Here is a 72089-nt window from a genome sequence, read left to right as displayed (position 1 = left end):
CCTAAGAAGGAACATAATAGTATCTGAGTAAACAGAAAATGAAAGCAAGTAATCTCTGAAAAGTTTTTGAGAATAGACAGAAATAGCTGGCAGTCTGGACAGTCAGCTAAAATTTCTCAGCACCACTGGGGAATCCAATTTGGCTATAGGCCTAGAATATCTTTCAGAAGTAGGAATTTTGAAAGACCATCTAACATCTTGGCAAGGTTCAGTAGTCAATTTTCCTTGTGTAATACTTAATTGGAAAGGTCAGCGTTCATACTGTCAGCAGTCAAGGAAAGGGCAGTTCTTTGCCCAGAGGTCATTTTGTGCTAAGAAGACAAACTTCTAAACATAGTGTCTTAGAAGCCCAACATTCATTTGGGAGTAAATCAATGTTGCCAGGAGCAACCATGTCTCATGTCAACCATATTATAAGATGATAATATATTTAAATACCACATTCTCTCAGTCTATTTGAAGATTACCTATCCATCCAACATATATTTCTGTATATCTAGAAAAATTAACTAACATGACTATAAATATGACAAGTATGGATGACTTTTAACCTGTAATTCTTAGAAACCTAAATAACTTAAAGACTAAAGCTTCACATTATAGAAAAAAACAATCTGTAAACAGATATACAGTATCAGGACAATAACTTTGAACTTGTGACAATATACAAAAATATCTTAAAGGTAGAAATGTATATTAAAGTATGCAACATGACAACAATATCCTTAATATGAATCAATATACAAAATATCCTAAATAGTATGACAATTATAATTACACATTTTTATCATTATACAAAATATTTCAAACAGGAGTTGGAACATATATACAATATGACAAATATAACTTTGTATCAATATACAAATTATCTTAGGTAGGAATATAAAAATAGTTTACATTTGTATCAATATGCAAGAATTCATATCAGTGCAATTATCCAATGCTGATAGTTTGCTAAATTAGTCTACTAGTAGATCCAATAATCTAACTTAATATCTTATTCCTATTCCCCTTTTTTCTTTTCTTAAAGAGAACACTGAGTCTAAATTTTACTGTTCCACCCAAAACCCTATGTCCAGTCACTTATCCATAACTCTGAGAAAAATGAAGCCTTTGAGAGAGGGAACATCCTTTTCTTAGAATTGCTTCTGGCTGTTGAGGAGATGATATTATCCCTGTGGTATCCTGTAAGAAAGTTCAGATAGTTAGGTCTCAATAGGACTAGCTGTAGAGTTTGCCTCCAATCTCAGAGTAATGGATAAAGTTGTCTGAGATTCTGACTAGAAGTGTATTATGATGGATCATCTCATCTTGGAACTGTCCTGAAGAGTTTTCAGTCCAAACTGATCATTGAGTAATGTTCTTAAGTACAATAACATCATTCTAGACCAGATAGAGCCATTGTTGTGGGCCCCATCTTCCTTCTGGAGACTTCAGAGATTGCTATTGGAAAGACTTAATTTTCACTGTGGAAAACGTGAACATTATTAATATCAAAGTGGAAAGCTTTGATTTAGGGTCATTTGAGGAAGGATTCCCAGAAATCAAAGATAAACATGGAAAGAAATATAGTTTTGACAACAATGGTCCCTAGATTACTGGTTTTCTTTTGTCCCACACCAGTTGGCTCTTCTGATGTGAGACATAAACTCCTAATTTTTCTTTTAGCAACATGCTTTGGCTTAGAAAAGGAGAGATCCACATTCCATCTCTAAAGTCAACTTCATTAATAATTGAAAGGGGACTACAACTATTCAGTGTTAAAGAGATATTGATGTTAGACAATGAGATATTACCCTGTAGAGTATATTGGTACCAATAGGTCCTTCCTTTCTTCTGTAGACATCTCGATGTCCAAGGTTTTATGATTTCTTGAAATTGGGGATTTCTCTTATACAGTAAAAACAAAAAGCAGAACCCTGCCCTGACCCTTCTTCATTGAGTTTTTCTTACAACTCACAGAGTTATCACTTTGGTGGATGGGCTATTATTTCTCCTCATCAAAGGGTTTCTCCTGCTTGAAGTGAATTTTTATTTATTTTCTTGGTATCTCTAGCTTTTCTTCTGCAGAAACAAAAGTAATACCACTTTCCTAACATAGGACATATCCTGGTGTCTATTCTGTGGTCAACATATCTTTGATGTAAACCTACTAGTTTAGCTCAGGAGTACTTCTGTTGTCCGATGTCTCTCCAGAGCTGCTGTCCCTTTTTTATCAGCATTGAGAAAATTGAAGGTTAATAAAACATCATGTAATCTATTTTGGGGAGTCAGTGTTACCTCTTTCTGTTTATTTAGCATATCCTTTAATGTTTGATTAAATCTTTCTGTGACTTCTTGGCCGGTGGTATTGTGTGGTATGCCTGTAATATGCTTTATATTGTAATAAGCAAAAAAAAAATCTCATTTTATTTGAGACATATGCTGGAGAATTATCAGTCTTAATTTGTATATGTATTCCCCTGATGGCCATAATTTCTAATAGGTTTGCAATCACAAAATTAGCCTTTTCAGAACTCATAGGAGTTATCCATTGAATTCCTGGACATACATTCAATAGTATTGTGTACATATTTTTAATATTCCAAATTCTGAGAACGAATCACATCTATTTTAAATATTATTTCTTTGTATACCATTAGGTTGCTTCCTGTTGGTAATGTGGCATACCAATGTGGGGCTATCACATTCCCATAAGGCCTAAAAGAGTTTAAAAGGGGCTTCTAAGAATGTAATAATGGAGCCTGAAACAACTTTCTGCTTCATGTCTCATGCAGGTCAAGATATAGATATGCCAAGGTAAAGAGATGCCGTGGTGAGTGGATCTGAGCTACAGTATGGTAGGTGTGCAGTGGTGTGTGGGACCTGCAGCATGACAAATTCTCACCATGGTACACAGAGACGTCTCCAAGCTGAACAGTACGCTACGTGGTGGATTTAGCTTTTCCTAGTACAGACAAAAAAAAAGGTTTCTGGACTACATGCTGCTAGATGGAGGCATGGACCTACTGCCTTCCAGAGTCAGCAAAGAGCATGGATCTCAGAGCTGGAGATAAATTACCACCACCATGTTGGAAAGCTGATATGGGTGGAATCAGCAGGCAAGGCTGTCTCTTCTGTACTGGTCACTGCAGTTTAAAGCAATAAATTCACAATAAGACAGATTCAGATAGAATAAGACTTTAAATGGTTGACAGTATATGTAAAAATGTATGTAGACTTGGAAGAGAAAAGAAAATGAATATAGACAATTATATATAATTTTTTTAAAAAAATAAAGACTTTTAAAGAGGTACTACAATAATAAAATAAGGCACATAAAGACAGAAATCACACACAGAGTCTGGATTATATTGTCTTTGAAATTTTTAACTGCAGAAAGATATTTGATTTTAAAGGTTCCTAAATTAAACATATATATTAAAAGCTATCTTGACTTCAAAATTTGGATCTAAGGATATGTTGCTTTGGAAAGGAGGCTCTGCTTTTGTTTCCACAGGAAGCAAGAGGCTATGTATTTGTTCCAGGTTAAGATGGATCAGATTTTTATCAAGCCAGACCTCCTGAAGCTTAACAGATGGTACCTATCAACAAAGATTTTAGCTGCTCTTCCCAAGACTTGACCATTTTCTTGAATTTTCTCAGGATCTCCATAAGACTATCTGTGACCCCTTATCATCAGAAAGTGGCCTTAGAACTGCTATGGATATCACTCTGTATAAATAAAATGCTGATTGGCAGGAAGTAAAGGTGGGACAAGCAGAGAAGAGAATTCTGGGAATAGCAAGGCTGAGTCAGGAGATGCTGCCAGCTACCACCATGAGTACCAACATGTAAAATACTGGTAAGCTACAAGCCATGTGGCAAGGTATAGATTTATAGAAATGGGTTAATTTAAGGTGTAAGAACTAGATAGCTAGAAGCCTGAGCCATTAGGCCAAACAGGTTAAATAATGTAAGCATCTGTGTGTTTATTTTATAAGTGGGCTGCTGGACTACTGGGGCTTGGTGGGAGCTGGAGAGAAACTATCCAGCTACAAATGGTGCTCAATAGGTTGGCAAGAGTTTCCACCCAAACCTGAGGGAAAAAAAGATTCTAAAATGGAGCAAAAAACCAGCTTCCTAGTTGTCTCTCTCAAGTTAGCGGCAGCCTGTGGGTTTGAGCTACTATGGCAGGTTTCTGGCCTGTGCACTTGACCTGCAGTATGGTGGGAAGGAGGCATCTCCAAGCCACACATTATACTGCTGCTGCTGTGTGGTGTAGCCTTTGCTAGTAAAAAAAAAAAAAAAAAAAAAAAAAAAACACCCCACTGTTTCTAAGAGTTGATGGCTCCCAGAGCTGGTGGTAAATGTTCCACTGACATGTTGGGAAGGTGAGGTGGGTAGAGCCAGCAGCCACAGCACTGTTTCAGTCTTAGAATGCTGCAGTTTAAAGCAATAGATTCACAATAAGACAGATTCAGATGGAACAAGACTTTAAATCGTTTACAATGTGTGTAAAATATATATAGGCTTGAAAGAGACAAAAAGGTGATATATATGGTTATATAAAGAAATACAGAGTTTTAAAAAATAAAGTCTTTCAAGAGACAGTAAAATTAATATAAAAAAATAAGCTACATAAAGATGGATATCACACAGAGAATCTGGATTATGTTGTCTTTGATATTCTTAACTGCAGAAAGACATTTGATTATAAAAGCTGTTGAGTTAAGCCAATATGTATATTTTAAAGATACTTTGACTTAAAAATTTGGATCTAAGGATATATTGCTTTGGAAAGGAGGCTCTGTTTTTGTTTCCACAGGAAGCCAGAGGCTATGGATTTGTTCTAGATTAACATACATCCGGTTTGACCAGCCAAGACCCCCTGAAAGGTCTCTGATGACACCATGGCCCAGATGATCCAACATCCAGATCGATTTCAATGCAATTGGCTCAGAAAATACACCCTCATAGGCTACTCCATGATTCTAAAATTCTCTTTGTGTCCCCATAAGATACAGTGCACCCATCCAGTAGGAAGCAGTAAGAGAAGCTATGTCCAGATTTCCAAATATATCATGGAGATAGAATTTGCTCATTCCTTCTCTAAACCCAAGCATTTTCCTAAAAAAGAAAAAAAAAAAAAGGTTGAGAAATTCTTGTGTCCCATATCAGAAGAACCCACTGGTGTGGAACAACAACAACAAAAAAAAAAAAACAAAAAACAAAAAAAAAAAAAAAAACAATATTTTTATTTAAAATAGGTTGATTATAAATAAGATCTCTTTCTAAAGAAGAAAAGGTGACAGTATAGATAGTGATAATAGGATAGATTATTGAACCTACTTTTAAAGAGCAACTTGTTTAAAAATGTTTTACATTGCTATGGATTTTAGTTTATTGATACAAATTCAAAAGTAATTTTGTTATACTGTATGTATATTTTTGCTCTTGTTTAAGGTATTATGTTTATACAACTCATTAAATTGTAATGGAACAATTAGTTTTCTATGATAGTCAAACTTATAGTCATGTTAAGTTTTCTAGGTATACATGGATATATTTCAGATGGGTAGGTAATCTTCAAATACTACAAAGACTTACAGAATATGGCATTTAAAATGTTTTAGAAATTTAGACTTTCTGGACAATGAGACATATCTGCTGTCTTCTACTAGAGCCAATTCCTTCTGAGCTTCAGCTGATAATTTCCTTGGAATAATTAAGTCCTTGTCCTCTTTTAGGGTATTGGCCAAATTTTCTAGTCTGTCTTTAGTTTTTCTAATGATAATCTGTAATTTGTAAATGTTCCCTAAGAATATTTGAAAATCATTAAGAGTCTGCAATTGATCAGTTTTGAGATGTACCTTCCGGGGTCTAATTTTTTGTAGATCTATATTATATCCTAAGTAATTAATAGAATCTTCTCTTTGTATTTTTTTGGAGTAATTTGTAATCCACAGTGAGGCAAAACTTTCTTTACTTTTTCAAACATGCTTTCTAAGGTCCCTAACTTTGGATCAGATACTAGGATATAATCAATATAATGGTAAATTATTGCTGTGGGATGGTCTGTATGTCAAATCTGTTGATCTGATTGGTCAATAAATAAAACAATGATTGGCCAATGGCTAGGCAGGAAGTATAGGTGGGACTAACAGAGAGGAGAAAAGAAAGAACAGGAAGGCAGAAAGAGTCACTTCCAGCCACCACCATGACAAGCTGCATGTGAAGATGCCAGTGAGCCACATGGCAAGGTATAGATTTATGGAAATGGATTAATTTAAGATATAAGAACAGTTAGCAAGAAGCCTGCTATGGCCATACATTTTGTAAGCAATATAAGTCTCTGTGTTTACTTGGCTGGGTCTGAGCGGGGCTGTGGGACTGGTGGGTGACAGATTTGTCCTGACCATGGGCAAGGCTAGAAAACTCTAGCTACAAAAATTTGTGGAAATTGTGCACCAATTATTTCAAATGGTTTTTGCATGAAATATTGGCACAGCGTAGGGCTGCTTAACATTTCCTATGTGTGGACCTTTCATTGATATCTCTTGACTGGCTGAGAATTATTATAAATAGGTACTATAAAGGCAAATTGGTCTCTATCCTCTCCTTGTAGTAATATGGTAAAAAACAACACCTGTCTTTTAAGTCAATAACTATAATAGGCCATTGTTTGGGTAACTGAAAGGGCAAGGGCATTCCACTCTTTAGGGAGCCCATAGGCTGAATTATTTTATTAATGGTTCTCAGATCTGCCAGCATTCTCCATTTACCAGATTTCTTTTAAATAACAAATACAGGAGAATTCCAAGGTCTAGTAGATTCTTCAATATATTGAGCATTTAATTGTTCCTGAACCAGCTGTTCTAAATCTTGTAATTTCTCTTGTGTCATAGGCCATTTTCCAACCCAGACAGGTTTAGCAGTTAGCCATTTTAAAGGTAGGGCCATTGGTACTTCTGAGAATTCAATGGTGATTGTAGTCTGTTTATATACAGCCTGGGTGGTTGGTGGTTATTCTTTATGGTGTCTTCTAATATTATTCCCAGAAACAAAAATTGGTCTATATTCCATTTCTGATGTTGGAGGAATTTTAATCTAGGTATTACTTTGCTGTAACAGATCTTAGCCCCAAAGATTCACTGCTATGTTTAACATATATAGCTTTAGCCAGCCTTTCTCTCTGTCCTTTTGGCCCAATGCATTCAACCCATTTTGTATTTTGTTTTACCTGAGATAGGGTCCCAATCTCTAGAAAATGGATATCTACCTCTCGAAGAGGCCGATTCGGATGCTATGATATTGATGTAATTATACTCACATCTACACCTGTGTCCACTAAGCCTTCCAGAACTATGTTATTGATTTGTACTCTAAGCTTTGGCCTTTGTTCATTTATGGGAGTCTTCCAAAATACTCATTTTATGGTGTTTTTAAAATTTTTGATCCATCTATCAAAGCTGTTCTATCATCCAGTGCACTATCATTCTTTACATTAGGGACTTGGTGATTTAATTGTCCTGGGTAGGAATTTCCTCCAAAGAGACTGGAAATGTTTGAACCATGTTTGATTTTTGGGCCTCTGAGAGGCCCTCTGAGGCATTTCCTGCTGGTTAAATGGTTGCTTCATATTTCTGTTGTTGATCTGCATTCATTGGTCCAATGTCAGCCTTTGTCAAATTTTCTGCATAATACAGAATGTTGTGGTCTCCTGTTTACACTATTTCTAGAAGCATTTCTTCAAGGAGCACCCTGTGTACAATTTCTTCTTATATGGCCTGGTGTACTTCAGTTAAAACATTTGGTACTTTGATGCTTCCTTCCACCTTTGGAAATTACCTCTCCAATCCAAGTCTCATTACCATAGTTAAGAGAATCAGTATTGTTTTTGTATTGAATCCATTCTTCTATGGGTGCTAATCTGATCTTTAAAGGTGCAAATATCATTTTGCATTCTATATTAGCATTATCAAAAACAAAAGATGGGGCTAATACTTGTCTTAATTCTTGGTCTGATACTATCTTGTTTATAGCTTTTGTAAAAAAAAAAAATCAGTAAATGTTTCTTTTGATCCCTGGAAGACCTTCCCATATAGCTCAGTTGGTTTCCTTAGTTCTGGATTTTTTTCCAAGCATTTGAAGTTTTTGTATGGCATAGGGATAATGTATTCTAATCAAATGTAGATTGCACATTTATATCAGTGAAATGGCCCTCACCAGGATTTTGATCCTGGGGAATTTCAAAATCTCTAAACTTACCTTGCTGTTCAGGGGCCTTAGCCTCTTTCTTTCACCCAGCTTTTCCATTGTAACTGCTGGGTATATTCTAACATAGCTGAGACTAACTGATTCCAGTCATCTGGCATGATCCTGTTTCTAGAAGAACATGTATTTAACATCTATTTCATATATGTTGAATGTATACCAAAGGTATACAGCTTCATTAATGTTTTTTAAATCTCTCATATGAATATGTTCCCAGATGTATTCAAAATAACCTTGAGAGTATTTATCATTTGCTGGCTTATCATGAACAATTATAGGATAGACCACACCATGAGGAGTTGTTACCTTTGGTAAGTCATCTCTAATTCTGAAGACACTGACAATGTTATTACTTCCCTAGCCTTGATCTTCTTATTTGTTTCCTTATCATTCTTTCTGTCAAACTCTTCCAAAGCTTGAAATCAATTAACTATGGCTTTCTGTAAAGTCTGAATCTCCTCTGTTGTAAAGGATTCTAGTGATGTCATTGAATTTTTTATGTTCATTGGAAACATATGATTCTAAAGACTTTATTCTATTAATTAACAATGATTTTCCTTCCTTAGAAGTTATCTGAATGACATTAAGATTGATGTGAAGATTTATGGTTTTAACAATTAGGTATTCACATTTATTATCAATAGAATAAAATTTAATTGACCAGTTATTAGATAGCAGACTGGAGTTCTTGAGGTAAATTAGTGAATTTAAAAAAATCATTTTAAGTCCTCATCAGTACTTTGCAAAGTTTGTATCATTCCAATTAATGCCTCATTTTTGGCATTGTTAATAAGCCAATATTTTAATGATAAGAATCACTTTGATAATTGCCATTATGGCAAATATTTTACATATCCTAAGAAGGTCATATATGTCTCATAAAATTTCATTCATTGTATAATTAAAAAAGTTCTGCCGGGCGTGGTGGCGCACGCCTTTAATCCCAGCACTCGGGAGGCAGAGCCAGGCGGATCTCTGTGAGTTCGAGGCCATCCTGGGCTACCAAGTGAGCTCCAGGAAAGGCGCAAAGCTACACAGAGAAACCCTGTCTCGAAAAAACCAAAAAAAAAAAAAAAAGTTCTAATATTCCTGACTACTTATATTGTCTGCCATTGTATCCTTAAGATTTGTAAAGAAAAAGTTTGTTTGTTTATTTATTAAGCAGTTTAATGTTTGAAATTATTGTGTAATTTTACCTCAGATAAGATCCTTGAGAGATTGTCCTGAGGGTCCAGATGTTCCAAATATAATGAGTCAGGTTTGGCTAGTTTTGGCTGTAGTAGTTATTTGGAGCCAGAAGGTTTAGTAGATCCCAGAATGAGCTCCTGTGAACTAAACACTTAATCCAGGCAATAATACTGTGAATACTGGGTAGAGCTACCAGGATCTCAACAAATAGACAATATACTGAATAATGGCGGTGACAGCTGGCAGGCAGGTAGGTGGTCCCAGAGGATGCCAAGCGGAGATATGAGTGTGACTCAGCTGTGGCAGCAGGAAGGATGCTGCCTGAGTGTTTAGGGGAGCCACAAAGATCTACTCAGTCCAGTCCACGTGTCCTGGTCTCCATTTTCTTGCAAGCTTGCTGCAGTGGCAGCACAAGGTGGTAGTGTGGGTGGGGGTTTCAAAACAACACAGCAGTGCAAGCTGGCATGGAGGGATGCACAATGGCAGCTCTTCTGGGTGACATTCCGGGTAGTACCCAGGAGTGCTGGCACTCAGAGATGCATCTCAAAATAGGAGATGCAAATTTGCCACATTGTAAGTGTAGCTAGCTCTGGCCATGGAACACAGATGTAGCTTAGGAAGGACCAAGCAGTGCTTGGCTGCATATCAGCCCTATTTGGTCTCTGAGGATGGGATCTAAGCTGCTGATAGCAGAGGGCAGATTATGCAGGCTGCCTACATGTGGCACACAGTGCAGATGTGTGATTGTAGTGGGATTTGACTAGCTCACATACAAGATTCTCTGCATGGGTAAGGGCCATGGATGGCCCATCCACATTGGACATCAGATATTCAATAAATCCATGGAGTCTGCTTAAAGGGCAAAGGAATTTATTAGGGAAGAAAAACTCACTGTACAGAAGAGAATTCTCATAGATTCTGCAATGCTGTTCCAGCCACCTGAGTGAGTCTTGCATCCAAGTCCCATGAGGGAGTGAAGAGGGACTGTGCCTATGTTTATTTCAGGTCTTAAGGGTAACTGAGAGGCCATGCCCTAGGGGCATGTGCTTCAAGGTCATAGGCAGGTACAGCAGTTACCTGCTGCATCTCTAGGGGTGGTGTTTGAAGGTCATAGACAGAACAGCTACCCACTACACCCAAAACATCAAATGATCAAGAAATATGAAATCTTTCTGTGTAGCATAGAAATAAAATTTAAAATCTTACCACTAATGGAAGATTTTTTTTTTAATTAAGCTCAATTCTTCAGCTGAGAGTATCCATTAGTTGTAGGGTTTTTTTGTTTGTTTTGTTTGTTTACTTTTGACTTTTTGCTCTTCTTTGGGCCTATCACTCAGCTACCAAATAAATACACATGGAGGCTATTATGCCCAGATTGTTACCCCCCAAAAGACCACTGAAGGCCTTGGATGTCCAGAATGCAACAGCAAGGTTTATTCTGTAGATACAAGTCTAGACAGGGAACTCATTCCTACACCAAATAGAGTGAGGCAGGGAGGAGTTGCTCTTTCTTTGTGAGGCTAGCTATTTAAAAGCAAAAACTGCAAGCTCTTCAGGGCAGTTGGAGGGGGGTTGGGGATTTTGCACAGGTGCAACTCAGATTGGTTTATTTTTATCTCTGTTCTCTTTTAATTGGGTGAGGGTATGTAACCTTTGAATTTACTGATTGGGGGTTATAATTATCATTTTGGGGGCTATCCGGGACAAGTCCCAGGCTTTGTCCTTGTGCTGCCATGGGGTCTGGCTGGCCTAGCACGTACTGACTGTAGCGGCTAGCTCAGTGGTCTAGGCTCTGTCCTTGACTAATGCACATAACTCTAAGTTGGTGAGGGGTCCCAGACAGTAACATCTGGCTGAACTTTGAGCAGTCAGAGTATGTGCAGTGAGGGAGCTACTGCAAGGACTATGTCTTTTGTTCATGGCCCTCCCAGAGACTGCTTGCTCAAGTCTCAGGAAACTGAAATGGAGGCCTGATCTCTGAAAGAAGACTGAGCAGCCTGTTATGGCATCTGCTTGCTCCTTTCAGAGACTAAGCCTTATTCTTTCTTATGAATGCCTGGCCTCAAACTGACTTTTTTCTAGAAAGCTTTTCTTAAATTATCCCATCTACCTTTTGCCTCTGGAATTCAATCCTTCTCTGTTTCTTTATACTTTTCTTAACTGCTTTCTCTTTGGTTGCTCTGTAGCTGGGTGGCTGGCCCCCGAAGTGTTTCTTTCTTCCTTGTTCTCTATCCTTGATCTCTCTTGCTTCCTAATACCTCTTTTTCTCCTCCCATTTATTCTCTCTGCCTGCCAGCCCCTCCTGTCATTTTTCCTCACTTGCTATTGGTAATTTAGCTTTTTTTTTTTTTAAATATCAATCAGGTATTGTACACAGTCAAAGTAAAACAGCTTCACAGAGTTAAATAAATCCACCATAAAAGAATGAAGCACATCTTTTCATCATTAAAACAAATGTTTCACAGCATAAACAAATGTAGCACATCTTAAAATGATATCCAACAACAACTAGTAGTAACTTCGACAATAGTTAAAAGAAGAAAATATCAGCCTGTTAGACTAGACCTGATTGAAGACCAACTCCATGTTCTAAATGTGTGGAGACCAAATTCCTTTGCATCTCCAAGGTCTGTGTTCAGTCATTCCACTATTGTTATTGTCTAATGTTCATTCTCAGAAGCCAGAGTATAAACTGTCTTAAACCTTTGCTTTATTCTCTAGAGTATACAAAGTAAATATACCAAGGAACCATGTGAGATTCCAAATCTGAGGCTTTGCTACATTCAGAGAAGAAAAAAGTAATGAAAAATATCATGGATTTAAGGCACAGATTGGTTGGATAAACTTCCATATATGTGGGTAGTTCTTGCCAGAATTTTTGAATGTGCCTGTACAAATTTCCCCCTCCCCATTCTCTCTCATACTCTCATGCAAAAAAAGTCATTCTTTTAGATTAATATTTTATTTAAAGGTTTCCTATGACAACTCTCTTATTTTCTTATTTTTTAAATTCCTGTAATAAAAATGACAGATTCCCTAGATTCGCTTGAGTGATGGCAAAGCAATTAAAAGAAGAGAGATGTGAAGATATGATTCTTATATAATGACAATGATCTATGATGGAAGATATAACTCATGCAAAACATTAAAATCAGAATTTATAATAATCTAACAATCATCCTCAAATATGAAACACTCCATGGTTAAAGGCATTTAATGCCAAGTCTGAGACCAGACATTAAAAGAAGAGGACTAGTTATGAGACATTGCCTTTGATCACCAGGTGTATTTTACCGCAAAGACCTTTGTCTATCAATAAATAAATAAATGTAAGAAGTTAAAAGCAAAAAATAAAAAAAACAAACACTGAAATGATAATATAAATGATAAAAAATACTTTGGAAATTTAATGATCAATGCATAATTGTATTTACAAGCATAACCATAAGTCAACAACAGTTAGAACTGCATAAATTTAACTTTGAGGATAGTATAGTATTTACTTCCTAGCCTGAACTGAAACAACTTCTATAAAATTATGCATGTCTATAAAATTTGTGAGTTATCTTTAACTGATCATTAAGTGGCAGACTTTTAGAATAGAAACTTGAGGCAGAGGTTGAAACTCTTTTTTTGAATTCTGGAAGACAAGCTTCATTTCTTCACTTTAGATAAGAGGAGCAACATTCAGAAGTCTAAATAAAACACAAAATCTTGTTTCATCATTTTTTAAAGAAAGATAATATGTTAGCTAATATTAAAAATATAGTTTATTCTTTATTTTGAACTGTTGGATCAAGACATGACCATAACAATAAGGAAACACATACAGCAGTGGTAAATGTTTACATGGTACAAACAAACGTTGTCTTCTTGTTTGTCATCTAACAACTAACTCACTGTTGTAAATCAGCTGAAGTTCGTACTGTCCTTGCTGTAATAATTTTCGAGGTTTGTATTAGCATTGACTACTGACTTACTGTGTAAGGGTTTCGCTTGCTCACTTTTGCTTAGTTATGTCAGTTCTACATTTATTCTGGTCAAAACATTCCTCAAATATAGGCAACTGAATGCACATCAGTTCTCTTAATGAATGCAAAAATCACATTTCTATTCTTCAAAAAGGCACTTATTAAACAGACAAGTAACCATCTGTGGTGCTCTTTGTTGCATAGGAAAGAGCTGCAGAATACATATATGGTGCTGATATAAAATAGAAGCAGTTTATCTTTGTCCTTATGTCCTAGTAAGCACATAGTACTTCACAGACAAGATGCTTTTCCGCAGAGTGAAGTAGTCATTTACTTTTAGGTATATTATAAGCATAATACCACCAAAAAGTAAGTTTCCTGTGATATATTTTTGTAATACAAGTGTCTAATTTAATATTGAACCTATTTAAATGAAATATTTTTTTAAATTAACAAGTAACATGACTCTTAAAAATGCTTAATAATAATAATAATAATAATAATAATAATAATAATAATAAGAAGAAGAAGAAGAAGAAGAAGAAGAAGAAAATTCAGAACCAGATATTGGGTAAAAGCTAAAAGATCAGAGAAACACAACAAGCCAGCCACCTTGTTACCTTTAGGAAATCCTCAGCCTCAAGAGGGAGACTTCCTGTGTACTCATGCCTTATATACTTTTCTATGACCTGCCATCTTACTTCCTTTCTACTGCTGGGATTAAAGGCATGTGCCACAATGCTGGGCTCTATTCCCAGTGTGGCCTTGAGCTCACAGAGATCTGGATCGATCTCTGGCTTCTGAATGCTAGGAATAAAGGCATGTGCTACCACTGCCTAATCACCATGTTTAACATAGTAGCTAGCTTTGTCCTCTGATCCCCAGGCAAGCTTTATTGGGGTATATAATATATCACCATATTTCTCCTTTTTTGTCTAAAACAATAAAAGAAGGTTTTAATTAATATAAGAAAAACTATATACAATAACTACAACAATAATATACAATATACATAGGCAATAAATACATCAACAATGTCTACTCCATTTGCATTTGACAAATTCATCAAAAATAATCCATTATCTATTCTAGTTTATTGAGTCCAAAATGTACCTAATTCACTTTCTATCCTAACTTGTATTAACAACCCCAAACTATCTTTTGATGTCTTTCAAACTTACACACTTTGCATCTCTTTAGTAAGATTCTATTCTGAATTTCTTAACAAGGATAACTATAACCATCTAATCTTCAACTCCCTCAGAGACCTGAAGGAAATAATACTGAGTATGGAGGAAGTGAGAACAAGCGACTTCCAAAAAATGTGAGTTATGACTGAAACAGTTGGCTGCCTGAACAGTTATCCAAGGTTCCTCTGCAATGTTGGGCCATCCATCTTTGGCCTTTTAAAAAGAAGATTCAATAATTTAACTTTTTATCTGCTCATATCTATCTTCTCTTTTTCTTTTCAGAGTAGATTCAATTATCTACCCTTATCCATCATTTCTATATCTTTTTCCCCCTCAGAGTAGATTCAATAATCTACCTCTTATCTATATCCCTTTTTATCTTCAAAGTAGATTCAATAATCTACATTTTTATCTTATAATATCTATATTTTTAGACTAGATTCCATAATCAGCCTTTTATCTTATCATATGTATATCCTCTTTTTTGCTTTTTTATTTCAAACAAGAGCCTTGAATCTAATATCCTTAGTTTAGCTTTTTTCTTGACCATTGTCAATTATCAACTTGTAACCAACCATCCTAAATAATGATAATTGTCCATATCCCATTAAATGACAAAAAACACCCACTCCACCTCTTGAGAATGGGGACATCATGTTCTTTTTATTTATTTATTTATTTTATTTTTTATTATTAAGAAATTTCTATTCATTGTACATACCAACCACAGATTCCCCCTCCTCCCTCCTCCTGCCCCCTGAGCTTTCTCCCTCAACCCAACCCTGTTCCCACCTCCTCCAAGGCAAGGTCTCCCATGGAGACTCAACAGTCTGGTACATTCAATCAAGGCAGATCCAAGCTCCTCCCCCCTGTACTCCCTTCAACAGTTGAGGACTATTCCCATTGCTCAGCATCCTCTCAAAAATAAGCTGTCATCATTGTTTTGATCATAGTCATTCTGAAAGATGTAAGATAGTATCTCAGACTTGTTTTGATTTGCATTACCCTGACGACTAAGGACGTTGAGAAATTACTTAAATGTCTTTCAGCCATCTGAGATTCTTCACTTGAGAATTATCTGTTTAACACTCTAGCCTATTTTTTAATTGAATTGTTCAGTATTTTGATGTCTTGTTTCTTGAATTCTTTATATATTTTGGAGATCATCCCTCTGTCAGATGTGAGGTTGGTGACGATATTTTCCCATTATGTAGGCTGTCGTTTTGTCTTATTTACCATGTCCTTTGTCCTACAAAAGTTTCTCAGTTTCAGGACATCCCATTTATTAGTTGTTGCTCTCAGTGTCTGTGCTACTGGTGTTAGATTTAGCAAGTGATCTCCTATGCCAGTACATTCAAGACTACTTCAAACTTCCTCTTTTATTAAGGTCAGTATAATTGGATTTATGTTAAGGTCTTTGATCCACTTGAATTTGAGTTTTGTGCATGGTGACAGATATTTGCAATCTTGTACATGTTTATATCCAGTTATGTCAGCACTATTTGTTGCAGATGCTTCCTTTTTTCCTTTGTAACATTTTGGCTTCTCTGTAAAAAATCAGTATTCATAGGTATGTGGGTTAATTTTAAATCTATTCTATTGGTCCACATGTCAGTTTTTATGCCATAATCAAGCTGGGTTTTTTTTATTTATTTTTTAATAAATATAGCTCTATGGCAATTGAGAGTTTTGCTGGGTATAGTAGTCTATGCCGGCATCCATCATCTCTTAATGTCTATCCAGGACCTTCTGGCTTTCAGAGTCTCCCTTGAGAAGTCAGTTATTATTCTGATGGATCTGAGTTTATATGTTACTTGGCCCCTTTCCTTCTTGGCTCTTTTTTTTTCATTCTGTGTATTTAGTTGCTTGTTTGTTATATAGCAAGGTGATTTTTATTTTTGGATACAGTCTATTTGGTGTTCTATAAGCTTCTTGTATCTTCATAGGCATTTACTTCTTTAGGTTGGAAAAGTTTACTTCTACAATTTGTTGAATATATTTTCTGTGCCTTTGTTTTTTATTATTATTTTATTTTATTTTACAATACTATTCAGTTCTACATATTCCCTTGTTCTCCCACTTCCTGCCCCCCTCTCCTTCCCCCCAGCCCATCCCCCATTCCCACCTCCTCCAGGGCAAGGTCTCCCCTGAGGACTGAGATCAACCTGATAGACTCAGTCCAGTCAGGTCCAGTCCCCTCCTCTCAGATTGAGCCAAGCATCCCTGCATAAGTCCCAGGTTTCAAACAGCTACCTCATGCAACAAGCCCAGGACCTGGTACCACTGCCTAGATGCCTCCCAAACAGATCAAGCCAATCAACTGTCTCACCTATTCAGAGGGCCTGATCCAGATGGGGGCCCCTCAGTCTTTGGTTCATAGTTCATGTGTTTCCATTCTTTTGGCTATTCGTCCCTGTGCTTTATCCAACTTTGGTTTCAACATTTCTCGCTCATATACACCCTCCTCTTTCTCATTAATTAGACTCCTAGCGCTCCACCCGGGGCCTAGCTGTGGATGTCTGCATCCAGATTCCTCAGTCCTTGGATGGGGTTTCTGGCACAACTATTAGGGTGTTTGGCCATCCCATCACCAGAGTAGGTCAGTCCCGGCTGTCTCTCGGCCATTGCCAGCAGTCTTTTGTGGAAGTATCTTTGTGGATTTCTGTGGGCCTCTTAAGCACTTTGTTTCTTCCTTTTCTTACGTGGTCTTCATTTACCATGGTTTTTTATTCTTTGTTCTCCCTCTCTGTGCTTGATCCAGCTGGAATCTCCCGCTCTCACGGGCTCTCTTTCCCTTGACCCTCGCCCTTCATTACTCCCACTCATGTCCAGGTTGTTTATGTAGATCTCAGCCATTTCTCCATCTTTGGGCAATCCTCGTGTCTTTCTTGGGGTCCTGTTTTCCAGGTAGCCTCACTGGTGATGTGAGTAGCAGTCCAGTCATCCTTGTTTCACATCTAGTATCCTCCTATGAGTAAATACATACAACAGTCCAATTAAGAAATGAGCTATATAACTGAACAGAGAATTCTCAATAGAGGAAACTCAAATGGTTGAGGGACATTTAAGGAATTGCTCAACATCCCTAATCATCAGGGAAATGCAAATCAAAACAACTCTGAGATACCACCTTATGCCTGTCAGAATGACTAAGATCAAAAACACTGAAGACACCTTATGCTGGAGAGGATGTGGAACTAGGGGAACTCTCCTCCCCTGCTGGTGGGAATGCAAGCTTGTACAACCACTTTGGAAATCAATATGGTGCTTTCTTAGAAAATTGGGAATCAATCTCCCCCAAGATCCAGCTATACCACTCTTAAACATATACCCAAGAAATGCTCAATCATACCACAAGAGCACTTGCTCAGCTATGTTCATATCAGCATTGTTTGTAATAGCCAAAACCTGGAAACAACCTAGATGCCCTTCAACTGAAGAATGGATAAATAAATTGTGGCACATATACACAATGGAATACTACTCAGCAGAGAAAAACAATGACATCATGAGGTTTGCAGGCAAATAGATGGATCTAGAAAAAAATCATCCTGAGTGAGGTAACCCAGACTCAGAAAGACAAATATGGTATGTTTTCTGTGCCTTTGAGTTGGTATTCTTCTCCTTCTATCCATAGTATACTTAGATTTTGTTTTCATGGTGTCCCAAATTTCCTGGATGTTTTGTGTTATGGCTTTGTTGGCTTTAGTGTTTTCTTTGATTGATGAATCTATTTTTTCTACCATATACTTGATGCCAGAGATTCTCTCTTCTATCTCTTGCATTTTGTTGATTGTGCTTGCATCTGTAGTTCCTGTTCATTTACTCTGATTTTCCATTTCTAGTATTTTCTCAGTTTGTGTCTTCTTTATTGTCTCTATTTCTGTTTTCAAATCTTGAACTGTTTCCTTAATATGTTTAATTGCTTTTTCATGGTTTTATTGGCTTTCTTTAAGTATTTATTGATTTCTCCCAATTTTTTTGTTTGTCTTTTCCTCGATTTCTTTAAGGCAATTTTTCATTTCCTCTTTAAAAGACTCTATCATCTTCTTAAAGTCATTTTTAAGGTCAATTTCTTCTGCTTATTCTGCATTCAGATGTTCAGGTATTGCTGATGTAGAACCACTAGCTTCTGATAGTGCCATACTTTTATTCATGCTGTTGACTGTATTTTTGCATTGGCATTTATACATCTCTTCCTCCACTCAGTACAAGCTTTGTCTGTGTTTGAGCCTCTCTTGGTCTGATTGATACTCTTGGTCCAATGGGAGCTCTTGGTCCAATTAGTATTGATGGACTCTGTGTCTCAGGGAACAGCTCTTAGTCCAATTGGTGCTGAGAGGCTCTGTCTCTGGGAGCAGCTGCAGTCTCGGAGGGTGGGTAGGTTGGTAGGGTGTTACAAGTTATAGTGTCTGCTGGAGGATGGTGGTATTCTGACCTGTCTGCAGGAGACCTGTCTGCTGGCTTAAAACTGGGACTGCAATTGGGTGGTTGTGTGGGGGAGCAGGGTTGTGCCTCTGGGCCCAAAGCCTGGAGGATGGGATGTTCGGCTATGAGGACAAAGACTCACCTTTTAGTTTAATTGGCACTGGCATGCTCTGTCTCAGGGAACAGCTGAAGTCTTGAGGGTGTGTGGGATTGGGAGGAATGGGTCTTGTAGGTTGCAGGGTCTGGTGTGAGATGGTGGTATTCTGACCTGCCTGCAGGATACCTGCCTGCTGGCCTGAAACTGGGACTGCAGCATCATGTTCTTAAAATTACTTCCTGCTGTCTGTGGGTGATGGCTTCTTTAGAAGTTCCTATAAAGAAAAAAAATGGTGTTAATTATTAAGTCCTGGGACAGGTAGCTATATCATTTGTTGTCCAGTCTCTGCATATTGCATAAGTGAATGCCTTGTCTCAAGTCCTTGTTTGAGTAGTCTGTGAGGCTGGATCATCTCAGCTATCTCAAAATTGTCCTGAACAGATTGTAGTCCAAAGCTGATCTTTAGGTGGTGTTTGTCAGCTTAGTGGTATTATTATCATCCTGATGGTATTGACATTGTAGGCCCTTATCATCTTTTAGGAGACTTCAAAGTTGCTGTTAGGCATGGTCATGATTCTCTGTAGAAAACTGATAGAGACTCGAACCAAAAATCATGTACAGGAATCTAGATGAAACCTTTTTTTCTATAATTAGTTAGTAATGTATATGACCATTAACATCATGACAAAAGTTTAATATACATATATAATATGTATTATAAATTTGGATATAAAATTCATAACTTAAGAAAAGTTTTAAAGAGTCAAAATAAAACCAAAAATTATGAGATTAGAGGCAACAGAATAGTCCCTTATTTTTGGCTTTTCTTCTGTCCCATATCAGGTAGCTCTTATGACATGATACAGAGATTTTGCATTTTCCTTTAACAAGCATGCTTGGGTTTAGAGCAGGAGAGAGTCATGCTCCAACTGCAAACCAGCTTTAATTTTTAATTGAACTGGGAAACATGAAGACAATTTGTGTTGTGTCTGTAGAGAAAAGCAGAAATAAGCATTTAGGAAGACTTACTCAATTTTATCCTGTTAGATATGTGATATAGCAATAGGACAATTTACTGTGTTTCTTGGCACATTTTTTCTGGATGATTTGTCCTTTTCTTCAGATGTCTCATTTGTCCAGTGTTCTTCAGATTTGTTAGCCTTCATTCTCCTGAAAGACAAAAACAAAAAGCTTTCCCCAACCCTAACTTTGGAGAAGTCCCCTTTTGGCATATTATATCTGATTAAATGAAAAGCATTTGGTAGTTATATAAGTCAGTTTAAATTGAATAGTCATGCTGTTTGATGAACCATCATCTCTTCTAATTAAGAGGTTTCTCTTGTTCAAATCTAACAAGATTATATTTACTAAATTTGCTGTTATCCATACCATTTTTTCTCATGTAGAAACAAAAGCAAAACCTTGTCCACAATGTAATACTTATCCTGGTTTCCATTCTGATGTCAGAGAATCTTTAAAGTATACAGTCTGATTTAATTCTATAGTTTTTTTATTTTTGTTTTTTTCTGTTATCCAGTGTCTCTCCACAATTGTTGTTCCTTTCTCTGCATGGAGAAAGTTCAAAGTTTATAAAGCATCATGTAATCTATGGGGAGGTTGTTACCCCTCTCTGTTTATTTAGCATATCCTTTAGAGTTCAATTTGATCTTTCTATGACTGGTTGGCTTGTGGGATTATGTGGTACACCTGTAATAAGTAAAAAACTGTGTCATTTTACTGGAGAAATATGCTGGAGCATTGTCAGTTTTAATTTGTATAGGTCATATTACCCTGATGATCATAACTTCTAGCAAATGTGTGATTAAAGAATCAGCCTTTTTGGAACTCAGAGCAAGGTATTCATTGAAATTCTGAGTAGGTATCAATGGTGTCATGTACATATTTCAATTTTCCCAATTCCACAAAATGAAACATAATCCATCTGCCAGATTTGATTCCTCTGAGTACCCTTTGAGATCCATCCTGCTGGTAGTGGAGTCTGCTTGCAAAAAGAACAAGTAGGACATTTCCTTATGATATCTTTGATTTGTTGCCTTATAATGGAAAAATACTTTTTAAACTCTTACTATTGACATGATGTCTATTTTATGATATTGTGAGGCCTCCAGCACGTTTCCTATGAATAGTTTATCTGTCTCATCATTACCTTATGCTAGGGGGCCTAGCAGACCCATATATGATTGGATGTTATATATAAGAGATGATTCCTATTCCTAATTATTTCTTGTAACTGAACAAATAATGATGTTAATTCTGACTCATCAAGATAAATTCTGCAGACTCAATATGTAAGACATCTCAGCATACTGAGAATCAAGTAACTATGTTGAGAGGTTCTGAAAAATCCATTAATACCATCAGAATCTTATATAATTTGATTGATTTATTGATAGAGTTATAAGCACTTTAAACCACTTTATTTAAATCTTCTGATTTGTAACTTGCCTTTCCCTTTTTGCATCTGTATAAAATGTGGGGCCTCCAGACATTGGTGATTCCCATACAATGCAAGGTAGGATCCAGTTAGCTTGGTTTATAAGTTTAATTCTATTGTTTTGGGGATATTTGTTGTTACTCTCTCCCAAAAAATTACTGAAAACTCTTTGCCAAGGTTCACTTTCTGCCCATAATTTGTCAATTTCATCATTAGTTAAAAGTACTACAATTTCTGCTGGGTCTCGTCCTGCTAATTGACAAAGTCTCAATTTTCCTATTAGAATCAACTCAGAGATCTTTTCCACATATATACTTTTTTTAATATTTTACTCTGTTTATTTGGTAGAAATATCCTTTCTAATATAATATCTTCCTTCTGCATTAAAATTCCTAAAGGAGAATGCGTAGAGTGTAAAATAACTAAAATGTAATCAAGCTTTGGATTCACATCATCCATGTGAATCCTGTATTTTCTTTTCCACCAAAGCCAATTCTCTCTCAGATTCAGCTGATAATTCTCTTGGACTATTTAAGTCCATGTCACCCACTAAATTTTTGAACAAACTACTCAGTTCATCATTTTTTACCCCAAAAGTGGTCTGTAGACTGGAAATGTCTCAAAAAAATCCTTATAAGTAATTAAGAATCTGTAATCAGTCTCTCCTAATTTGCACCTTTTGGGTTTTTTTTTTTTTAGACCTATTTTATATCCTAAATAATTAATAGAATCACCTCTTTGTATCTTTTCAGGAGCAATATGTATTCCCCAACCAGGCAAAATATCCTTTACTTTGCAAAGAATGTCATTATTATTTTATTTGTTTTGTTTTTTATTTTTTATTTATTTATTTATTTATTTTATTTTTATTTTTATTTTTTTTTTATTTTATTTTTTTTTTTTGGTTTTTCGAGACAGGGTTTCTCTGCGTAGCTTTGCGCCTTTCCTGGAGCTCACTTGGTAGCCCAGGCTGGCCTCAAACTCACAGAGATCCGCTTGTCTCTGCCTCCCGAGTGCTGGGATTAAAGGCGTGCACCACCACCGCCCGGCTTGTTTTGTTTTTTAATGAGATTTAAGAAGATGAAATGAAACATGATTCACTTACATATCCTGGGGAATTGTATTACACCATACAAGATGGTTTTAAAGAAATATATTAACATAATTTAAAGGTTTTTACAAAGTCCAACTTCATTATTTGACCCAAAGAACCCCCCTTCTCCACAGTCAATACAAAATATTCTGCTTTGAAATTTTGTGTTTAATAAAAATAAAATATCCCAGGTTCACTAAGTCTAAGATAGAATGACTTTATGATACTCCATCACATTTCACTAAAAGCCTTACTTTTAATTCTTGGAAACTTACTGTTTTTTTCTTTTTTTTTTCTTCTTTTACCCTTTTTAGCAAAATTTCACTATATTGATTTGAACATGCAAATATGCATTTACTAGCTTGACTATTCCTTAAAACTTCTTGCATAATATAATTGATAGTATTTTTGATCTATGGAAATGTTTAAAGAAACTTTTGTTGTTTTAGAAAACAGTATTTTTTTTATTTTAAATAAGGAAATTCCATTTTTCATGGATTTCCCCAAGTATGTTATAATATGATGTTTTAGTTATAGCACTTAAGTGAAAATATAAAAAATCAATCAGGAATAATTATACAATAATTTAGACCAGTATTTAACTAATGTTTTCTACTTTAAGAAAATCATAACCAATGTCTATGTAGAATGCTAAGGTTAGTAAGCACAGAAGAATGAAGAAAAAAGAAAGCCCAAAAGGTCAGCAGAGGTTCAGGATGTTGTGTCTCGGTGCGGAAAAGTGAGAGAACACACTGGTCACCAGAACCCATCTGATAATCATCAGTACCTTTATACAATCCACAGGGGACTTGCTTTCAGTATTAACTCCCTACTTCAAGAAGCCACTTCAGGAAGCCACATGGCTATATGCTGTGAAACAGTGTTTAATTCATCACTCTGCAAATTGATTTAATGTCTAAAACAGGCTGATCTTAGACATTATCTGGGATCAATTATTAAACTTTTAAATATGTTGAGATTCATGTGCCCAAACTTATGAACTGTCTAACATAATTAATTTTTATACTATAGCATATATGTTATGTTTGTATTTAATTTCTCTCTGAACTTAAACCCATACACCCAACACAAAACAAAATTTTACAAAGACAAAATATATCTATCTTGTTTTCTTTTATTACAACTTGTTTAGTTGTACTTTTAAAGGACACATTGTAAGTCCCTTGAGGTGATACTGTATTCCCCAATATATTGTGCATCCTAACAAACTTATCTGGGTTCAGAGGACAGAACAGCCACTAGATAGATACAGAGGCCAGAAAATGGTGACACACACGCCTTTAATCCTAGCATTCCAAAGGCAGAGATCTGTTTGGATCTCTGTGAATTCCAAGCCACACTGGAAACAGCCAGGAATAGTGACACACACCTTTAATCCCAGGAAGTGATGGCAGAAAGCAGAGAGGTATGTAAGGTGTGAAAACCAGGAACTAGAGCTGATTAAACTTTCAGGCTTTTGAGCAGCAGTTCAGCTGAGATCCATTTGGATGAGGAATCAGAGGCTTCCAGTCTGAGGAAACAGGATCAGCTGAAGAATCGACAAGGTGAGGTGGCTGTGGCATGTTCTGCTTCTCTGATCTCCCAGTGTTCACCCCAATATCTGGCTCCAGGTTTGCTTCTACTAATAAGACCTTTTAAGTTTCGTGTTGCAGTCCCCCTCTGTGAATATGTTATTGTTATTAGCTTGATGTATTTGTTGGACTATTAAAAGTGGAAATGGGTGTATCCCTGATTCTTTTTTACTGTTCTTGGCATTCTTTTCCTCCTATTGAGTTGCCTGTCCAGCCTTGATATGAGTGCTCTTGGCTTGTGGATGAAGGGCAAATTGTTTGCGGTGTGTATTGAATGAAAGAAAAAATTATTTTCAATGAAAAATTTTAAAAGTCAATATAATATGAGAGTTATATACATTTATAAGTGGAACATGAAGATTTGATACATGTATGTATCATATAAACTACATTTGAGTTATTTTTTTCCCTTGGGTAAGGGAATCTAGGTTAAGTAACCATTAGGATCTACTTTTCTTGTGCTATATCTAGGGATAAAAATCATGTGATCATAAAATCTGCTTTATACCTGCCACATGATTCTTCTGAATACAGATGCCTAGAGACCTCCCTGCAGGGTGCACCACCACCACCAACATTCACTGGATTGTGTTCCCACAAGACCCACTCCACCACCCAACCCTATACACCTCACCATCATTCCTGTGGCCAGACCCTCCCTGGAACTCCAGCAGACTCCATAGGCACAGGAACAGCCCATACCAGTGAGAAGAAAAAGAGGATATGCTGGATCTAGGCACCCAAACCCAAAAAAAAACTCAGCTGAGGCATTGCACTAGATGCAACGATTTGCCGTTCATTAGAATGCTTGGTCATTCAGTCCAGAAGACAAGAATTGAAATGAATAATAAAGCAAGAAAACCCTCACCCAACAAAAACAAAAATATGGATCAATACCCAGACCTATAATCACACCAAATCGAGGTGCATAAACTCCTGTGTAAGAATATATTCAGTAACAGAAAGGACAATATGATACCACCAGAAGCCAGTGATCCTATGATAGCAAGATGTGGGCGCCATGGGCCCTGGCCCCCGACTGGGAGTGGCTGCAGCCTTGCTTGCTTGACCTTGATCAGATGTCCTCCCTATTCAGATTCCCTGCCGGTATCCACCCTTCTGAATGCTTAAGGGAAGTTCCTTGTTGTGTATCCTGCATTTTGGGCATTAACTACTTAGATGCAAGAATGTAGAACATTGGGTCTAAAATGTAGACCATTGACAGCGAACTTCTGCCCTCCGGGGGTTCCTCCATTTGTGCTGTAAGCTTGTACGTATTTAAGGTTTCTTCCCTCTTTCAATAAACGGCATTCGACATCCAATCGTACGGATGACCCGCTGTCTTTTGTCTCTATTTTTTAATCCGCAGCCCTTCACTCAGACATGGTGAACGGTTATCGGTAATGCGGGCGTTACCGCTACAAATGGAGGTCCCACCGAGATCCGAGAAAGAAGGACCAGCTGACGGACACTCTTGGAAGGCCGGCCGGCATTTTAAAGGTAAGAGTGGATTGAAATGTTGAAGTGGGTGCAGGTAGCTCACAGTCAGTTAATAGGACTGTTGAAGCAGGAAGGCACCAAAGTTAAGTAAGGGCAAGACAGCTAAAGATTTTAAATGAAAAAGGAAATCTTCCCAATAGAGAAGAGGGAAGGAAAGGAAATTTCCCGTTAAAAATGGGGGAAAATTTTTAATCAAGAAAAAAGAATTTTCCCGGTAAAAAGGGGAAAAATTTTTGAAACTAGGCCTAAAGATTGGGGCCCTGTAGAGGAAGGATAAAGGAAAGAGAAAAGCCTCTTCCCAGTGGTAATGGAGAATGTAAAGATTTTTTCCAGTTGTAGAGTTTTCAGGATAGCTGAAAACTCTTGAGTTTTTTCGTCCTGCCAGTGCAGAGCGGCAGCATCTGAATTACAAAGAATCGGCAGGTAGGCCTCATTGCTGCTGGCTGAACAGCAAGAGAGCCCAGAGCTTAAAGTTTTGCTGTCTGTTTGCTTATTTTAGTTCAAATGTTTTTTATTTTTCCCTCAGAGTGGGAATAATTCAATATTTAGGATCCCTTTGTGGGAAATGTTTTTCTGTTTTTCCCTTATGGTGGGAATAACTCATTATTAGGTAGTCCCTTCATGGGAGTAGGAAGTAGATAGCCCGAAGCAGGTACGCGTCGGTGGGAGGCAGAGCCGTGATGGAGTGCGGCCCAGGCAGGTGCTGGCAATAGAGCCTGAACTGGGGCTGGAAAGGGACTAACACTAAAAGTTTAAACGGGCCTAATTTCTGGTGAAAAATGGTTCCGGTCAGGACATTGAATGCTAAGTCAATGCTGTTTGAATAAAGGATGTTCTGTTCTTTTGATTGTCTTGATAAATGTTTGGATGAATGTTTGGATTTTCATGGTAGATAAACTAAAAGAACAGGATTCATAATTTTGAACTATATTAGATGTGCTCTTGTCTGTTGATCATTACTGAAAATTTGGTTCTGCAATTTAAGTTGCTTTCTAGAAATTCTTGGTTTAATTCTATAAAAATATAACACCTGAAATAAATTGGGTTATTAGCCTATTAAATAATGTTGCTAAGATAAACCCATAAATGATAATTTCTTCCTGATAAAGAGGTTACAAAATTAATTTTCCAGTAAATAAAATACAGGTAAATTGTTTGGTCCACATTGTTAATAATTGGCTATTTGTGCTAATGTGTTACTTAATCTATAAAAAAGAATCCTCTTTTTAAGATTTTATAAAATACTCAAGAGTATTACCTAAAGTTTACCTTTTCAAATCCTATAGAGATTGTATTTAATGCTTTTATAATTGGCATATATAAAAAGGACCATGGAAACAAAAGCTGGTGATAGAATTGCTCAATTATTATTGCTTTCATATTTTAAATTCAAAATGGTGCCGATATATAAAACTGGAGGCTTTGGAAGTACAGGAAAAAAGGTGTTTTGACAAACAGTTATCAATGATAAACAGCCTAAATTAAAAACAAAATTATATGAGATTGAAATTAAAAGATTATTGGGTTCTAGTGCTGGGTATATCTATAATTTCACAAGAATCCTAAGATCCCAATTGGCCCCTTAAAAATTCTACCTCTAACCAAAAGGTATTGGCACAGCTCAGACGCCATTACAAAACAGGCTACTTTTAAATTGGAAGGATGAGAAAGGTCATGCAGGAACTTTTCAACCCTTTGTGCTACCTGACATTCCAATGAACTTGTGGGGACGGGATGTGTTCAATGGTATGAGAGCAGTGCTTACTACACAGCCTGTACAACAGATGCTAAAGAGTCAGGGCTACTGCCCGTACAAAGGCTTAGGGAAAATGTTGCAAGGAGACCCGCTCCCTGCGGCAGACAAAAACTGTGTCACTAGAGGTCCTGGAGATACTAAAGGATTAGGGTCTTTTCCATTGGGGTCACTACACAGCAGCCTTCAATAATACAACCGATATAAATCACTTGGAAAAGTGATGACCCTGTATGGGTGGAGCAATGGCCCCTTGCTAAGAAAAAATTGGAGGCTGCGTATACACTGGTTAAGGAGCAGTTAGATGCTGGACATATCATTCCTTCCACTTCACCTTGGAACTCACCTATATTTGTTATTAAAAAGAAATCAGGAAAATGGAGGCTATTACAGGATCTTAGAGCTGTAAATAAAACCATGCTTCTCATGGGAGCAACACAGCCTGGCTTGCCTGCCCCTGTGGCAATTCCTAAGCATTGGCATTTAATTGTGGTTGACTTGAGGGATTGTTTCTTCACCATTCCTTTGCATCCTGAGGACAGTCCTTGCTTTGCTTTCAGTGTTCCTTCAGAAAATCTTAAGGAACCTTATCAGAGATATCAGTGGGTGGTATTGCCTCAAGGAATGGCCAATAGCCCTACTATATGTCAAATTTATGTGTCTTTGGCCCTAGCTCCAGTTCGAAAAGCTTTTCCAGGTGTTTATATAATTCACTATATGGATGATATATCAATGGCTGCTAAAGATAAAAAACTTGTTTTTGATGCCTTTTCTTATTTACAAGAGGTTCTTAGCTTGGCTAATTTACAGATAGCCCCAGAAAAGGTACAAGTATCTTTTCCCTATCATTATTTAGGTCATGAATTGTTACGCACGGGCATACGCCCACAAAAGATTACTCTGCGTATGGATCAACTACGCACACTTAATGATTTCCAAACCTTTCTGGGAGATATTCAATGGCTTCGGCCCACTTTAAAAATTCCAACAGGTCAGCTTCGCCCCTTGCACACGTTAAAAGGCGACCCTGACCCTTCATCTCCCCGTAAATTAACAGCTGAAGGACGTGTAGCCCTACAACGTGTGCAAGAGGCCCTGGAACAGGCTCACGTACAATATATAGATCTTAATTCTCCCTTATTGTATTTGTGTAAAGAATCATTGTCTTCATGCTTTTGCTTACATGGGAGTGCCAAAATACATAAAAACTGATAATGGTCCCGCCTACAGTAGTACGGGATTTTCAAAATTCTGCCAAGATTTTTCTATTGTTAATAAGACTGGTATTCCTTATAATCCTCAAGGGCAGGCTATAGTAGAACGCTGCCATCGTACCTTAAAAACTTATATTACTAAAGTAAAAAAGGGGGAGTTAGGGGCTCATCTTTCCTCTCCACATTCTATTCTTTCCCTTGTTTTATATAATTTAAATTTTTTATCGGTGGATTCTACTGGAGTATCTGCTGCAGATAAGCACTGGAGGGCTCCTGTTACAAATCATCCTCTGGTGCGATGGAAAGATCTTTCTACTGACACTTGGAGGGGACCCGATCCGGTGTTGGTGTGGGCCCGGGGATCTGTTTGTGTCTTTCCACAGGACAATGAAGTTCCTCTGTGGGTTCCTGAACACTGTGTGCGCCCTGTGGCTGCTGCTGAATCCCAACATGGCAGAGACCTATTGGGCCTTCATAAAAAACTCTCCCCTTCTGATGCCAATGGGGATTGAGAGCCCAATACGGCCAGCCTTGGCAAACATTATTCTAAGCCTAGGAACTGTAGCTATGTGGTTGGATTCCTCAGAAGGTAATGTATGGTAACTTTTTCCAAAAAACATTGAGAATGTACCACACCTTGGAGATTAAGGATAACTCTGAAGGTCAATGAACTTCATTTGCTAACAGTAGCATGCCAGCTAAGCCTTTTTCGCATTTTGCGACCCCCTCAAGCTGGTGTAGTACCTACTTTTCAGGAATGGCTCTGTGCAACATTTATTTGCCTCCTAAAATTCATCTAGCCCTTTTTGAAGATACCTCAAAATTTGTGAGCCTGAATGTAGCCATTATTGAGGTCATTAGTTCTGCTCCTTGTTTGCTGTTTTTGTTTTCTGTTTTCTTTGTTTCTCAGTTGTTCTCTTGCAGACCTGCCAGCCTAAGTAGTGCTGGGATCAAGAAAAATGGGCCTTGGTGGTTCGTGTTCCTGGAGCCGTGTCCATGCCAGTGGACCGTGGCAGCTAGACACAGATGATGCTCACACGCTCCAGAAGAGACTCTGACATCGCTGTTGCCGTTGTTGCTGTTATAGCAGTGGTGGCCACTGCTGCTATTGTTTCTGGGATTGCTATTTCATAATTGGTTACTACAGCTAGCACAATGGAGACCCTGGCAGCAAAAGTAGCTACCACAGTTAGTTAATCTTTCTTCTTATTGGGCATGATAAATTTAATTCCACTTTTATACATTATAATTGGCTTTGTAAGTTGTAAAAAATTATTAAAACTCAAGTTCCATTTGCTTATGGGATACCACCTTACAAGGACTCCAATTTACAGTAAGGCTCGTTTAAGAAGGGAATGGTTCAATTGCCTTTAGCCTCCTGGCTATGGGTGGGTTAGGACTTCTGTTGGTCTTTTCTGTGTCGCACAGATTGCAAGCCCAGTGCCACTTTGAGATCTTTGGCAGCAGTCACTCTACAGCTCACATGGTTGAGTCTGTATGATAATGAGTATTCAGAGATGGGTAATGCTTGGGGGGCTGCCACCAACCTAAGTCAGAGCACTTGTGTGGCCTGGGCAATGGTCTCTATGACGAGTAAGGTGGTCTGCTGGTCCCACGCAACCTAAGTCAGAAGCTCATTTAATAAAAAGGGGGGAACTGTGGGCGCCATGGGCCCTGGCCCCCGACTGGGAGTTGCTGCAGCCTTGCTTGCTTGACCTTGATCAGATGTCCTCCCTATTCAGATTCCCTGCCGGTATCCACCCTTCTGAATGCTTAAGGGAAGTTCCTTGTGTCCTCCCTATTCAGATTCCCTGCCGGTATCCACCCTTCTGAATGCTTAAGGGAAGTTCCTTGTTGTGTATCCTGCATTTTGGGCGTTAACTACTTAGATGCAAGAATGTAGAACATTGGGTCTAAAATGTAGACCATTGACAGCGAACTTCTGCCCTCCAGGGGTACCTCCATTTGTGCTGTAAGCCTGTACGTATTTAAGGTTTCTTCCCTCTTTCAATAAACGGCATTCGACATCCAATCGTACGGATGACCCGCTGTCTTTTGTCTCTATTTTTTAATCCGCAGCCCTTCGCTCGGACATGGTGAACGGTTATCGGTAATGCGGGCGTTACCGCTACAGCAAGACAAGAACATTCCAAAGATGCTGAAGAACTAAAAAATAATGTTAAAAAAACTTTATGAAGATGATAAGAGGCCCTTATAGAAGAAATGAAAAATTCCCTAAAGAAAGCCAAGGAAAAATAATCAAACAGGTGTAGGAAACAGTTCAAGGCTTGAAAATTGAAATAGAAACAATAAAGAAAACACTTACCTTGGGAATTCTGGAAATGGAAAATCTGGGAAGAAAAAAGAAACTACAGATGCAAGCATAACCAACAGAATACAAGCGATGAAAGAGAGAATCTCAAGCACTAAAAACACAATGGAGAATGTAGATTCCTTTGTCAAAGAAAATGTTAATTCAAAAAATTCCAAACACAAAACATCCAGAAAATCTGGGAAAACATAAAAAGACCAAGCCTAGGAATAATATGAAGATAAGGAGAAGAATCCTAGCTCCAAGCCACAGAAAACATATTCAACAAAATCATAGGAAAAAAAATTCCAAATCTAAAGAAGGGCATGCCTATAAAAGAACAAAAAGCTTACAGAACACCAAATCAACTTGACCCCAAAAAAGCACCCTCCCCATGCCACATAATAATCAAAACACTAAACATATAGAATAAAGAAAGAATATTAAGAGCTTCAAAGGAAAAAGGTCAAGTAACATACAAAGGTAGACCTATCATAATTACACCTGACTTCTCAATGGAGACTCTAAAGTCAGAAGAGTCTAGACAGATGTTATACAAACACTAAGAGACCACAGATGCCACACCACACTACTATACCCAACAGAACTTTCAATCACCATAGACAGAGAAAACAAGACATTTCATGATTAAAAAAAAAAAAAAAAAAACAGATTTAAACAATACCTATCTGCAAATTCAGTCATACAAAAAGTACTAGAAGGAAAGTTGCAACCCAAGGAAGTTAGCTGTACCCACAAACATAGGAAATAGATAATCTCATACCAGCAAAATGTGAATAAGTGAAACACACACACTACTATCACTAACACCAAAATTTAAATAAAAAAGACAGCAATTAAAAATCTCTGGTCATTAATATCTCCTAATATCAATGGACTCTCTTAATATAATCCAACATATAAACAAACTGGAAAAAAAAAAACCATCTCATTAGATATTGAAAAAAACTTTGGCTAAATCAACACCCCTTAATAAAAAAAGGTCTTGGAGTGATCAGGAACACACATAAACATAATAAAATCAATATATAACAAGTCAACAGCCAGCATCAAATTAAATGAAGACAAACTCAAAGCAATTCTGCTAAAATCAGAAATAAGACAAGGCTGTCCACTCTCTCAATATATATTCAATATAGTACTTGAATTTCTAGCCAGAGCAATGAGACAACAAAAGGAGATCAAGGGGATACAAATTGGAAGGGAAGAAATCAAATTATCACTATTTGCAGATGATATGAGAGTATATACATTAGTATTCCCCCAAATTCTACCAGGGATCTTCTACAGGTGATAAAATACCTTTAGTGAAGTGGCTGGATACAAACTTAACTCAAATACATCAGTAATCCTCCTATATAAAGGGATAAATAGGCTGAAAAAGAAATCAGGGAAACAACACTCTTTTCAATAGTCACAAATAATATGAAATTCTTGGGCATAAATCTAACAAAACAAGTTAGAAGACCTGTATGGCAAGAACTTTAAGTCACTGAAGAAATAAATTGGTGAAGTTATGAGAAGATGGAAAGATCTCCCATACTCATGGATTGGTAGAATCAGCACAATAAGAGTGGCAATCTTACCAAAAGCTATCTACACATTAAATGAATTCCCCCATTAGAATCCCAACACAATTTTTCACAGACATTGAAAGAACAATACTCAAATTCATATGGAAAAACAAAAAAAAATAAAAACAGCTAAAACAATCCTGTACAATAAAAGTGCTTCTATAGGTATAATCATCCCTGATTTCAAGTTCTGCTATAGAGATATGAATAAAAACAGCATGATATTGGCATAAAATCAGAAGGTTGATCAATGGAGTCAAATTGATGATCCTGACATAAATCCACACAACTATGAACATCTGATTTTTGACAAAGAAGCCACAACTGTACAATGCAAAAAAGGAAGCATCTTCAACAAATGGTGCTGGCATAACTTGATGTCAAAATGTAGAAGACTGCAAATAGATCCATATCTAGTGACATGCATAAAACTCAATTCCAAGTGGATCAAAATCTCAGCATAAATCCATTTACACCGAACCTGATAAAAAAGAAAGTGAGATGTAGTTTTAAATGCATTGGCAGAGGAGACAATTTCCTAAATAGAACAGGAGTAGCACAGACAATGATATCTACAATTAATACATGAGACTTCATGAAACTGAAAAGCTTCTGTAAGGTAAATGATACTGTTAATAAGACAAAACTGAAACCTGCAGAATGGGAAAAGATCTTCACCAACCCCAAATCTAAAATGGGTTTAATTTCCAAAATATATAAAGAACTCAAGAAACTTGACATCAAAATGCTAAATAATCTAATTTAAAAATGGGGTACATTCTCAATGGAAGAATCTCAAATGGCCTAGATACACATAAAGAATTGGTCAATGTCCTTAACCATGAGGAAAATGCAAATCAAAATGGATTGGTGATAACATCTTATACCTGTAAAACTGGCTAAGATCAGAACATTAATGACAACTTATGTTGGAAAATATGTGGAGTAAGGGGAACATGCCTGTACTGCTGGTGTGAGTACAAATTTATATAGCCACTTTGGAAATCAATATCATGATTTCTCTGAAAACTGGAAATCAATCTGCCTTGAGACACAGCAATACCAGTCTTGGCTGTATACCCAAAATATGTTCAAACATATCCCAAGGATGCTTGCTCAACTATGTTCATAGCAGCTTTATTCATAATATCCATAACCTGGAAACAAACTATATCTCTATCAACCAAAGATTGGATAAACAAATGTGGTACATTTACACAATGGTGTATTACTCAGTGGTAAAAAAAAAAAAAAAAAAAAAAAAAAACAATGACATCATGAAATTTGCAGGCAAATGTTGGAACTAGAAAAATTTGTACTAAGTGAAGTAACCAAGATCCAGAAAGACAAGCATGGTACATACTTGCTCATAAGTGGATATTTTGAGTAAAATGCAAGATAAGCAACCTACAATTCACAGCACTAGATAGCCTAGGTAACAAGGAGGCCCCTAAGAAGAATGTATCAATTTCCCTGAGGACAGAAAATAGATGAGATCTCCTGGGTAAACTGGAGGCAGGGTGGTGGTGGGGAATGGGAACCTGAGGGAGGGTGTTGGATGGGCTGGGCATGGGAGGTGGATTAGTATAGTAATGAAAGAGACATCTTGATAGATTGATCTGTTGTGGGGTTAGGTAGAAACTTGGTGCCAGGTAAACGCCCAGGTATCCACAAGGATGACCCCAGCTAAGACTCCTAGCAATAGTGAAGAAGGTGCTTGAACTGGCCATCTCTTATAATCAGATTGGTGACTACCCTAACTGTCATCAGAGAGTCTTGATCCAGTAACTGAAGGAAACAAATGTGAAGATCCACAGCCAAGTACTGGGCAGAGCTCCAGGAATCCTGTTGAAGAGAGGTAACAAGGAATGCTTGAGCCAGGGAGGATCAAGGTCATCACAAGGGAACTCATAGAAATAACTAACCTGGGCTCAATGGAGCTTAAAAACTCTGGACTGATAGCCTGTATGGGACCAACATAGGACCTCTACATATGTGTGCCAGTTGTGTAGCTTGGTATATTTCTGGGACTTCTAGCAGTGGTGCTGGGGGATAATGCTTTTGTACAATGATTTAATAAATCTGATTAGCCAGTAGTGACGCAGGAAGTATAGGCATGATAAGCAGACAAGGAGAATTCTGGGAAGAGGAAGGCTGAGTCAGGAGATGCCAGCCCACCATCCAGGGGGCAGCATATAATGACACACAGGTAAAGCCACAGAACACACGGCAACATATAGATTAACAGAAATGGGTTGAATTCAAGTATAAAAGCTAGTCAGTAGTAAGCCTGAACTAATGGCCCAGCAGTTTTAATTAATATAAGCCTCTGAGTGTTTACTTGGGTCCAAGCAGCTGTGGGACACATAAAAATTTCAGCTACACAGTGGGATCAGGTACTGTCTATAATGCTCAGGCTGATTTTTTTGAACTCATTCCTCACATTGGGTTGCCTTTCTCAGCCTTACTATCAAGAGAGCAGTTTAGTCCTGCCTCAATTTTTTATGCTATGCTTTGTTGACACCCTTAGGAGGCCTGCCCTTTCTGAACAGAAACAGAGGACTAGTGGAATGGTGGGGGGCAGAGGGGAGACATGGGCATAGAACAGGAGAAGAGGAGGGAGAGGGAACTACAGTCAGGATGTAAATTAAATTTAAAACATTGAATCAATAAAGACGACTTTATTTCATGGATATAATAAAAAATTACATAGGTAAAATTACATAGGTAAAACACATAATCTTATATTTAAGTTTTTATAAAGATAACTTAAAGTTTATCTTTTTTTCTTTCTCTTTTGTCTTCTTGGCTTTGAGACTATTTTTAGTGTTATGCCTTTTCTCTAGGAGAAAGCTCTCAATCTTATATAAATCTCTCTGTAATTCAAAGATAAAAGCATATAGTTAAATCTTTGATTTTCAAATGTAATTAAAATATTTGTCCATAACGGAATTATTTCTCATTATGTCCTTTGTTATCATTTTTATTAACATTTTCTATAATATATTTATTATACTTTCAGTATATTTTAAGTTCCTTTTGGGGGTAGGAATATAATTCAGTAGGTAGATCACTCACTAGCATACCCAAGTCTCTGGTTTTAATAACAGCATCTTTAAAACACAATAACAAAGTTAAATTCAAATAATTTCATTTCTGTCCTACCTAACAACAGAAGCAAAAGCACCTTGGGTGAAGAATGTTTGTTTTGTCTTAAGGTTTATAGTCCATCATGAAGGGAAGTTGTGGCTCTCTTGAAATAAATTTCAAAAAATAAAAATAAAATAAAATAACAAACAAAAGTCTTCAAACTGTGTATGGACTTAAAACCAGAGAATTAGAGACTGCAAACTATAAGGAAAATATTATGAACATGTTGATTTAGGCACTGACAGTTAAGAAGAAGTAGGTCTCATCAATATGCTGATGAAGTGTTTAAGACTACTGTACTATACAAGAGTTCAGGGCTGAACTACAAAAATTATATGTCAGGAAGCTGAGTTGTACACTTAGTCATTATTAGGAAAAAGCTAAATAAATTTGTATTTGGGTGAGATTCATGAGTAAGAACCTATTCTAACACTAAGAGGATGGCAAATGATAATTCAATCTCAGAGTGGATATTACACACATGTGTGTTTCTGAAACACAACAATTTTGGTCGGCACTCTTAATTATTTGCATAATTATTTGACTTCCATAGATTTCTCTAGAAAAGTCCTTGATTAATTGGGTTGAATTTATACACAGTTCTAAGGTTTGCTTTTGACTATATAGAAGAAGTTACCTGCTCAACTTTGTTATTTTTAAGGACTTTGAATCAATTTGATATATTCATTTTTTTACCAGCTTTTATTAGTAAATTGTTTGGCTTATAATTCTCTAGGTGGCTAGAATTTACTAACCTAAAATGTAACGTCTGCAATTTAAACGGTATAACCTCTTTCTGAAATAATGTTTTTAAGAGATATTGACATTTGGACAATTGTAATAAATGTCTGGATATTTATTCAAACTAATTGATCCAACATTTTTTAATATGTTTGCATGTAGGATTCTTTTTCTGCCCCCAAATAAGTCAGCAAAATTATTGTTAAATGTGCATTTATTAATATCTAAAAAATTAATAATTTTAATATTATAGTTCTAATATCTCAATTATAAAAATCTAATAATTATTTCCATCATCATTATTTATTGATTATTTGTAAATAATTACTTTTATCATATATTCCTTAATACAATATTGAATACTATAGTATTCATTATACAATCTCAGTTTAAAAGACTTTTCCTGGAAATGACAGGTTAATGATTTTAATTGGTATTAAAACTTCTAGTTTTTAAAGATCAGTATACTCCTTTCACAGATTTAAATATTTTGAGATCAATTTCAAGACTGAAAATATGCCTATGCCAAGTGCTTCATAGCAGTGACAATATAAATAATCACAGAGATTTAAATACTACAAAACATGATGAATGTAGATGTTGTTCATCATAATATATGAAAACTAATATACAGATAAAATAATGTTGCAAACATTTAATTTCTGGAATACCAAAATATTTCATTTCAAATTTGATAACTGAGTAGGAGATATCTGTAATAGTGTATCTGCCAGGAACTCTGACAAAAAAATCTGGGGAAAGGATTTGTTCTCAGGTCATGCTCAATGATTAACAGAAGAGAAATCATAGCAAGAATCTAAGGATGGGTTCTTATTGTTACTTTTTGAGAGAAAGCAGAAGAAATCACCTTTCTAAGTGGTTTCCAAGTCTTTATATTAGGTTTCTATTCATCAAATTGATGATTATGCCCTGTGGGTATTTCAGAAAAAAAGGCTGGCAGGGGTCATTGATTGGGCTGTCCATTTGGAAAGGTGAACTCTTCATGTATATTACACCTCTATTTCACCCTTTAAATATTACAGTATGTAATTACAGAGCAAACATATATTAAGAGTGATGATGTTGCATGTTTTTATTATATCTGTATTGCTAAAGTCATAAATGCTGAAGTTGCTAAAATATTTGTCAGGTTTGGAATTTCAAAGGTGAAGATTTTATATTGTACAGATTAATTCAGCAACCACCTGGAAAGATTAATGTATAGTGATTAACTTTTTATTACGGGAACTAGCTTTTTCAATTTTTTAAATGGAATTCAAGAGTTATTTCTAAAATTTCACAAGTATATGTTTTATGTGTTCTCTCTTTTCTTCTATAGAAAATTATTCAAGTGATTTATGGATGCAAATATCATCTTATTTATATTTTCACTCTTAATAGTCACAGAAATGAAATGATTTATTTTCGGCATGATCTGAACACTAAATACATACAGGAAATTTGGAAGACAGAGAATGTTAATAAAAATTAATTATTAAAGTACCACTATATTATTTTTATATAGGTCTCCAAATGTACACAAGGGAAATGCTTTCAGAGACTAAGAATAGTATTTAGGAAAATTTTCTGTAAATGGAATAATTAAAATTTATTTTATATTGAGATCAACAAATTCCCATTGAATTCTAAAAACAGATATTTCTGAAAAAGTAAATGCTCAAATTAAAACTAGATGTGTTTTTGATTTGCTGGTAATTAAACTAAAGCTATTGTTCTTAGAAATGTGCTCTAGAATTGAGTTTCATCCCAATTTCTTTATAAAATAATATTTGTGCTTTCTATATATCTTTGAATAGCCATTTCTTTGTAAACATGATGTCTCAAATGAAGGCACATATAACCATAGAAAGCACAAATTTGCTTACTTATTCTTTGTTGTTTTATTTTTTTCCTAAGTCAATTATAGGGATAAAAGTTATTTTTTCCAAATTCTCCATAAGGCAGATACTACTTACCTCCTCTGGAAAGTACATTCACTCTTACAATTTATAGAAATATTATATTCAATAAATTTTATAAGGAAATAAAAGTGCAGTTACAACCATGACAACTGCGGCAGCTGCTCTCTTTGTGTTGTGCAGCAGTACAATGGAAATTCATAAGAGGTATAGTATTCCAAACTAATTATTATTAAACACAAATCTAAATTACTTTGTTATCTTTTTCTCTAATAAATGAATACACTCAATACTTTGGAAATACAAATTTATTTCCTCTGATTTCCAAATGTTAGAAGTGCAACCTGCCTTTTTCCGGGTTAAAATCAGTGTTATCATTACATTGTGAAGTGTTTACGAAAGGATTCTGTCTCTGGTGCCATATGTCCTGTGCCTGCCTGGTTTTCTCTGTCTAAAACTCTAGGGCCAGTCCTTCTCATGCTCTTATTTAATTGTATCTGTATTTTGCATGTGACCTCAGAGGACCTTTCCTCAGTGGAATTGCTGAGACAGAAAGAGATGACACATTGTTCCTTTTGCAAGGCTACCAACCGTATGTAACTGGAACCCTATATTATGATTCAGTTATAACTCAACCTTCATTATCTCCAGAAAGCCCTTCTCTAAATATAGTAACATTGAAGTAAAGATGTGCAGAATCTGAATTTTGAGGCAGCATAATTCTGTGTACATACATTAGCTACACCTGCACCTCTAATTCTTTGGCCATATATATCAATTAACCAGAAGTTCTGGGAATTTGTGGCAGCAGTGTTATTGAAAAGGCCATCACACTTTGCTATTCATTTTAGACTATGCACTGAAATGACTGCCACAGCTTTACTTTTTTCCATATTTGTTTGTTTGTTTATTCATTTACTTATTGAGCCAGGTTATTTCTTTGTAGTAATGGCAGTCCAGGAATTCACTACGTAGAACAGGCTGGCCTTGAACTCAAGGAGATCCTCCACCCTTTGCCTTCCAAGTGCTGGGATTAAAGGCATGTGCTACCATGCATGGTTAGCTTTTCTTTTTGTTTGTCTATACCCACAAACAATGGACCCATGGTGATCCTTTATGATTTGCCAACAAATATAATACTTTGAAATAGAACATTTAAAAATATATTCTAATTTTCATATGATTTATACTGGGTTTAATATATATATATATATATATATATATATACATATTAGTTTCAGATTATTTGTATGTAACAATAGTTTAAACATCTCAACATGAGATTTCTGGTAAAGATATTTTAAGTCTAGCTAATTGTATGTAAGTCTAACATTTGTGTGGTACCTCATGTGGTTGTGAGTTTTGTGTGAAACACCTAAAGTCTAGCCAGAATTGTTAAAGAACACCATACAGGGGATAAGAAGATAACTTTTTAATTAAAGTGCTTGCCTCACAGGCATGAGGATCAGAGCTTGGATTCCCAGTTCTCATTTAAACAATTGGTACTTCTGGTGGCCCACCAATAAATCCAGATGTAAGAAGGTGGAGAAATGATCTCTGGAGAAGCATTTTAGCCAGACTAGTAATGTTGGCAAACTTCAGGTTTGAGCTACTCACCATCAATGAATAATGTGAAAATAGATGAAGAATCCTGATGTCAACCTTGATATTCTGTGTGGACTTGCACATGCACTCACCCACACAAAAGTACAGATGAAAGAGAAAATAATGTAATATATGGTCATTTGTGTAGCTATAATTTTGTTGTTAGATTGGTTAAAGTTATTCCTGATTTTAAATATAATTTTAAATATAATCTCTTCAATAGCCTCACTCTTTATAACCACAATATTATTTATAACATCAATAGTTTTTTACTTTACCTGTGAATGAGATTTTGATGGATTTGTATTTCTTTGTATAGCTTTATTCACATAACTAAGCACTGAGAGACTGTAACAATCTGAAATAATATCTCACTTTTTAGAACAGTCATTATTTTTGGCACATTTTAATTAAATATATTACTCACTTCCTCCTTCCCTTTTTTTCTCCCAGTCCCTCCCATGCTCCCTTTAAACCCTCCTTTTTCCACTCATTCTCGTATTGATACACTTTTACTTTATCTTGTTACATATATATTATACATATGTATACACAAATATGTAACTATTACTTGCAGGGTTCATTTTGTTGTTTTGTGTATATGGTGTCCAGAATGACCACTTTATATTAGATGATATTTCTCCCTCTTTCTTTAGTCACAACTTTTCTGTAGTTCTCTGTCTAGACCTATTATATGAGAGATTTCCCCCTTTTCTTGTTTCCACATTAGCAAGTCTACTGATATTGTCAATGTTCAGTTTTCTTTAATCGCCTATTTCTAGGAGACAAGTCCCATGAATGACTTTCTGGTATACTGGCTCATACAGTCTTTCTACCCCTCCTCTACAAAGTTTCCTGAGCTATGCATTCAGGAGCTATGCTGCAGATGTAACCATGATGGCTGTGGTCTTCAGTATCCATTGTTCTCTGCATTGTGTCTACTTGTCGTTTTTATAAAGGGTCTCAATTTGTTGTAAACAGAAATCTCTTTGAAGAGGAGTGATAGCTGCACTTATCTATTGATATAAGGGTAAGATTTAAAATGTAGTTAGGAATTATGATGGTCTAGCAAAGTGTTGGCAGTGGATTCTCTTCTAAGATCCTTGGTCTCATTAGGCTTAGTTAGGTAGGTATAGTACCAGGTGTGGATTTCCTCCTGTAGTGTAAGCCTTAAGTCCAATTAGAAAAACTATAAACTATCACCAACATCTAAATGCCACTTATAAGACTTTCATAAAAATTGCATCCTCCTAGAATTGTTGTGGTTCACAGGTTTCATATCTGTGTAAGACTATTAATTTTTTCCTCTCTATAGCAGCTTTCTGTTATTATAGAAACTAGGGGCAGAGAGGGGATTTTAGGTTAGATTCTGCTTGAAATATCTGAATTCCATGTTGTATGTAGTGTCTTCAGCACTAAGGACGAAACTTCAACTTCTGGTAGACAACCAATGGTAACAACAATAGTCTATATTGTTGTGGAAGTCATTTAGAATATGCTGACCAACCAATCATATTTTTGGTGCCTGATATTGGAGATTATGTTGGTGTATGCTTCTATAGGGAGCCTTGTCAGACCAAGTGGTGTGACTCAATATGTGATGATATTTTATTTGTGCAACCCAATAAAAATTATCTGAGGGTCAGAGGAAAAAGTCAGCTACTATATTTGACATAGAAGTCAGGCAATGGTAGCACATGCCTTTAATCCCATCATTTGGGAGACAGGGATCTGTATGGATCTCTGTGAGTTCAAGGCCACACTGAGAACAGAGTCAGGAATGGTGGCACACGCCTTAAATTCCAGCAATAGTTAATCATGGAGGTCTGGAGGTCTGCACAGACAGACAGGAAGTAACAGAGCTGGTCAGGAAGAGGAAGTGATATAGCTGGATGGAGAGAGCAAATGATATAGCACACATATGAACACAAAGGCATATAGGCATGGGTATACAGGAAGTAGGTCTCTTTGGAGCCTGAGGTGTCTGTGAGGTGAGGTTAGCTTGTGGCTTTTCCTATTCCTCTGATCTCTCAGGTTTTTGCCCTTATATCTGGCTCCAGGATTTTACATAATAAGACTTTTTAAGATTTGTGTTACATCAATATAATATAATATATTATTTAATATATAATGCATATATATATAAATACATGTATATGTATATATAAAGTAAATAGAAAATAATAAGATTCCTTGATGCTTTATCAAAAAATCTTGGTGTTAGTTTTCTTCCCTCTCCTTCTATATTGACCTCCCTCCCCCTTCTCATTTGGGACACCCTTATCAATTTTCTGTGTTCCTCTTCATATCACCTGTATTCTGGCACTTGGATCACTAGCCCTTTGTACACCATGGCCCCTTTATAATTTCCTCATTTCCGTATTTACTCCATCTGAAACATATTCACATTGAAAGATTTTGAGCTAGCAATCAAAGATGATAAAGAATATGTGGTTTTTTTTTTTTTTGTAACTCTTGGTTTCCTTACTCACTGTGATCTCTAAACTAATTCCATTAGTTTACCTGCAAATTTAATGACTAAATTTTTCTTTACAGCTGAAAGGTATTCCATTGTGTATATGTACCATATCTTCATTATCTATCTGTTGAAGGACACTTAGCTCCATTTCCTAGCAATTGTAAAAAGGATGGTAATATGCCCTGGTAAGCAATTGCACATGAGGTAGTATGTCGAAACCTTTGGGCATGTGCCTAAGCGCAGTATGGCTGGGGCATAATGTAGATTCTTTTGTGAAGATACTTTATAATTATTCCCAGAGTGGCTACACCAGTTTTCAATTCTACCAACAGTAAATGATGGTTAACCTTTTTTCCACAAACTTGCCAATATTGGTTGTCAATTGTTTTTTGTTTGTTTGTTTGCTTGCTTGCTTGTTTAATCTTAGCCATTCTCACTGGGGCTCAATGAAGATAATGTTTAAAATTTTCTAATACTTAAACCAACTAAACACAAAAAACAGGAGACAATAAAAGTATGGACCAATATCCAAAACTGATATATAGATAAAATTGAATGAATTATATCATATGAATACACCAAAATGAATATAGATATAAAAATCTCAAATAAAATAATAGCACAAAGAATACAGGCAATGATCATGTAGGCCAACCAACATAATCAAGTTTATTTATCAGGGAAATTAAAAGGTTGTTTACCAATTATAATTCAATAAATATAATAAATCTCATAAATGGACTAGAAGAAAAAATCATATGATAACCTCAGGAGATACACGAAAATCAATATTATCTTGAAAAGAGAAAAAATAAGAAATATTATTAAAATCAGGAATGATAGAAGACTGCCCACATTGGTCATTCATTTTATATTTTTAAAAATTATTTCTTTAATTTGTGGTATTATAATATAATTACATGGTTTTACCCTTTCTAACTTCCAAACACTCTCATTTATGCCTCCTTGTTCTTTTTCAAGTTCATAGCCTCTTTTTGCATAATTAATTATATACATATCTGTTATATGTGTATACATATTTATGTATATACATATCTATATTTTTTTCTAAGTATAACCTGTTCAGTATGCATACTATTACTTGAATAAAGGATTTCAGATCTGATCATTTGATATAGATAACCAATTGGTGTGCTTCTCCCTCTCTCAATATATCTTAGTTGCCTATAATTCTTTGTGCTGACTTTAAGTCTCATGGGCTTTCCCCCAATTATTTTAGCATGTCTTTCTACAGTTGTTCAGCTAATGTTTGCAACACCAGAGAATTACACAGAGCTATTGTCTTATTGGATAAAATGATGAAATTAAATGGATATAAATAGGAATAATAAAGCTCAAATGAAACTATGCCTATTTGCAAAGTTATGATACTATACATAAATGATACCAAAAATTACCTGAGCAAACTTCTAGAAACAATTAACATTTCCAGAAAAGTGGTATTTTATAAAACTAATTTGAGAAAAATCAGTAACTTAGTTATACATCAACAATAAAAACACCAAGAAAGTGATACACACACACACACACACACACACACACACACACACACACACACAGTTAAAAAAAAAAACAAGAAAGACAATAAAATTTCTTGGAATAAATCTAACCAAGAAGAAACCTCTACAATGAAAACTTTCAGTCTCAGGAAGAGATTGAGGAAGAAAACAGGAAATGGCAAGATATCAAATGTTCATGGATTAGTAGAATTAATATTGTGGAAAAGAATGGTCATTATAACAAGGACAAATGGTAACAAACACTTGGTAGGACAGAAAGGACAGGGATTTCGCACTCATGTGGTTGGAAGATAAATTGTTACAATTATTGTGGAAAAGTTAGTATATATTGCTAAAATAAAAAAAAAGGAAAGAAAGAAAAGACATAAGCACAGTCAGCATCAGCAAAGCTAATGCTGGGAAAACAGTCACAGAGCTGAAATGCATGCTGTAGTCAATCAGCACCATGCTGTCCATGTTAGTTGTAGCATTATTGACAGATATGAATGTCTACAGTAGTATAAGAATCCATAAGTTGTTACATGAGTAAAGAAACTATAAAATTCTTAACATGGTGTTACAAGCTGCAGGAAAATGTAATGGAATTCAACTACTATCACAAAATCTACTACTTGGAAAAGTCAAGGACTTCTCCAAAGGTCAAGCCATGGCTTAAGAAGTCTTGGTGATATTTTAGCTTATATATATATATATATCTTTCATATATATATTAGCTGGTTCCTAAATGACTTTCTTGTGTGTTTCCAAGAACTCCTAACAGTATATTTATCTAAAATGCCTATCAAGCATCTAAGGCGGAATGAAACAACACCTGTCTCCTAGGTCTACAGGATAGCTTTATTTCTTGTGAAATTTAGGGTGAGACACTCCTTTCTTAAACAACCTCACTAATAGACCCCTAACTTCCAACCTAACCACTTCTAGGAATATAGACTGAACAAATAGATCCCCTTTTTTGATATACTAACATGTCATTAACACTCAGTTGACCTCCTCTTTTACCACTCCCAAATTGGGTTGTAATAGAAAGCCTGATGGCCACTGCCTGAGGAAAATTCTTATCTGCCTTTATGGCCCTGTAATTATTCAAGCCTGGTGACCTTGCTCAGCCAGAGGATTTTTATGGATTGACTTTATAACTGAATACCCCAGAGAACTGAGAGAGATGAGAATTGAGAGGGAGAAAGAGGATTTTGACTAAAGAACTTGAGGACAAGACAGAGAAAAGAGAACAGAAGAACTAGATGAGTCGAACGAGAGAGGAAGGAACTGAGATGGGGAAGAACTAGAATGAAGGGCTAAAAGAGAGTACTGGAGGAAAGAGATGGAAGATGAGAAAGCGCCAGAAGGGAAATAACAAGATCAAAGAGGAGCTGAGATGGGAAGGAACTAGATGGATGAGAACCTAGATAGGACAGAATTAAGATAAATGAATTAAGATAGAACTTAGAGGAGTCAGAAGAAAAATCAGGCAAGAAAGTTTACTTAAACTGTTTAATTTTATTATTTTTATGACATATATTTATCATTTTTTTACAGAATTAGGCTAAGGCATAATTACACAGTTGATTCATAGACACAAAAGCATCATCATAGAATAAGCAAGCTTCCTTCTGCTTGTATACTTGTATATCATCTCTGAACATGTAGGAACCTGTGTGACATCACAGGTGACTAAACCTCAAGCAAAACCTCCCCCTGTACCAAAATCCCATTTTTTTAGGTAATTTTGACTATGTTGTATTAAATATTTAGCATTCTCTGGTGTGAATAAAAATGAGATCAGACCTCCTAAAGTACAGAAACATGTGGAGTGAAAACCATTCACAAACAGCTCTGTGTGTGTCAAGTCTGGGGGAAAATAGGCTAGGTTTTGTGGAAAAGGCCAGCAGTATCTAGGGTGGCTATGTATAGGATAGCCAAAAGTAACATACAAGTAAATTTAGTAATAGTGTCATGTTTTATTTCAAACTTTATTTTAAATAATTTGTCAGTGTGTAGTTTGACATTTTACTTTTATACATTATAAGTTTTGTTGAATTCATTTATTGGACTTGTACTTTTTTTCCCTAACACAATCCTCTCTCCAGAAAACACAAGAGCTTATTTTGCAAAGTTGCAAAACAAGTGTGTATTGATTTTTGCATTTGTAACATTATACTCTTCAAAACAGGCTACTATTGGCTAAGCATATCAGTTATTTGGATGCTTCTTGAATTAAGGTACTACTTCCTCTCTCTCTCTCTCTCTCTCTCTCTCTCTCTCTCTCTCTCTCTCTCTCTCTCTCTCTCTGTGTGTGTGTGTGTGTGAGTGTGTGTGTGTGTGTGTGTGTGTGTGTGTGTGTGTGTGTGTCTGTCTCTCTGTTTCTATTTTTGTGTCTGTGTGTGTCTCTCTCTTGGTCTCTGTGTGTGCACTTCTGTCTCTTTCTAAGTGTGCATGTCTCTTTATGTATGTCTTTCTCTATGTCTGTCTCTCTGTCTCCCTCCTGCTGTGTGTGTGTGTGTGTGTGTGTGTGTGTGTGTGTGTGTGTGTGTGTGTTATAAAACTGGATAACCCCAGGTGATTCAAATACATAGCAAATTGAAAACTCATTTTGCTTTTATAGTCCCATCTTTCATTGGCTAGTTTTATGAACAAATAACTGATGGCATCAGACATATGCCACTTTATGATGTATAGAATTCAAAATTAAATTATCAGAATGTATTGTGTGGAAGAGCATGTCATAGCTAACTTCCACTGCTATAGATGCTGGTTACTGCTCTTTAATGTCAGACTAAATATAATTAAATGAGATTTGGGGCCATTACAGCATGTGTTTGAGTTTAATCTTTAATAAAAATCAAATGCCAAATTGTCTGAACTGTAGTAGATCAGAGATAAACTATACTGCATGAATATGTAATGTTTAAGAACACATGAAAGCTAGCATGAAATGTTCCTCATTACTATCAGCTAAATTTAAAATAAAACATATATTAAATATTTTATATTTGCTATAGTTCTTTTTCTCCTTGCATTGTGGTGCTAAATATAGTTCAGACTCATGGCATCTTGCCTGCTAGTCAAGCACTCTGACACTGAGTGTCCTAGCATTGTAGGTAAATTTAAAACGTATTTTCAATACCATGAAACTCTTCTCATATTGTGATTATTTGATAATTGAATTGCTATTATAATTTTCTGGAAACTAAACAGAACAGAATCCTAGGAGAAATGTTGTATAGTCATTTTTAATGAATAGCTATGGAAAAACAATCAAAGACACACACACACACAAAAAAAAAAAAAAACAATACCACAATTATGTCAGAAATTAATCAGACCTGGAGAAAACCCCTGCATAAAGATACAAAACTATAGATATGAAGGCCAGGCTCAGCTCTAGAGCATCCAGAGTTCCTTGACACTTTCCTGCAATAAATTTGGGATTTTTAAGTTCACATTTTTTTTTTCCTTGTGGAAGTCAGCCACTAGGCTAAAATGTACAGCCTGAACACTAGATGGCAGTAGAGGTGCAAATCTGAGGCCTCAGAGCAGCATGAGACACACAAGGTGAGCAGTATTTGACATCTTCTCTTCAAAGGTTAGTTATAAGAAGCACGCATCCTATCATAAGAAATCACTGAAGAGTATAAGGAAAATAAAATGCCCTTGCTCAATAATATAGTAAGAAATATGTTTTTATCAAGGTACACAGAGGAAGTACCTTCCCATTTAAAACCACAAAGAAAACACAAAGTGGACATCAAATTTTTAAAAGCATGAAATTGAAAGAGCATCATCCTCTGTCTCTCTCTCTATTACAGACACACATACACACACACACACACACACACACACACACACGCACGCACGCATGCACGCACGCACACACGCACGCACATACTGGGTGAGCTACCTGTTACATGCTGATTGACCTCATAGTAAGTTTGTAAGAAATATAGCCATAACAGGATCTTTGCATGTGTCTCCAATTAATAAATTGAAAGGAAAACAAGAAGTGATAAAGATGACCAGTGGTAGTGATTATAGTAAGTATAAATCAATTAGCTTCTTTTTCTCCTCTCACTTAATTGAAAATAGATATTTTCTCTCACATAAAATATCCTGGTTATGGTTTTCAGTTCATCTACTCCTCCAGGTTCCTTCTCACCTCTTCTCCAGTCTAGTTTTACTCCCTTACTTTCTCTCATTAGAAAACAACCAGGCATCTAAAGAGTAATAATAAAATATAATAAAAAACAAGCTGAGAGAGAGGGGAAGTAACCATACCTTCTTCCTTGGCCACAGTGGCCTGTGAGTGCCCAGGGAATACCTGTGGGATCTGAAATAAAGCAATGAGTCCAGAAAGGGAAGGTGGGTAGGACATGTCTGTCATCCCTGGAGATGGCAGCAAGGGGAAGAGTGGCCTCAGCAGGGAGTCTGCTGCTGCTTTTTTTTTTTTTTTTCTTCAAGATCGTTGGGCCAGTGCTCTGCCATCAAGTGAAAAATCCTTTGTGGCACAACGCATTGAGTTTGAACGTTGACAGAGATGATGATAACTTTGATCTACTCTTCTGGAACTCAGACCATGCCCAGTGCAGAAGCATGAGTGGAACTCAGGGTGAATGTGGTCTGATAGTGATGTTGAAGATGTTCTAAATCATTTATTTTGTTCATAGTAAAGTAACTGTTGCTTGTACTGTAAGCCAGACTTCTGCTATCTCCCTAGTGTCTGCCTGGTTAACCACAAAAGTCATACTGGAGTGATCATTCTTAGAATATGCATTTCTAAGGAAGGAATTCTCAGGTGAAAAACTTTCATCTGGAATTCAGACTTTGTGTTGTTAATTTGGTGTCAGGACCATTTGTCCAGGTTTCATTAACTATGAACAATATGGTTAGCACAAGGAAAGGGATCATATCTATCTGCTAGAGACCAGGCATATTTCTCATTGTGAAAATCAGAAGAATAATAAAATCTTTCTCAAACAGGTTACATGAGGATTAAGAATTTAAAATAGTTATGGTAAAAGTTATGCCTTGAACACATATACAAGGAATTTTAAAATAATGTAAAGAAAATAAACCATCTAAGTTGGAATTAAAATCAGAAATTAGAAAACAACTAATGTGACATTAAATTGTTACATGGACCAATTCAGATTATTATTTCTGGGTATCAAATTGCCAGGCTAATAGATAACTATCATTTTCCACATCTATTTGTAATGTCAGCCTTTAAAATATCCAGCTGCACAGAAGCAGACTCTAAAATCTAATAAACAAACAAACAAACAAAAATCAAAAGAAAAAAGACATTTGATTTTGTTAGAAGGAATACGTAAAGTCATATTTATTTACCTCTGCTTGGAAATCCAATCATATATTCTCAAGACAACATTTAACATATTTTTCTCCCAAATTGATGGATTAAATTGGATACCCCAAAATGCTGCATGACAAAGTCTTAAGAAATCTTTTGAGAAGAGCTACATATTGGAACTGTAACCTTCACAAATGAGAGATATTTGTTATAAGCAGAGAAACAGAAGGCACCAAACCATCTAAACCCCTTGATATCTGACATGGAGCTACAAGATATGGAATCTTTGGACCAGTATTGCCTCACTTTTCTGCCATTCCTTTCTCATGGAATTTTAATGCATAGTGTGTGCCATTATAAGTTGGAATGCTGTAAATTGCTTTTTGATTTTTACAGTGTTTACAATTAAGAAATTACTTTGAGTCACAGAAGAAAACTGTAGAAGTTAGATTGAATGAATTTTGCATCATTATAAAGTCATGAAACAATGGGAGCCAGAAAGTGCAATGCAGTGGTTAGAATGAGCAGATTCCCTGTAGGCTCAGATAATTGTACACTTGGTCCCCCTGCTGCTGGATCTATGTGTTGATTCTATGTTTAGCTGGTATGGCCTGGTGCAAATACATAATTGGAGGTAGGCTTTGAGTATTTATCGTCTCAACCCTTCCCATATGAACTCTCTGCTTCGTGCTTGTGGTTGAGATCATGAGCTCCCAGGGTCCTACTCCAGTTGCTGTGCCTGCTGCCTGCAGCCATTCTTCCCTGCCCTGAAGGACTTCTCCCTCTGGAACTGTAACCCAAAATAAGTTCTTACCTTTCTAAGTTGCTTTTTAAAGTTGTTTTATCATGACAACTTTATCAGTAAGTCTTTATGGGGTGTTTTCAGAGTTGGCCATCAAATGTTATACCATGCTATTTAACTTATATTAATTCTTAATAATTAATAATACATAAATGAATGCATAAATCTTATTTGCTAAATATAAAATTCATACACATAGCAGTAACTTTTCATTAATTTTTTTCATTTATTTTACATACCAACTAGTTTCCCCTCACTCCTCTCCTCAAATTCCCTCTCCCTGCTGCCCATATACCCCTCTCCCCATCCACTTCTCTGTCTCCATTAAGAAAGGGACAGGCCTCCCATTGAAGTAAACAAAGCTTGACACATTAAGTTGAGGCAGGACCAAGCTCCTCAAACTGCATCATGACTGGGAGAGGCAACCCATTATGGGTATGGGAATAGGTTCCCCCAAATCAGCTCAAGTGCCAGGGACAGATTCTGATCTCACTGCTTGGAGGCTTACAAATAGATGGAGATACACAACTGTCACACACATGCAGGGAGCCTAGGTGAACTCCAAACAGGTCCTCTAGCTGTTGGTTCAGAGTCTGTGAGCTCCCAAGAGCTCAGGTCAGCTGACTCTGTGAGTTCTCCTGTCATGAACTTGAGTAGTAACTTTTAAATGTTCCTTAATTTTTATAATAATAAGTAAATTAAATTTTATTATATTCATTTTATCACAAGAGAAGCACAAATTCTGAAACATCACTAAATTCATAAATGTAATAGTTACTTTTCTGACAAAATAACTTAAGGAAGGAAGAGTTTATTCTGGATTACATCCTGTTCATGTTGGGAAAACTTGGTAGCAAGAACATAAAGGAGCAGGTCAAATTGCACAGTGTGAATAGTCAACACGCTGAGAAAATGAATTAGAGTGCTCCCCAACTTTCTCCTTTTTATTAGGTTGCCCACAATAAGGGTTCTTCTTCCCACCTAAACTGACACTTCCCATAACCTCCCACACATACATGCTTGATGAGTTTCTCCATAATCATAAATCTTAAATTGATGAAGATGACAATGAAAATTAATCAATAAAAGTCCACTCTTTGTCAAAGTGACACATAAGATGTTACTAAAATCATGACAACAGGACTATAAACGCCATTCTTGTGATTTTATATAATTTGGTCTAGCATTTTACAAAGGCACTATTACTTCAGGTATAGTACCTTGACTTACCTGCAGATTTATTAGAACTCTGATGACAATGAAGACAGGAGACATCAATCATTTGTTGTTTATGTAGCATAGCTTGGAAACTGGGTGGTAATACCCCAATCAATATTTTTAATAATTAGGACCACTTTGGCAAGCTTGGGTTGTTTGTACAGTCATTTGAAAATGAGGTGGCTTCTTTTTTTAATTTTTGTTAAGATTTACTTTGGAATATTGACAGGGATTATCTTGAATCTTTATATTGATTTTGGTAAGGTGGCCATCATTCATGTTGATTTAAAATCATGAGAGTTCTATCTTGTGATATCTTCTTTTATTTATCTTTTAATGGTTTTAAGCTTTCATTATATAAATCTTTCACTTTTTGTTTACATTTGTTGCAAGATTTTTTCTTCGGAGATTATTCAGAATAACATTGTTTCTTTGATTTTTTTCTTGGCATGTTTGTCTTTTGTATATAGGGAGACTACTGATTTTTGCTTACTGATATTGTGTCTTGATACATTGCTACTTTGCTGAATGTGTCTATAAGCAGTAGGAGTTTCACAGGAAGTCTTGAGAGTCTTTTATGTAGAGTCATATCTTCTGCAAATAAGGATACTTTGACCTCTTCCTTTTTAATTTATAGTCCCTTTACTTCATTCTTTTGTCTCATTTCTCTAGCTAAGACTTCATGCTTATTTGGAGAGTGTACATCCCTGTCTTGCTGTTGATTTTAATGGAAATGCTTTCAGGATTCTATCCCTTTAAAAGATTGTGGGTTGTAGATTTGCTATACACTACTTCTATTATGCTGAGGGACACCTCCTATATCTCTAAATTTTCCAGAAACTTTATCATAAACACTTTTTGAAATTTGCCAAATGCCTCTTTTTTTGCATCTAATGATATAGCCATGTGAATGCTATCTTTGAGTCAATGTATGTGGTGGATTATGATTGTATTTTTATATATGTGGATCTTACATGAATCTGAGATGAAGTAAACATTATTGATCATGATGGATAACTTTTGATATGTTCTTGATTCTGATTCATAAGCATTTTATTGAAAATTTTTGTATCCATGTTCTTCAGAGATATTGACGTTTAAGTTTTTGGAGGCAGAGCTTTTGTTTTGTTTTAATTTCAAATAATACTGGCTTTCTATTTTTACAAAACAATTGAAGGAATATCGGTGTTATTCTTCTTTGAGAGTATGGTAGACAGTGTTACTGAATGCATCTGGCTTTTAATTCTTTTTATTTCTAAATATATGACCTAATACACTGAGTCTGGTAAAATAAAAAAGTAAGGAACATATTTTAAATTATTTTTACATAAAAAGACTTTCTCAACAGGACATCAATAGCACAGGAATTAAAACTACAGTTTAATAAATAATACCTTCTGAAACTAAAAACTTCTATAAATCAAATGACACCATCATTCTGAGAAACAGTCCACCTATAGAGTGGGATGGGAGGAGAACCATTACTAGCTTTGTATCTGACAGAGGCAAGTATCTAGAATTTACAAAGAAACTGAAGGGAAAATAAACCTTATATATTAAAAAAACAAAATCCCAATTTAAAAATTGGCATGGAACTAAGCAGAGCTCTGAAAAGATGAAATATAAATATAAATGACTGAGAAATATTTTAAACTGTTTAATATTCTTAACAATTAATGAATTAAAAACCAAAAGCACTTAAAAATTTGTATTTCACAAGTCAGAACTGAAAAAAATCAAAACAAAAAAATATGCTAGACTTGCTGAAAGGGAATGAGAAAGACAAACACTCATTCACTCCTCATGGAAATGAAAAATGGTTCAACGACTATCAAAATCAGCATGAAGGGTTCTCAAAAGCTACAGACAGACAGATCTATCACCGGATTCTGATGTGCCACTCAACTATCTACCAAAAATTCTATATCCTAATCTAGAGTTTATGGCTCATCAGTGTTTATTGCTGCTCTACTCACAATAGTCACAATACAGAAAAGGCCTAGATGTTCATGAAACGACAAATGAATAATGAAAACATTGTACATTTCCATACTGCAATATTATTCATCTGTGAAAAACATGATTTTGAAGATAAATAGATGGAACTGGAAATAACCATTCTCTGTGAATATCCCCAGACTAGAAAGCAAATATCTCATGTTTTCTTTAATTCATATGTTCAATTTGGAATACCTATAGGTCACACAAAATAAGATGTGGCCAATTGAAAGAGCTTGTAAGGTAATGTGTGTAGAAATCAGTAATATAAATTGAGAAGAGGAATAATGGAACAGGATGAGTTAAATGGGGTTGGGCATGGGAAGGCTGGTTACAGAATGGAATATGGAGAAGGGTGACAAACATCAAAGACCTGAAAAATTATAAGGAAACCTATTACTACAGAAGCTTCTTACATATATCTGTACTCACTGATGAAAAAGATCTTAAATAATTTATTCTATAATGAGGTGACAATGCCTTTACTAGACACTAGAGAAAATAAAATTTAAAAAACCTATTGTCAGGTATAGTTAACCTCTTTGGAGTTTTTGGCCAGTGAAGACTCATTAGTCTGCCAAACATTGTAAATGCTCTTGATAACCCCCACAACTTTACAGTAACACACTATTACTGAAGCCAACATATTCTTGGGTCTTAAGACATTGAGGAATCAAGTTGGTATTGACCTAGAAGCTACATCTTTGCTGGTTAGCTTTCATAGTGCTGTATTGTGCTATGTATGTATGCTATTGACTGAAGGGGGAAAGCAAATATCAGTCTCACCCAGTTGTGAATAAATGCAAACAACAATAATGACTTAGCTAGCAAAACATACCCAGTAGTACGATTGTTATAGAAATGTCATGGTAGTACCCAACTACTTTAAAATTAGATTTGAGACCTCTTCTCAGCAAGATTAAACCTAAAACTTTTAGTTTATCATGACCAAGACCCACTGGCTAGACAAGTCTCATTCAACTAAATGAACACAAAATTAAACTGACTCTTAATGACTATATTTGTATTCATAAGTTAGTGTAACTCTCAGTCCTCATCAGAGAAACTTTTTTTCAGTATGTGGAGTTTCATAAAGACATGCACAGTAATTACTGTACACAGAGTAAAAGATGGAGGAATACCCAGCCCTAAACAGCTTATCTATATCATATTCCTCCCTCAAAATCATAGAGGTCATTATGAAAGAGGGGTTGGAGAACTTGTAGGAGCCAGAGGTTGTGGATGACTACAGGAAATCAGTGCTCTGGACACATCTTAGAAATTACTCATATTAGTTCACAGCGATTGTGACACCATGTACAGTTACTACGTAAGCTCAAACCAGAGAATATCCCAACATGGAGTGGAAATGGGATCATGAATTCCCACCTATAGCTGAGGAACTATTGACAGTTGATATCTGCTGAGAGAGGGAGACTCAGTTTTCTCTCAGGGCATGTATGACATCTGGTGAATTGTCCATGCTCCAATGTATGGCTATATATCCAATAGTGTACAGGCATTACAGATTAGACTAGATGTGTTTAAAAGGAGGGGGGACCTCAAAGTTACATAGGTATGGAAGCAGCAGGGCCTTATCTCAGAGAAGATCGTGGCTAGTATATGATCAAACTACACTGCATGAAGTTCTCAAGGAATTACTAAAAACAAAAAATTAATATTAAACTACGGATGTTGTTTTTAACCTATGAAAATTCTCATACATTTTTAAAATTCCTTTTAATGAGGGAGATGGTACAAATATTGAGTTTCATGTTTCCTTTATATGAAAAATTGTAATTTTACAGAGTCAGATGAATTTTCTTTGAAATAGTTAATTGTAGCCCATTATGAAATGTTTACAGTAGTCATATACTGTAGTGACTGTAATTTGGTCAGTTATTTTATCCTTGAAAAGTTTTCTGACACCAGAGAATGCTAGTATTCTTCAGATTTGCTTGAATATTGATCACTATGATAATAGTAGCTTTCTTACTTCATAATAGTCATTGGAATTTTTGGTCATGAAGAATGTCAGGATAAATTTGAAGCTTAACAAGTTGTTTATTTATCATCATCAGTGAATACTTCAGTTTGTGAATCTTGCAAAATCAAAGCTAGTAGTAATTAACCAGAAGACCCATTCACAAGTGTGCTTATTTACTGGTAACTTTTCTTAGTCATTTTAGTTTTGGTTTCTGGATAACAAGAAACCCATTGTCTTATTGAAGATGACATCTTATTATAATGAGTGTTCAAAATAATAGTGTTTTAAGGACATACATGTATAAAATTTATAACACCAGGGACAGACTGTCTTATGCTATTCTATAAGCATTTTGGGAGTTCTACCATAGGTCTTTTAAACATTTGTGAAGTTATTTACTCACTGTTTTCAGTCTTTCTGGTTCATCAGGGGCCTCGATGCCCTACATTTATTTTTCTGTGAAACATTTTTATTTGAAGTTCAAGATGAAAGACTTTTTTAGCATTGCTATCAATCATACTTGAAGATGTTTAGATAATGTGATGTAACTAAGCCACCCATAACATCAAGGAAATTTTTTAAGCTTTAGTATATTCTCTATGCCTACTTTTGATTCAAGTTTTATTTATTCAATAAGGTAAGTAAAGAATAATTTCCAAAAGTATAATTTTTAACAATATGTTTTATATTACTTATAAAATAATTAAGGGTAGTCTTTATATTTAAGTGAGAATATTATAGTTAGCACTATACTTAAACATCCTCTTTATTTAAGTAATCAAAAAGTGTCATAAAACATATAACAAAAGGAAAAATATTTTCACACTTTTTCCATATAATTTTAATTATTACAGTCAGAACACAAGTTTATTTCATTTTCTCTAAGTAAAGATGTGTTTGAATAAATAAATGAGTGGCAAAAATGTTATTGGATTTTAAATTATGCTAATAACTATGTCAATTACTTTCACACATGCCATTTTTTTCCTTCTAAATTTGTAAAGTAAATATGATTTTAGTTTTATCCATTCAGAACCTATATTATAGTATTACACACACTTGAACATACTAGATGATAATTTATAATTAAAAGTGAAATATTCATTCTGATTCCACCTGAGCATAATATCTACATTTAAATATATAGTTTAATTTGCATGGGTAAATTATAGTTTCTATTACTTTTGTACAGCTGTAACCAAAGTACCAGAAAAAAAATTACTTAAAGGAGGAGTTAGGGGATTCAGTACATAGTCCTTTGTCTCCATGTCCTTTGCTAAGCATCCTGGCAATGAGAACCAATAGCAGAGGAGGTAATTCATGACAGATAAGAAACACAGTAGAAAGAACTTGGGACCAGAGATAACTCTGAAAAGATGGCACTTGTAATCAACCTTTAACCAATATCCAACTCCTAAAGTTTCAGAACATTCCAAAATTATTCCACCAATTAAATACTTAGCATGAACATGTGAATCTATGGGAGAATTTCTAAATTCATCATAATAATTACACAATTTCTAAATGTGAAGGTTCAGTTAAGCATTATGTACTAGAAATATCCTTTGGGTTTTTTAAATTGGCGTCTTTAGAGGTTACTATTACCTCAAATTTCTGACTATATAATAGTTTATTCTTTACTATGATATTCTGACTTCCTCTCTCTGTAGCTGCTGAAATATTATGTGAGAATGACAGTAGGTGGTGTGGTTACCTAAGAATTTATATGAATACTTTTTAAAATCATAAAGTAAAATGAAAAAAAAAAACATAATATAAATGCAACAATAGCTAGACTAAGAGTCAGAGGTAACAAGGGATGAGCCTCCTATGAATCTTTGCTTTTCTAGATGATATAGCCTTTCCCTTATAGTTGAAACATTTGAATTGTTGTCTCATCTGTCTAGAATATGTTCCTCCAGATATCAGTATTCATGGCCTTTAACAATTCCCTTATATAACAACGCAAAAATGTTCATATGTATCACATTTCCTCTTCATAACTTGTGTTCTGTGGTTGATATATTGTGCACCCCAATAAACTTATCTGGGGGTCAGAGAACAGAACAGCCACTGTATTAAACATAGGTTTAGGCAGTAGTAGCACACACCTTTAATCCTAGCATTCTGGAGGCAGAGATCCATCTGGATATCTGTGAGTTCAAAGTCACACTGGAAACAGCCAGTCATGGTGACACACAACTTTAATCCCAGGAAGTGATGGCAGGAAGCAGAAAGGTATATAAGGCTTGAGGATCAGGAACTAAAACCTTTTTTAAGCTTTTAGGCCTTTGAGCAGCTGAGATCCATTCTGATGAGGACACAGAGGCTTTCAGCCTGAGGAAACAAGATCAGCTAAGGAATTGGCGAGATGAGGTTGGTTCTGTCTCTCTGATCTTTCAGAATTTGCCCCCAATACCTGGCTCCCGAGTTTTTTTATTATTAAGACCATTTAAGATTCATGCTACAGTGTTCTACTCTATTTTTCTCGATATCATTTTTAAAATATCATTATTATGCATGTATGTATACAGATGCATTTCTCTTTCTGCTCTCAAAAAGGTACTCTAGATTGCAAGGGTGTTTTGTGTAGCATTTTATCATTCTTGTATACACAGCACTCATTTTAAAGCAGTTCTTAAACACGGTTGTCACTCATTTTAAGGTAATAGTTTCCTTCATATTAATCTAGATTTATAATTATCTCTTCAAGAGAGACAGAAATGTATTTCACAGTAACTTGCTTACTTTATCATTACAAGATTCATTTCACTTTTTAAAAAAATATGTTTATTGCTGTTGAAATGGATAAAAATGAACTCACTTTTGTCATGCAAGATGATTCTTTGAAAATTATATACAGAATAGAATGGTGAATCCAGTTAACTAACATTCACTAATCCAAAATGTTGGAAGAAACAATTTATCAGCTCTTGTAGTATATTTCAAGAATATGATAAATTGTAGTGCCATGGCCAGCACTTATACAATTTAAGATTTGAAATTATTTCTTCTGTCTAGGGGTCATTATTTTGTTTTGGCCAAAACCTCCTAAACACAAATCCTCCCCATCTCCTCAGCATATAGAAGCACCTTTCATTTTCATGTTGGAGATCGCCTTTGACTACCACCTATGAATGTGATCATACTTCAGTTCTCTTTTTATTCATGGCTTACCTGCTTTCACAAAACCTCTTTCAGGTTCATCCTGAATGAAAAGTAATTTATCGTGTGTTTGTCCCTCATTCATACATTTGCCCTTAATAGACTCTGTTCACATATCTTTACTGTTGTTAAAAAAAATTTCAGCAAACATTGTAATGAACATGTCCTTTTAACAACATACCTTTTATTTCCTTGCATACACATCCATAAACAGGAGTTCTATCTTGCAATTATTTTAAAGGTTTGTGAATGTGTGTGTGTGTGTGTGTGTGTGTGTGTGTGTGTGTGTGTGTGTATGTGTGTGTTTGTGAATATTCTATGCTGTTTCCCTGAGGAAAACTTACATTCCCACTAGCAGTATGAAAATATCCATTCTCTTCACATTCTTTTCAGCAGTTGTCACATCATGTTTTCTTGTGGTGGTCCTTCTAAAGTTACTGACACAGCATTGCTCTATTTCAGATACATTCTTTGATGATTACTGTTGAGAAATTTTCATTTATGTGCTAAGAATATATGCTTCCTTTTGAAAAATTCCATTCTACTTTTTTCCAGTTTTTAAAGCATTTGTTAGTTGCTATTCAGTCATTTGAACTCCTCACACATTTTGAGATGAACATTTTATTAGACATGTAATTTGCCAATATTTTCTCCCAATTTCCAAGTTGATTCTTTACCATGTTGATCCATTCTCTGTGAAAGTTTTTTTTATCATAACGTAATGTGTTTAATTTTTGTATTTCTTAGCTGTTCTTTAGAAGCTATTGTGATGCCTTTAACTTTGCTGTTTGTGATAAACTGATGTGAACTTTGAGTTCTTTGAAGGGTCCATATGAATTTGAATTTTTCTATTTCTATGAAGAGTATTGCTTATATTTTATAATGGCTATGTCTCGTACAGATAACTTTTGCGTATTATGGATATTTTAGAAATGTTAATTTGAATTTCCAATTTTTCCAGTGTCTATGAATGAAGATTTGACTTTTACATAATATGAATATTTTTCAATCTAGAGCAGAGAGGATCGTTCCTTTCTTTTTTCTTCTTAGTCATTCTTTACCACAGTAAGTGGCTTTGTGAATGTAAATGGCTCATCCATTTATCAGTAATTGTGGGGAAAGAGGTAGCTGAGTGAATTATTTTATATTGCTAAAGAAGTTAACATTATCAACTGGAGACACTATGCCAATCATGCAAATAATTGTTATCATGAAGAAGAATACTAGATAATATATAGATTTAAAGGGCATGCTGGTCTTTGCAGTAAGATGAAATAGTCAACCTTAATACATACCTGCAAAGACTAAAAGTAATAACAGAATGTATAAAATGTCCTTGGTTCTCAGAAATCCACACAGGTATCAAATTCTGGGTAAATGGGGGAAAAGAGAAGTAGTTACATTTAATGATTGCTTTAGAATTATTTTCAAGTCTAAAATATTTTTCTTGGATAAATGTGAATATTCAGTCATCTGTAAGTATTTTTAGAATCTCTTTCTCTCCTTACATCACTTTGACATATAGTACATATTACTTATTATCTCTAGCTGTAAATTCAGAGCAACTGTGACACTAATATTTACTATATTTTTAAAATAATTCATGTTTCATTTAGGTGCATGTCTGTGGTAACACATGCATGGAGGTGATTACAGTAGCGAGAGGAGGGAATCATATTCCCTGACTTTGCATTTACATATAGCTTTGAGCCACTGACTGTAAGTGCTGGGAATAGAACTTTGGTTCTCTGGATTACCACCAAGCACTTTTGAAAGTTGAGCCATTTCTATAGCCCTTCAAAGAGCACATTTTTAAAAATTTGAAATAAACTTTAGGGAATGATGCAGCAAAAATGATAAATTACTTTTTAATTACTGTCAGGAAGAGGCCCAGTCTACTCTTGAAAATAGGCCTAAAGTTCCTTTCCTTTATCTGACATTCTCAGAAAACTGCCAAGTTTTTTCTAAGCCATTCTTTATTATAATGCTATTGTGATGCTACATTTACAATTAAAATGACCTTCATGAGAAAGAAGTTTGATAATAATTCTGTGAATAACAAATTATCAAAGACTTTTAGAACATTTTTTTCCAGTATTTAAGAGTAGATTTATAGATGCAAAATATATGCTTTGAACTTGAAATTGAAAGTCCAAATTTGTTATTTCACTATTAGATTAGGCTAAAAGTATGGGCTCTCAAATATTAAAATAGAGAGTTCGTAGAGTTCAGGAAAAGGTTTTAGAGATGCCTCATCTCTTTAATAGTAAGCTATGTAAATAAAGAGAAAGATCAGGAATTTAAAAAACCAATTCTGTATAGTTGGTCCACATATCAATTTTACATTAATCAATTAATCAATTGATTTATTCATGTGAAGAGTTGTCATGCCATGTATATGGAGAGCAAAGGCCAACTTTCAAGAGTTGAAATATTCCTTCCACCCTGTGTGTTCTAGCAACCAAACTCATGCTGTCATGCTTTAAAGAAAGATTCTTTAAGGGCTGAACCATTTCACCTGTCCCCATTTTCATATATTTTTAAAGAAATGGTTGTCCTCATTATATAAAATGTCAAAAAGTCAGGTCACTAATGAATTCATCTGAGGAGGATTCATTTCCTAACTCAAATCAGAGAAAGCAAGCTCTAGAAGCATGAGAGTATTTGATCTACTTTTATCTCTAAACAGTAATTTTGTAATTGTAACATTGTCTCTAAAGAATACATGAATTGCACACGGATAGAGAAAGCATATTCTCTTAAGAATCTGTCAGCATCACTGGGCAAGTTAGAGATTATCACACACTTCTGTGACTCAAGCATCCTCTTTTCGATGACAGTTACAGATTGTAATAGACTAGTCTGTATGATTTTGCATATGATTTTCCCAAATACAACTACATGTTTAAATTCCTTGTTGATTTTCTTACAGAGTGACTATGGACTTGTTTCATTGTTTATTTTCAAGTTTATAATAACTTGAAAGCTTAGTCATGTGATTCCCTTATCAGCAGTCTGTGAACACTACAACCATTAGTTAGACTTGTGAAAAAAACAACAACAAATGCATGAATGTACCTTCATTTATGTTCATAGAATTTAAATCAGTCTTTGGACATTAGGAATCTAAATAACATGCTGCAAATCTATATACATCATGTTTAACAGCATTCTGTAGCACTGGTGGCTAACCTTGTTTTAAAACCTTAAATAAGTATACCTTTACATTATTTTCTGTGTCTATTTTTCTATTTTTGACCTAATATCTCTTTCATAATACAAAAGTATGGTCTCTTTATAACTCTGACTTAAAGTTTGAAAAGCATTTCAAATAATCTGATACATTTAGAGAAAATCTTCCTTAAATTATTCCTGAAAGCAAGGTAGAATTGTTCTGCTTTCTTTGAAATTTTCCAATGTGCTTTGTTCAGGGAAGATTAAATTGAAAACAGAACCTTGAGATTTACTCTTACAGCTTAAACTAATTTCTGAACAAATGACATCATCCATCATGGTGGGGAATTACAGCTTCCAGTGTTAAAACAGCATGGTGGACAGATTGTCTAATCTTTCCAGGTTTTAACATCACTGTGGCAGGGACAGCATTTGGCACAGTGCAAGGGGATAACCTGCAACTCCAGGCTCCCTCAGTGCTAGCCACTCTGCAGCTGTGACAGGGACAAGGTGTCATTTTCCACGCTTGTCTGGACGTTTCATCTCAGTGTCCATTTGTGTGAGGATTGATGGCTCTGAAAGTGAGTGGAAAGATCAAGCTACTTTATAATGCTGTGTCAGTCAAATCTCAAACTCCACTAACATTTTAATTTGAGATTTTTGCCCTTGGATGAGTGGCCCTTATCAAATATAGGAGATAAGAGGAGAAAAAAGACCTTAGTTCAGTATGCTAGCCTTTCAAGTCGCATATTGTTAAAAGAAAGAGATGGAGCTTTAAAATATAGGGAACATGTGCTGATTACCACTAGAAAACTGAGACATTTAAGGATGACATAACTCTTGAAACACTAGACCAGTTGAAAGGATTTGTTCTATTAATTCTTAGACAGTTAGCATTTCATACAGAAAAAAAGGGTAATTAGTACCAGAATTGTCTTCAATCCCTTGAGAAGTTTTTGGCCTTAATACTGCCAAAAGCTGTGCTACCCAAAGGTTACTGTTATTTATTGCCATGGCTTCCATCCTTAATAGGAGTCTTTTCAATAAAAATTACTGAGAAGACTTTTTTGCTTCTTTTTTTAACATCCCAAAATCAATGACTTGAAATAAGTCCATCTGTTAAAGGCTAAAATGGTTTTTCACAGATATATGTTTGCTGGAGATATAAATTGTCTTTTAAAAGAAAGAAAAGTGGTGAATAATGATTTCATTTTAAGGGGAAAAAGGTGATAAAAAGTTAGGATAAAAGAGTTACAAAGAGTTCCATCAGTGACAATGAATAGTACATTGTTGAATAATTAAAATGAAATGGGATTCTTTTTTTCTCTTTTTTTATTAATTTTTTTCTTTCATTTTACATGTCAACCTGTGTTTTGCTTCCCTTCCCTTCTCCTGCTTCCTCCCACCTACCCCCATCCTACCTCCATCCCCTCCTCATAGAAGGTAAAGCCTCCCTTGGTTAGTCAACACAGGCTGGCACACAAAGTCAGGGCCAGACCTAGCCTCTCCTCCTTTCATCAAGGCTGAGCAATAATGACACACATTTTGAAACTGAAAACTAAGAATCTCTTTTGTTGTAGCAAAAGCATCTTTTTATATACAGTTCAATAGTACAAGTACACCCAAAAGAAAATGATCTTTGTAATTAATAATAATAAAATAATCATATCTTAGTCTTCATGTAGCATAATAATGACTTGTTAAAGTTGGTATTTATTTCCCTTACATTTCTACTTCAATTATTCATTGTCCATTGCCTATGCTTTATACCTGTCTCCTGTGTGCTGCTGGATATGATGCATTAAACAGTGCTATATCTTAATATAAGAAGTTTCTAATGCTGATAATATGCAAAAGGAATAATCAAAAATAGAAGAGAAAAACGTAATACTATATGAGACAAGATATGAGACTGCTTTTGTTTTTGCTTCCCCTTGCATGTACCTATAAACATGCACTCACACACTCATACACATGCATACACATATACAAAATTCTTCATTGAAAAACAACTGTGTAATTTTTTTTTTCAAATACTGAAAATTGGAATTCGATTTTGGAGAAATGGCTTAGAAGGCACCATTTTACATAAGCCTGAGTACTTGAGTTCAAATCCTCAAAACTTACCTAATGATGTAGATTATTTCAATGTTTGTTTAATGATGCAAAGATGTGTTTGATTAAATAAAACTCACCTGCGGTCAGGAGACTGAGTCATCAACTAGCTGACAGGAAGTGGCAGGGAAGAGCCAGGTGAGAAAGAATTTATAAGGAGGGCTGAGGGCTTTTTGGAGGACGTGAGCAAGAAGAGGAAGTGAGCTGCTTGCTATTCAGCCTCTGAAGAGCAGAATTCCACCTTAACCTTTGAATCCTGAGTTTTTAGAGGGATACAGTTCATATAAGTTCCCTCTGTAGCTCTGAAAGAGTTGGAGCCAGAGGGAACAGATTTCCTTCTGACTACAGCCCTTGTGACCTGACCACTGCTGGTAGCAGCAGAGTAGCAGTTGCTGATTCAGACAACTGTGGTTTAAAAGGCAGCAACCATTAAAATGAAGGACAACAACCTAACAATCTGGGAATGATGGTGCACATACCTGTAACACCAGTGCTGAAGTTGGAGCAGAGACAAGAATACTGCTGGGTATTTCTGGCTGCCAGCTCCACTCTAGGTTCAATGAGAGAACTTGACTCAAGAAAACAGGATAGGGGGATAGAGGATGAGAAATGAGATTCCCTCCTTGACCTCCTCATGCATGTACCTATACATACATGTGCACACACAGGCTCTAAGACATGGACAACCCACACCCCAAAACACACATATATAAAAAATAAGTAAATTAATTGTTTTAATTTAGTTGAAAAGGAATGCAGTACAAAAGTAATTTCTTTGGTATTCCTTTGGTTATTTTTGGATAGCCTTAGGAATACTCGTAGGAGCTGTGCTTCTTAGGAAAGCTAACTTTGGTCTCTTCAATTGAAGTGAATTTGAAACTATTGAAAATTCAGAATATCTCAGTTTTCAAATTTTCATTTCGCAACCATTTTAAATAAAAAGTCAAAAGAATCCTAACATGATGAAATATAAAAGACAGTTTTGGTGTATACAATAATTTCCCATTTTTTAGCTTTAAAGCAGTTTTTATACTATGTAAATTCTTACTAAGGATATCTCTTTCCTTATTTAATATAAAAAATTATAAGTGCCCACTTTTCAATATGTTGTCAGGTACAAATGTAAAAGAGAAAGGAAATAATTCTTGTTAATAGTAGTAAGCACTAAGCTATTTTCAACAACTCCAAGGGAAGTCATGTGCTATAACGGCATGTATAAGTTCCTAAAACAATATTCATTTTTTAACTTCTGAAAGGAATCAGTATTTATCCTTGAATTACATGCCTGTATACTGTTATTTCTCTTGCCCCAAGACAAACCATATGTTGCACACTCTTTCTTTACAGGGTCTTTTTCCCAAAATAAAAGTATCACAAAACAACAAAGAGCTTCCCCCAGACAGATTGCAACTTCTCACCAATTCTCACTAGCAGAGAAAATGGTAACATCTGCATTTAAATTACTTATTTATTCAACTCATCTATATGAAAGTGTACTAAACCTAAAATTCAGTTCCAGAACACTACTTTGGACCTAGAGGACATTTCATTTCATTTAGTTTCCCCAGCAACTTGTCTTTAGTAGCTGTCAAATGAATAACCTACACAGTGCTGGATAGCAGCATCGTTCAAATGTAGCATCTTAGAATGCCTAGTAAGAAAATAGACAATAAAGTAAGTCTTTCTTAAATGGTAGGGAATATCATTATATTTGAGAGTGCCTGCCAGCCTATAAGACTATGTTAGCTAAACTGGTTTCCTCTGGCTACAATGACTGCCTTTTACCATCTGCTCATTAAAAACTGTTGTTTATTAATGTTAACTAAATGCCTTGATACACGTCCCACATTTTGAAGCATATTCAGTCATTGTTATTAATTTAGTGAGCACCCATGGTAATAAATGTAACATTTCACTTATTAAAATAATATTGCTAACTATCACTTTTACTACTTTAAACATATATTAAAAACTACTAAATGGATGCAGGCCTGCTGTTTGGGAGAGATGCCAAAGCATAGGATTGGGCTCTTTGTTAAAAAAACATAAATTCCATCATTTGCTGAGGAGTCATAGGCCAATGTTCCCTGCTGGATGATGAACAGTCAACTTTCTCCAGGATGTTTCTCCTATGAAATTTGCTTCAGTAGATGGCCTCACATTTATGCATCCATTAGGCTCAATGTGTTATAAACAGGAGGGAATGAGGTTGGAAAGGGTCATGGTTATGGGGTTCTAGGAGAAGTGGAAGAATAAATGGGATATAGTTATGTTAAAAATATATACATGTATGAAACTCTAAGAGAATATGTTTACAATACATCAAAATAAAACTCTCCAAAGTGTAGATTATGGCGAAAGAGGTTTATGGCAAGAGTGAAAGAGCATGTCCTAATTTGTGAGTGAAAAATAGGTTAATAGTATATTCTAGACAAAAGGTAACTATATTGTCATTAAAGGCACCAGACTAAACAATGGAAAAACAAATTCTGATTAATTCCTTCCCACATGACTGGGAACCTTAAATCAGAACCAATACACTGTAAGCCACAGCCAGCTCTTTCCTATTGTTACCACAGTTTTGCTTTGTCAAGAATATACATTCTGTAACTGTGGAATTGTTAATGACGAGTCTTATCTGTGGTTTTTACATTTCAAGTCAACTAGAATTTATTATTTGATTTATTTCTGTTTATTTTTTAAACAAACATGTAGTCAAAACTGGCCTTAAATGTTACATAAAACTCAGGAGAGTTTGATCCCTGATCTTTCTATCTCTATCTTTTATATACCAGGATTACCAACATGTACCATCAGCAACAGAGATTTATACTTTGTAAATAAAAATCCTGACACTTTTTGGTGAGTAAAATTATCTTTCTCTTACTTTTTATAAATATATACATTATGCCTATTGCTGTTTTTCATTTCCTATGTTTGCTTTATTGTAATGAAAAGGCATAACGTGGAATATTCCATTAAAATTGTTAGTGTGTGTGTGTGTGTGTGTGTGTGTGTGTGCAAGAGTGCATATAAGCATATGTGTGTGAGCATGTGAGCATGTATGTATCTGTCTGTGTGTGTGAACATGAGTCCATATGTGTTTGTGAGCATGTGTGCATGTGTGAATGTGAGCATGGGTCTATGTGTATTTAAAGTTCCATAGTTGATGTTACCTGTCTTTAATACTATCCATCATGTTTGTCAAGACTAGGTTTCTCAACCTGGAACTGACAAATTCAAACACACTAGATCACTGATAAGCTTCTAACTCCACTTCACAAACACCCAAATTACAGGATACACCACGTTTTTACATGCGAGTGATGGTTCTGAACTCTAATCTGCTGTGGATATCGTTCTGTATAAATAAAAAACTGATTGGCCAGTGGCCAGGCTCGAAGTATATGCGGGACAAGGAGAGAGAATTCTGGGAAGTGGAAGGCTGAGTCAGAGAGACACTGCCAGCTGCTGCCATGACAAGCAGCATGTGAAGATACCAGTAAGCCATGAGCCAAGTGGCAAAGTATAGATTTATAGAAATGGATTAATTTAAGATGTAATAACTAGATAGCTAGAAGCCTGAGCCATTAGGCCAAACAGTTTAAACAATATAAGTCTCTGTGTTTACTTGGTTGGGTCTGAGTGGCTGTGGGACTGGCGGGTGACAGAGATTTGTCCTGACTGTGGGCAAGGCAGGAAAACTCTAGCTACACTAATCATCATGCTAGTGAAACATCTCTTCAGTTATTCTGTTAAATGTATAGTTTGTATTCTCATTGGTACATTATTGACAGTGGATCTCAGGAATGTACTCCTGATTCTTAAAAGGAACTTCATTCCAATTTCATGGAAAGTAGCTCACTCATAAACTCAGTATAATCATCTTCCTAAGCCCAGTCAAATATCATGCTACGGTGAATCTATCATTTTTAATAGTATAGATAACAATGTGGTATTTGCCATTTTGTGACTGTATTATTTATTTTTAATAAACTATTAATTCAATACTAAGTATCCATTGTAAGCATATACCACATTTTCACAATCTATCCATTCTCTGGATAGATAGTGACTTCATATTATATCATTGTGATTGCTGTTGTAATGAATATGTGAGTGTTAATTTGTAGATGTAACCAACAATCTTATTAAATAAGAAACACAGAAACAATGTAAAAGAGAAAGCCGAGAGGTCAGAGCTCAGAGCTAAAATCTCACCCTTCCTCCTGCGGTGTCCCAGCTTCCCGAAAGAGAGCTATATCCTGTCTGTCCGTCTTTTTATAGTATTTCGTTCTGCCTTCTCATTGGTTGTAAACCCAAACACGTGACTGCCTCGTCACTGTCTGTATGTACAGCCCCCTAGGTCTTAAAGGCATATGTCTCCAATGCTGGCTGTATCCCTGAACACACAGAGATCTATGGGATTAAAGGTGTGTGCCACCACTGCCATACTCTGTCTATGGCTCTAATAGCTCTGACCCCCAGGTAACTTTATTTATTAATATACAATCAAAATCACATTTCAGTACAATTAGAATACCACCACATTAAATTCTTTTTAATATTTGAATTTTAATTAATTTGGACCAAATTTTAAACAGCATACCTCTGGATTAAATGTGTTGTCTCTTTAATTTTGAGATATCCCCATGCTCTTTTATGCAGACTCCATCCCATTCAATAATGTTATCAACTGTTACATTTTTACTTGTTTCAGTTGAATAACAGTCATTCTAATATGTATGAAGAAAAACTCTAGTTTTGATTCACACTCATATTATGTTTATAATGTTTACCTTAATTGTTTTTAGTATAACATTTGAAAATACTCTACTCTGTTGTTTTCATCTCTATTCATCTCTAATGGACTAGAATTAACCATAAGCTATAAACTCAAATACTTCATTTGTGTCCCACACTTTTGCGATCCTAAAGTAACAAATTAGAACTAACCATATGGCTTTAAGCAGATAGAACAAAATGATAGTGTTTAGTGTTGAATTGTTCTGTCTGAATTACATTCAAGGTATCAGTAGGTTATATAGCTCCATTGCTGAATATGCTTCAGTGGCTATGTGTGTTGTACATGTGTTTTATGTATGCATGCATGGCATCCTGTATGGCAGCTAGAAGTTAATCTAAGTGTGACTTCTTCAATTGTTTCTTATTAATATTGTTTTGTTTTGAGACAATGTTGGCATTGAAACTGAAGGTCAATATTTTGGCTACATTTGCTCATCAGCAAGTTCTCCCCACACTGTAGATCCTTCTGTCATGTATATCCAGTGTTGAAGTTACAAACATGAACCATCACATAAAGCTTCTACACAGATTCTGGGGCTCTACTCAGGCCATGGGGATTCACATCGAAGTTTTACTCATTCAGATATCTTCTTTACACTTAATATGATTCTTGATCATTGGCATGTTTAACAGAACTCAACCTCTTGCCATTATTAAAACTAAAGTCTCCTTTATCTTTATCTTTATCTATATCTAGTCTCACCACAATGGAAAGAAGGTAGAATTATATTATTCCCATTAAAGTCCAAGGAAGGTGGAGAAGAAATAGAAGAGATTAGGGAGTGAGAAAGGAAAGAGGTAGGGTAGGAAAGAGGGAGGAAAAAGCAGGTCAAAGGGAAAGTGAGGAGGAACTGGATGGGAAAGTGAGTAGAGAGCAGAAATTTGAAGAGATATTAAGGAATGGAAGATGAGAAAGGGGATGGTAGGAAAGGACAAGGAAGGGTAGAGAAAAATGACTTAAGATAGGCTGATGGCATAAGAAAGATTGGAGGATAACTGAGTTTATAATGTCTAGAAGGAGGATTATCTTCATAACAATGTGTAGCCCCATGATTTTTCCTATGTCTAGAATCCATGAACTAGCCAAATTGAAACAAATTTCTTGAGTTTTATTTATTTTTTAATTAGACTTGATTAGCATTGTAAGAAATAATTTATTTATTCTGTGTACTCTTAATTTATTCTAATGATGGAACAAGTGAACCTGCATAATAATATCACTTTTGAGAAGCTGATAAAGCATAAAGATTTAAAATATGTTCATCAACATTATTCATTTTATACTTTAATTTTTGGATTGTCCTGTATATGTATAAAAAAATATGTATATAGAATATATTCATTTTCCTTTTACTCTCTGTATTCTTCTTCCTTTTGAGATTCTAGGTCCTTTCTTTTCTTTAATCTCTTAGTATCTATATCATCAGAAAAAGTAATATCCCTCTTACAGTTCATGTTATGCTTCAGCAGGGGTAAATATTTCCCTCTCATTTTCACCTTCATCAACATCTCAGTGCTGGTACTTTGTATTGTTGGAATCTATCTTTTTTTTTTTTTTTTTTTTTTTTTTTTTGCTATCATGGTCTCCATGAGTTTCTATGTGTATCCATCCTTTTGTTTCCACTGTGTTTAATAACATTTCTGTCTTTTCTTCAGCTTATATCTCTGAACCTTCAAGGGAACAGACTGATAAAGACATTCCATTCAGTGTGGAGTGCTCCAAATTCTCTCTACTTAACTGAAATTTTCATTTCATTTTTCTCTACAGCTGAATACTAATCTTTGGGTCAATCAACTGATTTTTTCATTATCCAGTCATCACTTGATGTACATCTAAGTTATTTTCAATTTCTAGAGATTTCGAATATGCCAAAAGTTGTGGGATAATGCTTTTGTACACTCGTTTAATAAAACACAAATTGACCAGTAGTCAGGCAGGAAGTATAGGTGGGATAAGCATACAAGGAGAATTCTGGGAACAGGAAGGCTGAGTCAGGAGATGCCAGCCCACCATCCAGGGAGCAGCACGTAATAGCACACAAGTAAAGCCATGGAAAACACAGCAACATATAGATGAACAGAAATAGGCTAAGTTTGAGTATAGGAGCTAGTCAGTGGTAGGCCTGAGCTAATGGCAGAGCAGTTTTAATTAATATAAGTCTCTAAAACCTGAGAAAGCTTTAAAAAACAAAACAAAAGATTCTAAAACAGCTAAAAACAGCTTCTTAGTTGTTTCTGTCAGGCAAGCTGTGAGCTATGTTATGGTGGGTTTGCAGTGGTGTGCAGCATGGCAGATTCCCACTGTGGTACTCAGTGGCATCTCCAAGCTTTGCATGTTGCATGTTGGATTTAGCTTTTGCTAGTACAAAAACAAATATGGACAGGTATATAAAGAAATAGTTTTGAGACAGTAATGATAGTATAAATAATAAGCCATGTAAAGATGAATACTACACAGAGAATTTGGATTGTGTTATCTTTGTTTTTTTTTAACTGAAGAAAGACATTTGATTTTAAATGCTGTAGATGTAACCAACCATCTTATTAAATAAGAAACACAGAACCAATGCAAAGAAGAAAGGCGAGAGATCAGAGCTAAGAGCCTTACTGCCTGCTGCAGCTAACCTCTTTATCCAAGAGACCTCTCCCAAAGAGTGCTACTTCCTGTATGTTTGTATTTAGTCATTCTGTTCTGCCTTCTCATTGGTTATAAACCCAAACACATGACTGTCTCATCACTGCCTGCATGTACAGACCTCCAGGTCTTCTATGGTATTGAGATTAAATGGGTATGTATCCAATGCTGGCTGTATCCTTGACCACACAGAGATCTACCTAGCTCTTCTACCAAGTGCTGGGATTAAAGGCGTGTGCTACGAACGCCCAGCTCTGCTATAGCTTGCTATTAGCTCTGACCCCCAGGAAACTTTATTTATTAACATACAAATAAAATCACATTTCAGTACAAATAAAATACCACCATATTTCCCTTCTTCTATTTTAATAAAAAGAAAAAAAGCAAAAGTTATAACTAAAAAATAAAAAACTATATACAAAAGTACAATAACTATATACAATATATACAAGTAGTAAATACCTAAACAATGTCTAGTCCATTTGTATTTGACAAATTCAAAGAAAATAATTTCATTATCTATCCTATTTTGGTAAGTCCAAAATCTATCTAATTCACTTTCTTTCCTAATTAATCTTCAACTATAACTAACTAACCTTCAACTATAACTAACTAATCTTCAACTATAACTAACTAATCTTCAACTCCCTCAGAGACCCAAGAAGGAAATAATATTAGCTAACAAAAATAAAAACAGGAAGTGAATGCAAGCAACTTCCAAAAAATTTGTGAGTTGACAGAAACAGCCAGCTGCCTGGATAGTCACCTGAGGTTTCTCTGCAGTGCTGGGGCATCATCTTCAG

This window comes from Peromyscus leucopus, chromosome 15 (genome assembly GCF_004664715.2).
Source record: "Peromyscus leucopus breed LL Stock chromosome 15, UCI_PerLeu_2.1, whole genome shotgun sequence".
Classification (NCBI taxonomy): domain Eukaryota; kingdom Metazoa; phylum Chordata; class Mammalia; order Rodentia; family Cricetidae; genus Peromyscus; species Peromyscus leucopus.
Note: the sequence above shows the minus strand (reverse complement) of the source record.